The sequence below is a fragment of the Manacus vitellinus genome, unplaced genomic scaffold, assembly GCF_001715985.3.
Source record: "Manacus vitellinus isolate BGI_N305 unplaced genomic scaffold, ASM171598v3 scaffold_5_pilon, whole genome shotgun sequence".
Classification (NCBI taxonomy): Eukaryota; Metazoa; Chordata; class Aves; order Passeriformes; family Pipridae; genus Manacus; species Manacus vitellinus.
Window position 1 is genome coordinate 10,267,022 of NW_021940682.1, and position 56,982 is coordinate 10,324,003.

General features: G+C 44.1%; 2 protein-coding genes across 10 annotated transcripts; both read left to right on the forward strand.

Annotated features, from left to right (window-relative positions):
• The first annotated feature begins 12,622 nt into the window (after positions 1–12,622).
• On the forward strand, positions 12,623–46,546 carry LOC103757248 (cystine/glutamate transporter). Of its 8 annotated transcripts, XM_029963468.1 has the most exons (18): positions 12,625–12,724; positions 21,795–21,955; positions 24,510–25,965; positions 26,555–26,814; positions 28,793–28,919; positions 29,680–29,795; positions 30,477–30,602; positions 33,069–33,168; positions 33,249–33,293; positions 33,472–33,595; positions 33,882–33,985; positions 35,885–35,981; positions 36,783–36,932; positions 39,236–39,410; positions 40,028–43,575; positions 44,438–44,973; positions 45,146–45,188; positions 46,501–46,546. In XM_029963468.1, the coding sequence occupies exons 4-15, from the start codon at positions 26,622–26,624 to the stop codon at positions 40,090–40,092; spliced, it is 1,422 nt and encodes a 473-aa protein (XP_029819328.1). In that variant the 5' UTR covers positions 12,625–12,724; positions 21,795–21,955; positions 24,510–25,965; positions 26,555–26,621; the 3' UTR covers positions 40,093–43,575; positions 44,438–44,973; positions 45,146–45,188; positions 46,501–46,546. The 8 variants fall into 8 exon arrangements, with proteins under 8 accessions (XP_029819333.1, XP_029819328.1, XP_008921614.3 ...); XM_008923366.3 differs by having other exon boundaries at positions 44,438–45,188; XM_029963467.1 differs by having other exon boundaries at positions 44,536–45,188.
• A 1,402-nt stretch (positions 46,547–47,948) lies between these two features.
• Positions 47,949–54,104, forward strand: LOC108641030 (protein mono-ADP-ribosyltransferase PARP12-like). Of its 2 annotated transcripts, XM_018080301.1 has the most exons (7): positions 47,949–48,058; positions 48,162–48,208; positions 49,100–49,190; positions 50,431–50,506; positions 51,209–51,339; positions 53,167–53,318; positions 53,761–54,104. In XM_018080301.1, exons 2-7 carry the CDS (start codon positions 48,190–48,192, stop codon positions 54,039–54,041), a joined length of 750 nt encoding a protein of 249 aa, XP_017935790.1. In that variant the 5' UTR covers positions 47,949–48,058; positions 48,162–48,189; the 3' UTR covers positions 54,042–54,104. The 2 variants fall into 2 exon arrangements, with proteins under 2 accessions (XP_017935790.1, XP_017935789.1); XM_018080300.1 differs by lacking the exon at positions 47,949–48,058 and having other exon boundaries at positions 48,066–48,208.
• Positions 54,105–56,982: the final 2,878 nt, after the last annotated feature.

Sequence of the window (56,982 nt, forward strand, 5' to 3'; positions counted from 1 at the left end):
CACCAAAGTCAGTCAAAGAAAGAAATTGTTGTCAATATTAGTTAAAATTATATATCCATATGAATTTTCTCTGTGTTTAAACTTGAGCAAATGCCTGCCAGGCTTTGGAAACTGTTTTAGCTTCAGCATATTGAACCAAACTGTTTCCTTCCTGCTAGCTGAACAATTTCTAATAATAGAAAATTCCAGTTTAGAGCAGCAATCAGATTCAGAGCGGAATGAAGAATGAGTTCTCTCTCCTTAAAGGCAGATTTTTATCTGAAGTAAAAGTATGCCAGAATAGAATCTGGAGTAAGGAATTTTAAAATATGGAGTATGCTCTCTTGTACATGTGACTGGCTTATACAGAGACTCTTTTTTGACCATCCACATTATTTATCTGTACCTTACTGTTGGAACATAGATATGGCTGGACCCATATATATTATTTCTTCTTGGTTTTATTCTTTCTTTTACTCTGCTTTCTACCTTTTTTTTTTCCAAGTGGCTCTCCACTGTCATGAATTTATGTAATAGTCTCTTCACAGGCTGTCAACAGGCGGAGGTTCATTCGCATTTTCTTCAGATAATCCATGCTTCCAGCAGAATTTAAATCTGATGTTCCACCTTAGAACAAGTAATTTAAGAGAAATTGCCATGATGAGCAGTATTAAAAAAAAGAAAAAAAAAAGAAAAACAAAAAAGAAAAACAACAAAGGGGGAAAAGGAAGTCTCCTGGTAGCTTATGAAGAGGATGTGGTAACCTCACTTGTTTTGTGTACTTGTTTGTAGGGATATTTTTATTGTGTTCTAGATGAAATCACTTCTGCACCAATCTTTCTGTAGATGGACTGAACCTTGTGTTGTTGTAGTGGAGAGAAATACCCCAGTTTTCTTCCTTGCTGTCTCACTTGGAGTAGAAGAGGGAGGGAGTAGGGAACACTGGCTGGATGACAGAGAATCAAGCCAGCTATGGTAGTTCGTTTTCAAGGATAATCTTTTTTGAAAAGTCAGGGAACTTGGATTTGGCATAATTATTTTTTTTTTGTAGACAGAACAATAGGAAATGAAATATTGTAGGGGTTTTCCCAGTCTCTTAAGTTCTCATATTCCTACAATGGAAAAAAAGAGAAACAAACATGAAAATGGAAAGACCACCTAGAAACTATATCAAAGACTCTTCCAGCAACTTTCCCTTTTCTTCTCCTACTATACTTGCTAATAAACCCTGGCTACAGGGTAGCCTTTGTTGACCTCTGAGGTAGATTACCTATGCAACCTGTAATACTCTACATTAATTCATTCTTCAAGAGAATTTTGAAAGGGTTAGATGTTGAGAGTTAAAACTGTTGTTTTCTGATCACATGGGAGGCTTTGGGGGTTTTGATTTTTATTTTTTTTGGTGGTTGAAGTGCTTGTGTTACCTTTGGTAGAGATGTAAGAGAACACAGTGTCATTATAACATTTTCCACGCTTCAGCTTTCCCTAGGCTTTGCTATAAGGCATAAGCTACTTTCATTCACAAGGCCATTAAGTTGTAAATGTTTAAAATTTTTGCAGGATTTCAAAGCCAGAGCTGATGAGAATCTGGCCAACCCCCTTTTTGGTAGTTGTGGAGACTAAGCAGAACTGAAACTAGAATGACCCGGTAACTAGTGCCCTATTTAGGCTCCACATGCCCACCTATCTCTTCATACTCCCACCATGACCCCAAATCTTGTGTCTTTCCAGAGAGTCATTCACGTAATACTTCCAGACCATTAAAAGCTGTTTATAGTTCTGGGGTTGAGTGATCCCAGAGCTACTCTTTCACAGAAGAAATACAAATGGAACCGAGGGCCTTACTATTTGTCGTTAAACAAGATTAAAAGCTGCAACATCCATTTACCCAAAAAATAAACCCAACAAAAAAAACCCTGGTAACCCTCTTTGTGGGAGCCTATGAGTGATAAGTCATGCAGTGGATGGGAAATAAAAGTAGCACTGATAAGGAAATGCATATTCTTCGTAGGCTGCATTTCTGTTTGGAAAAAAAAGACTTTTTCTACTTTTAATATAAATTAAGCCATAAGAGTTTCATGCTGTGGGAAGGGAATGAAAGGAATCACTTTAAGAGATTATATTGATATGTATTGTCACTTCTGCTGGGAAATGTCTATTGCTGCCAATGCTTGGGTGAATTTTTTTTTTTTTTAAAAAACATGGAATTTGAAAAAAAAAAAGGGGCTAGTTCTTGGCTGTATTTACTAGTTTTGTAGTAATGTTTTGCTGGCCCATTTGTCTTTTCCTCTCCTTTTTCTACTCTCATAGTCTAATTTCTATCTTTCCTTCTTAATGTTTCTGAAAATATTAGCTTGTCTGCTCAGTAGGGATCGGTGTATGTGTGTCTTCCTTTTTACAGAAACGCACTACTGTGTTAAGTATTTGGCTGGGAAATGGGATGCTGCAGCTTTAAGAGCATTTTTTTCAATTCATAACAGTATTTCCCATCCTCTTTTGCCTGCAGGCAGGGAAAGTGTATGTACAGTATTTATTTTGTTTTGATTTTACTTTAAATTTGTAAGTTTCTATAAGTAGTTCATATTGATTATTCTAGGGGAAGATAAGTGGCTTTGTTTAAATTTGTATTTGATATTCATAGTTTCCACTTTCTGTACTTTAAAATACTGAAATTAAAAAATTGTATTGCTTATGTTTTGATTTTAGCACTCTAAAGCGTTTAATTTCTTCAGACTTCTGCTTTTTTGCTTCAGTGTAAATAGAGTAAAGTGTACAGAATATCGTGAGGAGAAGAATGCTTTTCTAGGCCCAATCTCTGTGCCCTTTACTTGTCACAATTTAAAGAAGAAATTTTGTGGAGAAATGTGAGGGAATATTCTCATACTGTTTTTTAAAATTTATTCAAAGTGCAAATTTTCATTTCAATCCAAGTATGTTATAGGGCAACTGAATGCATTTTGTGAAGATGTGTATAGTCTTCTTGAATCCTAATATAAAAAGGAGGTGGAAGTTTTTGTGATTCATCATATTATCAGATCCAGATTTATAAGAAGTGTCAAATGGTATTTACATGTTTTTGCTCTTGGTTTTTGTTCAGGTTTGTCTCATGCTACTGATGACTGACTCATCTCTTGATTTCTTTTTTAATTTTTTTGTTCTTTTTCCTTTAAGTGTGTGCAGTTTCTGGAAGAAGAGCTTTCTCTTTCACACTTTCACATGCTTAGACATACTTGCTTTTATCCTGGATGACTTCTCTGCTGATTTCTCCTACCACATGTCATCTTCTGGTTTACAGTTGTCGGTGCTCCCTATTTTGACTCCATATGGCAGTGCAGTGTTTGCATGTGGGTGCTCTACTTGGGGGTAATGGAAGCATTACTGTCTCACACTACAACTTTGTGTAATGCGTTTTCTTCTGCATGTAGTGCTCAGTGCTACTGAACTGCTTCAGTGCTGTGATGATGCTTAGATTCCAATGGTGGTCATTTTATGGGAGCCTGAGATAAATGACATGGCAATGGCATTGGAAGAACCAGGTGCCAAAAGGTGTTTGATGGGAGAACCCTGTTCAGCTGTTCAAGTTTCCTTTTTAGCTTGGCTTCTAGTTTACAGAGAATTTAAGGTTGACTGTAATGACCAGGAGATCTGTTGATTGACCAGGACTTCATTGTGCCAGCTGCTTTACAGACAAAGGACAAGAATGCTGACCTCATCAAACCACGTACTGCTTAATGAAGCAGTTTTAAAAAACTCAACAAACTAGAAAGTTTTGTGGCCTAAAGTTTAAAACATGGTAGTGTTGTAGAGTTTAGAAGCAGAAACTTCTGTGCTTTTTCAAAAGCAAATTTCATAATGGTGTAAGAAATCACGAGGAAAAATCATGAATCAAGTACGGGTGTTGAAGATGAAATATTTGTATGTCCAGAAATCTGTTCCCATTGTATTTTGACATGTCTTTACATCTTTTAAATTAATCAGTTAAAACTGATTTTAAATTTGGTTAGCCCAAGATTTGCCAAAGATCTGAAAGAGCTGTTTGTCTGTCAGAGCAACTATGTATTTTGAAAAGGTTTTAATCACTGTGATTGAAGAGCAATGCTACAACTATGCATATCCATCAGACAGACTCATCTGGATTTGTCACACTGAACTCACTGCTCATACTAATGTTTTGGTCTTAAAGTGATAGACTTTAAAAAGCTCCTCAGTGGGCCACAAATACAAGTTTCATACCCATCTAAAAACCCACATCAGCACCTTTACTATTTGTCCTTTTGTTTTTCGCCAGCTACACTTCAGAGATTTTTTCTGTGACTGCTGTTTAGAGACTAATAGGATAATACACTGGAAAACATGAAATATCTCAAGTGCTGCTTTAAATGCTACTGGATAGTCTTCAGCAGCTGGAGATATATTTCCATTAAGAGTTTCTGGTTGTCTGCTTTTCTGTTTGCGGAGGATGGGAAATACTTACCTGGATTGTTCTTTCCTAAGGGAAAGATGGATTTTAAAGATTTCAAGGCTACCAAATGTGACAAAAGAATTGAATTTCTAAAGTCAGGGAATGGACAAGATACTCCTCTTGGTATCTGAAGACTAAAGTTACTGGTTTTGGTTTTTAATCAACAGTATTCTGTTGCGTTTTAGGTAAAGTACCCCCTTGTAAAGTGCCTACAGACTTGATTTTCTGTCCATTTAGTGAAGTTCAACTCTTTCTCTAGAGAGTTTGTCCTGACCTCCTTAAGTTGTGAAACTTTTGTGCTGGTGGCTCTTTAGTTAACACATTCAACCAAACCTTTTCCAGTTTGTTTTGTTTAGATTGAACTTTGGATTGATGATGGAAACCTGACTAGCAGCATGAATATGTGGAAGTCAATCATGCGGAGTGTTGGTTTCTATAGAAACTTATTCTTTTCTTTGTCTAGAAGTAATTGTCCTGGGAACCCCTGAAATTACGCTTTTAGTGCTGGTAAGTAATGCCAACTGTCTCAAGCCAAAAGTTAATGAGGACTGAAACTGTAAAACCAGAATGTTACTGTTCCTCCTTCTGATATGACCAGGATTGTTAAACACCTTTGTTTCTACAATGATCAATGACTAAAGTTTTTTTACCTGCAGAAAAAACAGCTGGTGATCAAGACAGTGAATGAAATCTGTCATTGCCAGAGCTCATAGTTTTCCACCTAACAGCTGGCTACTGGGACAGTTTGCTTTGTCTAGACTTAAGTCTGATTTCTCTGAAGCCAATTATATTCAGTCTTTAGAATACTGCAAATTTTTGAAGAATTGTGTTTGGCTTAATAGATCTATTTATCTGTACTGCTTCTGCTGTATTTGCTTTGGTCTTGGAAAAAAATACTCTACTTTGGAACATATAAGCCAACTAAAAGAACAGTATACAAAGAGTCTGCTTGTTTGTGATGCTTTACCCTAAAGTTTATTTCTCGTAAGAAGTGTTTTGCTGCAATGACTGTGAGTAAAGTTCCCACCCATACTTGGAGAATGTGATATGTACCTGGAAGAAACATTTGCCCATGAATTGTACACCTTGGTGATAAGTCATAAAGATACAAGTCAGCTTTTTGTTCTGGTTCAGATAAAAGTCAACAAAGCTCTCACATCAACTGCTACTCTGGTCTCCTAAAATAGGATCTGAGCTGTGGAAATGTGGTTTAATTTGGCGGCAACTTCAGGCTAGTATTAATTTGAAGAAGATACTAAATCATGTGCTTCCTTCTGAAGTTGCTGATTTCTTGTTACAAAGGTGGTTTGTTTATTTTACTTTTTTATAAAAGGTCCTCAAATAGCTCCATTACAGGTCTGACCCAGTAAGGATTTTCTTCTACTCAACCAGCACTTGTAGAAATAGTTTTAAATTCCATCATGAAATCGTTACTGAACAGAGCTGTTCCCATGTGTAGAAGTGCCTCTCCTCAAGAGGCAGCTGACCTCTGTGTTCCCACTGAGTGGCACCTATTGAAGGAGAGTGTTCATAGGGTATTTCCTGTGCCAGCTGCCCTAAAAGTGGTGTCAGAACTGGGTGACTCAGATGTGGTTCCTCATCGAGAGGAACCGTTTTGCTTCCAAGTCTGTCCATATTCAGCTCAGGTCCACTGGGAGGGGGGACAAAAATCTGTGAGCTGTGCAGTGCACTACTGCAAAATGAGTTGATCATATTGCAAAGACTGCTGGACAGCTGTGCCTGTCGTAAAATAAGTGCCACAAGTGAGGTTGAATTGCCATAGTCTTAGGAGGGAGGCCAAGCATTAAATGGGACATGGCATGTGAAGGATTGCTTTCTCCCCAGGCTTTTGCAGCCACTCAGAGAAAGGTATTAGTGAGATGCTTTGGGAAAATGTGAAAACACTGTACAGCATACCTCTTCTGGTGCTACAAGTAATTAACTTAGTCACTGTTTCTGCATTTTCTTCAATATTAAGAGGGTTTCACTTAAGGTTTGTACAGAAAGCTGAAAGATATTTTATGCACCCTACAGTCTCCTTATGAGTGAGATTTGTAAGAGGAAGTGATTTGTAGTAGGAAACCTGACATGTTTGAAGAGTGGGAATTAATGTGCACCACTCATGGTTCACATGTAAGACATTTCCTCTCCACACAAACTTTATGTACTCACAATACAGGGCCACTGCTATGCACTGGTGTCTTATAGACTGTTTTCAGTTGTGTTGCCATTGGTTTTCTGTTGCCTCTTATCTCAGATAATTTTGAACAATATAGAATGTCAGCTACCAAACTCCAATAACATTATTATTATTATTATTGCCGTAGTTATGATTTAAAGAATTTCTTCATTAATTCTTTTATGGCACATTTCAGTTGACAATGAAATGATGCTGTCAATACTCTCAAAATACTTTATTTAAATTCTTTTCTACTTGGTTGGGACATTCAGACATTTTTTATTTTTTTTTTTTGCACTGATGCTAACTCTTACTATATTTTAGAATTCATGACTTGAAGAAAAAGCTGAGTCATCATTCTGTGCCAGACTTGTGGTTCATTGAAAAGGACTCTTAAAAGATTAGGAACAACACAAAAAGAAATCACTGATCTGTTAAACATTTTGTGGAGCCTGTACCTCCAGTCATTAGGTAAAGCACTAAAGCACAGGTTATAGTGTAACCTGAGATCTTAAAGATGCCATGTTGACCAATCAGATCAAAATGTACTTAGTGGTGGAAAACAGAAGGGAAGCCTGAAGTAATTTTTTCTCAATTAGCTACAGGAATACTAGATTTTTTACTGTTTCACTTTCATGGTGGAGTTGCGCTGAATGGGCTTAATACCTGAAAGACTAAGGTAATAGAAATCACTGGGCCAAAATAGGGTTGATTTCCAGTTGATTTCCAGCTGGAACCACTGTGGTTTTCCTTTTCTAAGGAATAATCTGCTTAGATTTGCACACCTTGGCTACCTTTAATTTCTGACCGGTTCAGATACTGATGGTGCATATAATGATTTTGGTGAGGGTAGAGTTAATGCCTCAGCTGATGTAGTGACATATCTTTAAATATGTATCTGTGCTTCTAAGGCTTTTCAGGGGATGCTGTGGTTTGCTCTTTTGAGATCCTTGATCAAGACTTAAGATCATTCAGAACTCTCAGAACTTTTTCTAGACTACTTTGGGAAGGAGGTAGGATGACCCTCTGCTGCCTGGGAGTTGCTTTCCCCTGTGCAGGAATTTATTTAGGGGGAAGGCTTTGGATTGTGCTGCTATATCTTAACCTTTATTTTGCTAATATGATAAGGGCCTCTGGGGTGTACTGGTGAGGGAAGGAAGCAGCAAGGGCAGAGTAATTGTCCAGTCAGCAGATTATTCAAACCCTGCCAGCCCATGTGGTGAAAAGGATGGAAGGGATGAGACCCCAAAAGATGTCCCTGCTTTTCCCTGTGTGTGGGGATAAGCAACAGCCAGACTAAGCTCTGACCAGTCTCACGAGGCCATCCTAGAGGATGGCTCCCATCCCTAGGCACTGCCCACTGGGGACTGCATCCAGACAGGGAAGGATTCCTTGGTGTTTTCCTAATTCAGTGGCCTCTTCCAGTCCTTTGCATGGATGTCAGGTTTGGAGAGGTTAAGCGTGTTTCTGTGATAAAAATGACAGAAAATAACATGGAGTTAGTTATCCAAGCTGGTACCTGGACTGCTGTGTGCAACCCCTGGGGGTCAGTTTGAGTTTTTTGTATTTTGAAGTAATATTTAAATCTTACTTTTCCGTATCAGTCTTTCACTTACACTACTGGCATAATATGGAATGAACCTCTCAATTTTGCAATTTTGGAAAGGTTCTTTCTGAACAATTGTCATTTTGGTTGTTTCATTCTTCCTTACCTTGAATGAAATTGCATGGAATCTAGCTTTGTCCAATGTTCCAGCCACCTAATAATGTAGCAGCTTTGGCTGGAAAGCCAAGTTAGCACTGAATCATCAGCATTTCAGTCACTGCAGTAACAGGATGGAAGAACATTGAATAGACACATTTCCTTTTCTATAAAAACATCTAAACCAAACATCTAAACCATGTGACCTCTTGGAGAATTGTTTAAGATCTCTGAATCCCTCTTCTTGAATTTCTTTATCAGCTGCTCGGAAGATTGGGGTATAATGGATGCAAATTCTAGCTGATTTTGCAAAGGATCTGAACTGGAGGATATTTACTGACTCTTCAAATTTTTTTCTTTTTATCTGTTTAACCTCTCTCATGTTTTGGCTTGTATACTGTTGCAGCCAAGTTTGATGCAAGTTAAAAATCACAAGTCTGAAAAGCATTAAATGGATTATTTCTACAGATTTTTAGTTTTTGTAGCTGAAGGCTACACTGGGCATTTTAGGGATCTATATTGATTTTTACTTTTTCTCCACTTAGTTTTTTGTGTATGCTTTACAGTGTTTCTGCATTGAAATACTGAGTCCTTTTCATTCATGTGATTTTGTATGGAAGCTCTCTCTGGCCTTCCGTTCTGCATTTTTCAAATTCTCTGTATCTTTGGGGACATTTCTTAGTGCAACTCTTGTTAGTTGATTTTCCTGTCTCCTCAAATGATGTTGGTATCTTAAGGTGCTAATTAATGATGCAGCATGAGCCCCAAGGTTGCCATTCCTGTGAACAGCTGGTAAAACTCAACAGCCCAAAGGGCTTTCAAATCATCACAATCAAGATCATCATCAATAGCATCAATAGCTGGGAAATTAAAAGGTGTAACAGTAAAATTTACAAAAAGAGACTTTTCTCTCCTGGAGATGTTTTGACAAGGAACTTTTAGATCACTTTCAAACATAGGACCTGCATCGCTATTATTTTGTAAGGTATCTTAGAGGTGTGCAGAAGAAAAGACACATATTTCTGTGTATGTGTAATGCATCTCATTTAATCCATGCTTTTCCCAGAAGTGAGGATTGACTGCTGAGGTAATTACTGTCTGCACAAGAATGCAGTCTGCCACAGAGCCAGGCTGTGCCTCTGATCTCTGGTGTAATCCACTTCTCTCTCTGTGTGACAGTACCTGAGCAAAAACTAGGTTTTGGAAGCCCATGGTTTGCACTTCTAATGTGGAATAAGTAACAGTGATCATGAAGAAGGGAGAAAAAAAGGAAGAGATGCTGAAGATTGCAGGAAAAACAACCCCTCTGATGTTAGATCAGCTATCGAACAATTCTGTGCTAAGTCATCAGAAGAATATCCTGGACAAAACATTTCTAGAAAGAGTCTTTCTAATCTGAGATGTTGAGTTTAATAGCTCTGACATGAGGCGTCTTGGCTTTGCACTGAAGATGGGCAGGATTAATGCTGGTCTGGTAGCACACCCTGGGGAAGATTGTCTGATGCCTCGTCCTAAAAACTTCCCAGTATGTCAAGTCAGTTTTTGACAATAAGGCTCTGAGCAAAGGCAGATCTGATGCCAACATTGTTTCTATTACCTGGCTACTAGAGTGTGTATAATGAATTAATATAATTTCATTTATGCATTTATTTACATATTCATATATTTAAATAACTTGTTGTTAAAAGAAATCAGAAGATGCTCTGCAATGCCATAATATCATATTCTAATGGCTAACCAGAAAGGGAGTGGAGACCATTGCTAGCGACAATCTCTGCAAAAACTATTGTATTGTTTTCTTTCCTCCCTGTTGTTTCCCTTGGGTGTTACTGCTTGTTCTTTGTGATGTCTCTTTTCTGGGATGGCAGCTGTTGGATGCTGGATGCTCGTGCAGTGCCTAACAAACTGACTTGGTTAACATCTTGAGACAGGATTACCTATAATTTAGCTTTCTGTAATATTTTTACCCATGCTATTTGAGTAGAATAGAATTTCCCATTCTATCCATTCCATCCCAATCTCAGAAGGTGACAGGGATAACTCCTTCCTCTTTCCCTCTTCCTGCCCTGCAGACTCAGCATGGAGAATACTTCAACAGGCATAAATATTTAGGAAGGGTGTATTTCATTGGCTGTGGATCATACAAGAGTGGAAACTGCAGCAAACGAAGTTATTTCTTCTGCTAGGAATAAAATGTGAAACTCTTGATTTTTATGGAAAAAAATAAACATGAGGAATAAGGATGTGTTCATTCCCTTTACCCACATCTGCAAGCACTGAGGAATGAAAGCCTTTACATCACTCCCAGAATATATGGTTTATTTTATGTTTTCAGTTTCTTCTCTTTTATACTCAAGAAACACAAAGTGTCAGAAAGCTGTACTTTTATTTTTGAGCTCGAAACACAGGGAAGTTAATACAGTATTCCTGACCACCAGGAGGAGCTCATGACACAGCCTGCAGCGTTAGCCTTCTCCCTGCGAGCTTGTCAGAATTTCTCCAAAGAAGGAACTTAAAATCCAAGCAGTGTGGGGGCAGCCATCCCCTTGCAGCTGTCAGTGCTGGCATTTGACGTGGACAAAATAAAACTACACCTGGAAAAGGCAAAACGACCCAAAACAGGGAACAGGTGGGACAACGTGCCATCGTGGGCAGATGCCATGGGAGGTGAGAGAATGTAATGATTCATCATATTGTGAATAGCCTCTTATACAGGGAATTCCAGCTTCACTTCCAAACTTCACTTCCAAAATCTCTCTTTTTCCTCTTTGTGAAAAAACAAGCCAAGATGGCATAAAGATCAGCTGGCAGCCAGAAGAGGGGAGTGTTCACATGGTACAGCACTTTTTAACATTTTAGTAAACCTCTTTATAGGCAGGTTAGTAATGCCACTCTGCTCACTAGTGTGAATGTTCCCAGCTATTCAAGGGCAGCAGAACAAATTTGTAAGTTAAAGGATGGTAGTTTTTATTATGGAAGTGATGCTTGATTTCACAAAGCACAGAGCTTCACCTTGCAGCTGCTAAAGTTTCCTTTGTTCAGGGCAAAGCAGGAGAGAGCCACGAGCATTGAAATTGCTGGGAAACGTATTGTAAAAAGTTTCTGTAAAACTGCAGGATGGATGAGAAGAACCCACTGTCTGTCACATCTGTTCTGCTTTCTGTCTATTTTTGTACTCGTTTTAAAATCCAGTATTTAACATTGCCTCAGGACTAACCAGTTCCCTTTTCACTGAGGCAAGAGACTAATGTCTGTAACTCAGTGACTGTGGGCACCTTTCTTCTTGCTGAAATAAATTAATACTGAACAGAGTCTTTTTATCATAGCCATGCTCTTATCAGACCATCTCCCTTTATATTGCTTCCTTCCCCAGCCATTGTGGAAACAGACATCCTGCCCAAGGCATCGAAATCCGCAATCTGCTGCTTCTTCTATGGAGCCTCTGGACTTTTGCCAACAGCCCCTTGAGGTGGTCCCAGATGTGATTGCTTTTTCTGTGCTACCCTGAAAATATCCGGTAAAAACAAAGGGCTGCACTCACCCCAGTTACTGCTTTGGAGGCCAGCACTTCCTCTGCTGTCAGGGATGTACAGTGGGAGATGTTAGGCATGATGTACCCCAGAGAAACCATGGCTAAAATGGCAGGGTCACAGTCAAAGGGATATTCCTACAATAGAATAAAGCCAATCTTTTTATTGCATCTCTCAGCTGGTCCTCAAGTTTACCTCCAGTTCCCATGAACCCGGGAGATGTGTCTGGGTTGTCTTTCCCACAGCATTCTTCTGCAGGGAAAATGCTAATTCCTTGCACCTACGTCGTGTGTGAAAGGAGATTAGGTTTTAATACTGCTTTTCTTCAGGAGAAAAAAAAGCAAACAACTCTATTTTTATTTCAAAGTAATTTGGACTTAAATTGCAAAACAGCCAATGCCTTAAAATAAACCCAAAATGTTTTTTTGACTGACTTGATAGCTTTTTCGGGTGAAAGCTGAGGGAGAGAGGAGGGAAGTGGAAATACCAGCTCACGACAGTTTTTGTGGCTTGGATTTGTGGGGGCTTTTTGTTTCTTTGGTAGGCTTGATAATTTTCAGTAGTCCTGTCTGTCAGAAACCCAACACTGTAGTCCTGGATGTTACTGTAGGTGGCTGAAGATACCCATGAGGAGTCATGGGGATGAAGGTAGAGCAAAGGCATCTTGCTGCTGGGTTTCCTTGAGTAATGTCTTGTAACCTACTTTTTTCTTGTTTCTTTGATCTCCCTGCAGCTTCCCTGCTCTGATGTAAGTTGCCTGACTCCCAGAGTTCCCACAGAGTTCCATGGACATTTGTGCATGCAGTAAAACATTCAGAAGGGTTTTAGACCAGTCATCAGTTTTTAGGCATTCACTCATTGAGGGAGGACAGGTGAGAATCCAATGTGAATTCTTGTGTGAGTTTGTCCTTGTTGGTTAAAGGCATTACTTGAGTGTCACAGGAAAGATAAAGTTCAAATGTCTATTGGGATTCATCTTGCAATCTTTCTGCCACTAAAATGAAAAGATTAGAGGAAAGTCAAAGAAGAGAAGAAAAAAAATGGATCCCAATGAAATCTACATATACCATGATTCAACAACTCTAGAAGGCCACATGTGGTTCAGCTGGGCTGAGAAATTGTTATAATTGAAGGCATTTTATTGCTACTTTATATTACAAAAAACCTCTACTCTGCAGCTTATTTTCCTAATTGGAAGTACTTTGAGTTGATGTTGCACTTTTCACTTGAAGTGTCTTTTGGAAGAATCTTTATGTAGACCCTGAAATGACTGTGGCTTTTCAGGGCTGCACTGATTGAGTTATTCTCCCTCACATCTTCTCACCAGTCTGCAGGTAAATCCAGCCAGCTTTCTGAGATTCAGCTAATGGCTGTCCTCAGGGCCATGTGGTAAATTTATGTCAAGTTGGGGTTGTGTGGTCATGTGCAATATGGCCTTCGGGTTTATTTCCAGAAACAGAAGTGTATCTCTGTGGCATGTGTTCTGTTAAATATTGACCTTCTATCAACAGTGTTAGAGGTCAGGAATCTCCCTGGAAAAATCAACCCCTGAGGATTTGCATGGTGTTTCTATGGCAGGAGCACAATTTTTTTAGTTTGTTTAAGGAAATTGGGGCAGAGGGGCATTTTGAGGTGTCTCTTCATACAAGGCAGGAACATCACTTCAACAAAGCACAAGGGCTGATACTCAGTCCTTTGCAAAGCAAGACTGATAAAACAAAGCACCTTAGTGACTGAAGGTCTGAGATCTATTGTAAACAGTGCCTGCCTCTTTGTTGTTACTCTCCAGAAGTGCCCTGATGTTACTAACTTGCAGATGGGCTTTTCTTAACACTATGTGCTGTGCCAGCTCCAGCCAGAAACATAGTACCCTCTGTAAGCAAACATTCCAAAATAAAAGGCCAGAGGTGGCTTGTAAAGGGTCAGTGAGCTTAAGCCCACAGCATGATGCAACCTTCCACAGGAGAGGAAAATACAAAACTAAATACGATGATCCATGAAAAACTGGTGATAACATCTAAATGGATGTGTAGACAAGAAGTATGTAAGTATATCTGTGCATTTGCAAGCACAGTGGCAACACAAGACCAGTCTGCAATGCTTCCACGTGGCACGGTCTTGACTTTCTTGTGTGAGAAGGAACACTGTAAAGTGCTCTTGGGTGAGACTTGTAGCTGTCCCCCTACCTATCACATGAGCTGACTGCTAGTCAAGGAGAGCCCATGTCAGCTGATGGCAAGGGTGGGTCTCAAAGGGCTGACCCATGATCAATTCCTCCGTAGCCAGGCTCCTCTCATTGTCTTGTCCTCCTCAGGGAGGTCTTGTGTCTGAGATTGCTGATGGCTGCACCCTGTCAATGGTAGGAGAGAGGACATCTCTCAGTGAATGTTCAGGATGATTTGTATTATAGAGCTGAGCTGTGTGGGCCATCAGGTGCACTGTGCTCCCAGGGCGATTGATTATGCTGAATTTCTCTTTGTCTTTTTGTTTGGCAGATGTAATTCTAAAGGCAAGTATCAGTCTGATAATTGAGAGCTGTAATCTCTTTATCCCACAGGAAAGAAAACAAATGGACCCTCTCTGCCCATTTATTCCTCAGCACTTCTGCCAAGGCTTCAATGAAGAAACCAAGTGTGTGGGTGGGAGCTTGCCCTGTCTTTCATACATGTGTGTTACCAAGACCACAACAAAGGAGAGATGTGCTATTGCCTAGTGTCATAGAAGTAGTGTTGTGCTAAAGACACTAAAAGAAGCTGACTGCAGGGCAGGGACCTCTGCCTGCACCCCCAACTCCCCAGCTTTGCAACCCGAGAGTTGGCCGTGGTTAGTTCATTTCCAGGAAAGAGGCTGATGCTATTGACCCTGAACTATTATTTGCCTAATGAAATACAGGGAACTGAGGTGTGGGGGCTAGATGTGAGGATCTGAGGCTTGCTGTTTTTCCTCCCTACTTCCCTGGAAGAGTTTTGCAAGAATGCCTCAGCACTGCCAGAACACTGGTGTTGATGGCTGGTAGAGACGTCCCTGCTTCAGGGGTGTCATACCCTGAAATATTCAGTTTCTGTCTGCAGCCCTTACAGATGGAAACCATGTGGCTGGAACTTTCCTGCCTGACAGAGGAGCCACAGTCTTACTACTCCAAGAACTCTTGCAGCAGGATGGTGTTTTGCCAGGTGCCCTCAGCCATCTTTTAATGGTTCTAGGCAGCCCCTCATGTCTGGGGTTCTGCCTATGATGCTGAGCTGTCACCTCATCTTTGCAGACCAAGCAGAGCATCCTGACCATTTTTACAGGATTGTGTGACTTGGAGCATTCTACTTTAGCAGGCGCCAGGAAGGTATGGCCCTGACAATGTCCTGCCCCCTAGGGGTACTGCAAGGATTTGGCCTTGGGAGCAGCCTGACCTCAGCCTGTGCTGCTGGGCCAGGTGGGCTCTGCCTGAGCTGCTTGCTCCATCAGCCATCGTCACGGAAGGCGGAGGGAGGCAGGTCATGTATCAAGCTGATTTCTGGATAGCGCGGGGTCTTTGTCTGTCAGAAAGCCCAAATGGATTTGCAGATCACAAAGAAAATGCCGTCTGCCTTATTACTGAGCTGCAATCTGTTCCTGCTCAACCCCCCCAGTTATATTCCCCACCAGGGATTCATTGTTCCTTTTCAATCTGATGTTTTAATCTCCAATTCCCCCGTCTTTGCCCCTGTTGTTTCCCTTTCCAGAGCTGCTGCTCTTACTTGTGTCTCCCCTGCCCTTGCCAGCTGGAGTGAGACACTTGCAGAGTGTCTCACTCAGAAGTACCTTTAGCTGCCCATCCCTGCTAGCTGCCAAAAGAGAGGAGCTGGCAGGCATGGGCTATGGGGTTTTCAGGAGAACCAAAATCTAGAGGGGGCATTGCATCTGTGTTTATCCTAAGTCCTGTGTAAGACAACTTGCACCAAAGCAAAACAAGGAAGGAGAATATACACGTTTGCGTTGCTGTTGCATGCACAGAGCTTGGCCAAGGTCCATGCTGCCTTTGTGCTCAACAAGTTCTTGCTCTGGAGAATCTACAGGGAAGCAGGAAATAAAATGGCCCTGGCTGCTTGCTCTGCAGAGACAAACGGTGGCAGCTGAAAACAAAGCCTTTAGTGACAGGGCCATCTTTCCCTGCAGGTGGAAGCTGTCTGGGAGAAGGGACAGAGATGTACCGCATTTGAAGAGCTCCCAGAAAAGCCTGACAATTACATATTTCAGAACATGTATGCTCTTAGATGAACAACCAAAATATTTAAGCCTAAGGCAGCTAGTGATGTGGTACAGCAGGGACATACTGTTTATGCCTGAGTGCCAAATCTACACCCCTCCTCTGTGTTCCGATGTCTACGGCGTGTGCTGTACAAGAAGTCCTTTCTCTCCCAGAAAGGGACGTGTTTCCTGTGGTTTGTCCTCTGGTGCTTATTTTTTAGCTTTTCCCGCTGAGAGGACACAAACCTCCAGTGATGCCATCAGCTGAAAGTGAGCGAGCAGCTGCGGCAAGCCTGTGTCCCCCCAAGATTGTCCGTGCTGGCTCCGCAGCCCCGGCGGCGCGTGCCAGGCGTTGTGCAGCTGCAGGGCTCGGTGCCAGTGGTGTGGTCGCTGCCTGTGCCGCAGAAAGCCTGATTCAGCAGCAAAATCCTCAAGCTGTCTCCGAGCCCTCCTGGAAAAACCATCTGCAGGCATCCCACTTGGGTGGAAACATCCAGTGCTGGATGTGCTTGCTGGCTTGCTCCGTGTTCCACGCGTCGTGCGGCTCCCTGGGGATGGAACAGCCCCCAAAGGCTTCACCTCGAGCATCCCAGCTCCTTGCTACTTGAGGGTGTGAACAAAGCACAGGGGTTTGTGCTGTTCTTTCCTTCCTTGCCCAAAGGTCTTAACCTGAAGCCTGTTGAAACCTGTGGACAGACTCTTGTTGGCTTTCCTGTGTCTCAGGGCTGAAATTACTGCTTGCTTCTCTGTCAGCTACACACATGTGTAGCATTCTGCTGGCACCTTTTAAAATTACATTTCTGGGGATAAACCAGAAAGAATATAGGGGAGGAAGAGGGGAAAAGAACACAATAAACTCTTTCCTTCATCTAAAACAGCAGTAGGTGGCTGGGGAGGGTTGAGATAGTTAAAGGAATTGCCAGAACTTAATGGTCTCATATCCTCTGTACCTGCTGCTGAGGAGTCATGTGTTTAGTAGAACCAGTTAAATGCATCTGGGCTAATCTCTTAATGCTGCTCCTACTATCTTCTCGCCGTTGATCTGCAGGATATGTTGCATCTTCTTTCTGGATGTGCTTTATGAAAGTACAGCAAGATGTGTTTTGCATGTCAGTACAGTTGCACAATGTATATATGGCCCATTGATCTGGGGCTTTGATCTGGATGTTTGCTCTGGAATGGTAACTTTTTCTCGGCTTTTTGCATTAAACTTTTGTTAGGATGCCTGTCAGATGGTAGCCAAAGAGACACTGGGAAAGGAGAGGGTGATTGTTTGACAACCTTGGCCATGGTGGATGAATCCAGTGAGCAACAATGACCATCACCTCGCTCTTGGTTTGTCTCTGTGTCTCTCCAAGGCTCAGCACCAGTGGGCCAGGTCAGCTGTAAGCAGGGGCCATTATGGGGTGGAAGGTGGTTGGCAGGGGCTGGCAGCTCCTTGTGGTGGTGAGGTCTGGGGATGCTCAGCATCACTGCTGGTTAAAAGTAAGGACTCTTGGTGGCCCAGAGGTCCAATTCTGAACAGGACTGAGGAGTATTCCTGACATCTAGTTAACTCATTCCAGCTGATCATGCTTCAGTCCCAAGCTTTGACAAGCACAGAAGCCCAAACTGTGGCCAGAGGCCCTGTGTCCCTGAAAACCCATCTTTGTGTGGCAGGGGAGACCCACATGGTTCACCAGCACTGTGACAGGGAACAAGGGCTTGGCCCCAGCTGTGCAGTTGCTCCCCTTGGAAGTGTTTTTTCTGTTTCTGGAAGCAGCCCCTCAGCTGATGCAGATTGTGCTGGTCCCAGTGACACGTGGAGGCTGTTACATGCTTACATCAATCACAGCATGCCAGTTTATTTTCTTTCTCCTTAGCTGTAATTATTTTTCATAATTAAATTTGAGCAGCAACATCAGTCTGGAATTTGTACAGATGTCCTGAAATCTGCCATGTTCTCACTCACATGAGGCACCTCAAAAACCACTGATGCCCCAGAGAGGATCCCGCACGGCAGCCAGCATTGCTGATAGTGCCACAGCCCCTGCCAGAGCAGTGATCTTCCTCAGGTAAACAGTCTCCTTGTTCCCCCTCCTAGCTGGTAAGCAGTAGCTGCCCTGAACAGTCGTCCCGCTCTTGTCTTACATGGCAAGTCAGCTGGGGACAGAAACAGCAGAGGTTTGAACTGCTGGTGCAGGTGCAGCAAGTACTCCCAAGATGGAGCTGTGTGAAGAGGCCAGGGGCTAGGGATATTCTGGCTGGTATTGTTTTATGGCATCCAGGAGAGGAGCTGAATTCAGGTTTTCCGTATTAAGGATGGTGACTCCTTGGTACTGGCCAGAGTGAGCCCAAATCCCAGTGCCTTGTATGGCTGTGGCCCAATCCTGTAACAGTAAATCCTTCCTTCCTCTCTCCACACATATTCTGCATCTGTGCTGAGCCACAGTGACAAGGAAAACACATGGTGTTTCTTCCTTTGTATGGCCTGCAGTAGAGCCTTGGTGAGCTGCCCTGGCCCAGAGCTCAGTGTTGTGCACAAAGGAAACCTCCTCCTGAGATACCCCACAGTGCTCAGATTTGCCTCTGTAGCAGGAGACGCGGTGACCTCTGTTTCAACATGAATAATCGCAATTGTAGTTCCTGCCCTTCCAATGATGCAGGTCTTTATTAGAGCTGACTGGGGTCTGTAACCTCTGCTGGCTGCAGGTTCTCCCAGCTGCCGGCGTGCTGTGTGAAGTGCTGTTTGTTCTTCCTTCTATTCATGCTAACCTTACCTGCCATGAATGATGCAATCATGCGGACAAGATCATAGGGAGGTTCAAAGTCCAGGATGGAAAAAGGAGAGAGAGAATAAAAAAGAGCCAAAAATAGAGCTCCCAAGGCTGGAGGTCATTTGGGTGTGGGGCTCGGGGGATATCACAGGCATGCTAGAGCGCATACTGAGGCCCCCAGATTGGAAGGGAACATCCACTTGGTGCCTTTCACTTGCCTGTATCTCTCTGTGCTTAAGCCATCACAGCTGCAGCTGTACTGAATCCACGGACTTTAGGGAAACCCGAAAAGAAGTGAGTCTCTGGGGGCTGGTGGAGCCCTGTTTGCAGGAGAGGGAGGGGTGGCAAGGACCGTCACTGAACACCAGTGTGAGCTGGTCTGGGCAGGGACACGTGAGGTTGAGCTCCTGAAGGCCTCCAGAGTGGTAGATGATATGGCTGCTGATGACAGCCACAAGAAGTGATTGGGACGTTCAGGGTGGCCATTGGGAGAAGCTTCTCCCTGGGAGGGTGGTGCAGCACTGGAACAGGTTACCCGGAGAGGACAGAGACTCTCTGATCTCAAAGGGTTTTAAGATTTGGCTAGGCAAAGCCATGGATGATCTGAGCTAGTGTTGGCAACAGTCCTGCTTCTTATGGGAGACAGGACCAGAGACACCCAGAAGTCCTTTCCAGCAGATACTTCTATGGCTGTCCTTACATTAAAATTGAATAAACATGCCCTTGTGTTGACTTAACCTTTCCAGTGAGCATGTTGATCTGGTTTTGTTGACACTCTTGTTCCTAGAATCTGATTCTCATTAAATACAAGTGAAAATAGGGGTGGCCTGTATGTTACCTGAAAAAACAAGTGAATTAAGTGTTTGGTTAGTTTCTGGTGCCATCCTTCTGGCTCTGGGAAGCTGGCAGGGGCTGCATACTCATTCCTGAGATGATATGGTGCCAAATGCCACTTTGTAGCAAGCTCTACAAAGATTCCTCCTTGTGATCAGGACTCTAATGGCCCTTCAGTCTGGGTTCCTTCTCTGTCTTTGCACTTCAGATTCTGCTGCAGGTAAAATGGGCTGTAGCTGCAAGGGCATGGGGACTCCAGTGAGGGATGTTCATTCCCTCACCTCTTCTAAACCAGGAGATATAATGATGTGTGGGATTTCTGTGCACAATTGCAGATGTTCCTTTCAGGCAAGGGGTTAGAGCTCTGCCCAAGCTGCTCCCACCATGGAGCATGCACACCCCTCCCCTCTTCCCCCTCCTCTCATTAACTGCCATCCTTAACAAAACCTCCTCCCACTCCTGTCACCCACCAAGACCCTTGTCTGGCAGCTGCCAGCACAGTCCATACCCTCATCTGGGCTAGAGATGCCCTGAATGTACTGGCAGGGCTGAACATAAGACCCATTTTCTTTCTGACCAGAGGGTTTGCTGTCTAAGTCGCTGCTCCCTGCTACCCAGGACAGACCAGGACGTGTGTTCCTGTGTTGTCTCATGGGGGATGAAGTAGTGGTTCTGGTCAGAGAAAACCCTTCTTGTTCCTCTTCCTTTCATCAGAGGCACGGGGAATGGTGAGCAATTAATCTGAAACTTTGCACAGTAAAATGTAAATCCCCATAGCCTGACAAATTCTGGGTAAGAGCCAAAAAGGGTTAACAAGGAAACATGTTCCTTCCAGCGTAATTTTATATTTGGCTTATATTTTAATAAATGAGTAACAGCTGAGCAGAAAGGCCAAAAGGAGAAAGTCCCCCCACCCTGAGGTATGATGAAGGCAGAGTTTGGGCTGTGTGCAAGTCAGGTGCCAGAGTGGGTGATTTAGCATAAAACGTGGAGGATTAACTATGGATTAGGCAGTGAGCAGCAGTCAAAGTGAGTGGCTAATGCAGGTGTAAAGGGTTGTTGGTTTTAAGTGTTTAAATTTTCTTTTGAATTCCCTAAAGGTGGGAAGAGAAGGAGCAAACCAAGGCACTGTGGTTGAGTCTGAAGGGAGCTGGAGACCTGGGGTGATAAATCAACAGCACTGCAGTGAGATTAAGGGGAAAACTAATGTAATATATGAGGCAATACGGAAAGAGGAGTCTTATTACTGCAGTTAGTTCTCAAAGGATTCCATTCCAGATGGTTAAAGCAGGAGTAGATCAGGAGCCCCCATTGATGGGGCCCACCATCTGACAATAGTAGAAGCGGAGGAGAGTTTCCTCTGACTCCAGAAAGAGTTTCACCTGGAGAGAGCTGACTCCATAGCAAGATAAAATAGCTTGCATTACTGGGTAATTACCTCTTTGTGAGGAAAGCTGGTGATGAACATGGCTATTTTGGCATTTTCCCCCATTTGGGAAATGTGTCTTGTTCTTGGAGAATATTTATGGAGAGGCTTTGTGATTACTGTGCCATTCTAAAGCACGGGGTGGTTCTGGATGATGGTGTCACTGGCCTGTCACTGATGGGAATACTGGCCTTGATAAAGACTACCACCATAGCAACTCCACAGTCCCAGGGATGAGTAACAGCTCCCCACACAATAACTTGAAGCTGGTAAACTTGTTTTTGCTAAGTCACCAAGCAGTGGCTACGAAGCAGTGTCTTTTAGAGCCCTCGGCCAAGGCAGGAGGTAGAACAAAGACCTGGTTCATGGAGGAATTTTCCCTGTAGGATTGAGAGCTGTTGAACATTGGCACTGCCCAGCTCCAGATCAAAGGCAGATAAACCCTTAGACTTCAGCACTCATGCAGTGCCACAAACAGTTGAAGTGAGGGGGTATGTTTCTCTGTTATGGGATTTATTTATTTTTTTTTAATTTGAAGTGCTTGAGAAGAATTCTCATTTGGGAAAATTTTGGCTGTACTTTGCTACAGCATTAACTTCTCTGTTGGGTGTCTTCTGCTAGAAATGTTTAGATTTATTTTTGTTTGTGTTCTGTCTTACGCAGCTAAGAAAACAGTTTCAAATAGGACAAATTGTCTTGTTCCAGGGAGGAGGTCTGATCTGGAGAGTGAAAACAGCTTGCTACTTGGAGAGCCGTCCACAAAAGAACAAACCTCTAAGGGCAGTTCCCTGCATTGTGCCCCACAAGACATACTGTAGAGCCAAGATGTTGGCCTCAGGAAGCACCACTACGTGAGACAGCATCTGGTTAAGTGGCTTTATCCCCTTGGATTTTTGTGTTCCAGTGCCTGGTCCCCTGGGTATTGCTCCTTTGGGTCTGATGGGCTGGGAGGCAAGTGCCTTGGGTATTCTCTTCTGTTTGTAAGAAAGGAAAACTTATGAATGTTAGTTCATTTCACAGGGATGCTGGTATACCTTCCTGATAGTCTTTAATAGTTAGTGTTGTAGAAGAATACTTGAGTCTATTTTAATCAGTTGTGCATCTCTCCCATATTTGTGTTTTGTGTGTCACGGGCAACATGTGAAGAAGAAATGCTCATAAAAGGGTCCATATTCCTCTACAAAATTAATGGGAAATTAGTTCTGGATACATAGAAGTACAAGTTCCTTGTTGCAGATGAATGGAGAATTATACTTGAATGCTTAGAAAAGTGAGATGATATTATATTATCTGTACATTCTGTGAGACTGAAACAGAATATTATTTATAATATTTAATAATAATATTATTGATAAATTATTATTAAAACATCTATTTTTGAAGTGTCTGCTTTGGCAGACTGGTCATAATGAAGAACTTTAAACTTGCTGTAGAATATAAATCCTGGTAGGAAGGAACTCTGAAAGCAACAGCAATTTAGCTGCTTGAAAACCAGACTTGGTTTAGTCTAATTTCTAGCCGAAGAGGTAAAGTGTGGATTCAACACTTTTTAGGTTCTCAATTAAAAGGTCATCCTCATATCATCAAGAGGTCCAGACTCACCATATCATCAGCCTCCTCTCCTGAAAAAGTCACCCTTGTCTGAAGGACAACTGGAAATGCCTAAATGAGATGATAAATATGGTGTGACCTGAGCCAAGAGCCATTTTGCAGTCAAGGCAAAAAAAAATATCATTAAGGCAGATATGTTAGGAAATAGTAGTCTTTTGGTAGACAACTCACGAGACTATATTTGTGAAACTCTATAGAAAGAGAAGCCAATGGAAATTATTTTTACATTTACATCTAAGGCAATTGCATGGATTTATTACTACATCTGGGGCTGTGAGCCTGAGTCTGATTTATTAACTACTGTCCCTTTCAGTTTCTTATCCAGGGTGGCAAACCAGCTGTAGAAAGCTGAAAAGAAGTAGAGTTGCATGTCTTGTCCTTTCAGTGTGTTTCTTGTGTTCATATTGGTCTGTAAACAAACATCTCTCAGGTCTCCTAAATAGATTTTCTGATTGAGTTCCCAGAACAGACCACCACCAGCCTCATTAAAGCTTATTTATGCTACTTTCATGCATGAATAAAAAAGCTTCCATTCACTGCTGATTTTATTTAGTTAGATCCTGTGCCTTGTGGTGGACATTGAATTGGAGTGACATTTTTGGCACACAAAAAAAATAAAAACAGTGGGACTGTGAGGAACTGCTTAATGCCTGCATCTTTTGCAGTGTGAAAAGGAAGGGGTTAACCTGTTCTTGGCTGTGTGGTATTGATTGAGGCCCAGACAAAGAAAACAGCTGTAAATAGTTTGGAGTATTCCCTAGTAGCTGGGGTGTTTTTTGGGGGGATAGGTCATTGAAGTGGAATTCTGGAGGTACAGTCTCTTTCCCAGGGATGCCACCCACTTCCTGTGTGATAGGAGGAGGAAGGTCACTGGTTGCTCTAGGTCTCAGCTCCCCAGCTGAGAATGATGCTGTCTCCCTCCTCTGCTTTTTCCAACTTGCTTGTTTATCTCACTAGCTTTTCAGCAGAGTAACATCTACTCTGCCTCTGTGCTGACCACAGTGGGTCCTGCTCTCAGCTGGGGCTTCTAGACAAATAACAGACATGATTTTCTCTTTATGTCTGTCTTCTCCATCTCCATCCATGCTGCGGTGCCTGTGAGGTAAGATTAACAGCTAAAAAAACCAAACCAACAATAAAGTCAGTATAAATGAAGAACAAGGGAGTAAAGATCCAGTATGTGTGGTAAGTTGTGAAATAGGTTTGAGCAAGGTTTTTCTCCAGCCCTGCTGACTGATGATCCGTCTCATGCGAAGGTACCCCATATTGGGACAAGAATGATTTGAACCTGTATTTTAAGTCAAAGGGGTGAACAAAAAGCAGCTTTGCCTGTTTCCTTTGTGCCAAGCACATTGTGAATATTCTTAAGCATTGCCACAAGGATTAACATCTCTGCATTTTAATGTGCCTGGTGTTGGACTGTAGCTGGAAAGCAGAGCAGGCAGGAATGGTCTCTCCAGGCGGTAGGCTCTGCTAGGTGACTCTTTGAAGTGTTATTCAATACCTTTCTATTACTTTTTATATTATTTTTCCTTTTACCTCTTTTTTCCTCCTTCAACAGCTTCTGGAACAAATCCTGATAGATTTCATGTTTCTCAGATTTACTGGATTGGACTGTTTTATCTCCAAATACCTTTGCATGGCAGTGGTATTTAAAAAAAAAAACCAACAAAATAAACCAAAACAAAAACCCCACGAGGACAGAAGTACGGAGTTTGATGTTTACTTTGGATCATTAACCTGGTCAGCAAATTTGATTTGATCTCTCCTTTTTTTTGTTCCTCCCCTTCTGTCTCTGTGTAATTTCAGAGCCTGCAAAGAGACGCTGTCTTTTGCTGCTTCGGGATCCCAGCAAGAAATGGGAGTCTGATGGATTGTAAATGCACCTGCTTGGTTTAAAGCCCAGCCAAACAGATAAGTGCCCTTTTAATTATCTCAGAACAGTGTTTTAGGCACAGCTGTGCACAGCATCTCTCTTCAGTTTCAATTCGGTGAGCCTCTGTGTTTCACCCCTGCAAATGAATGCTGTGTGGTTCTCACTTCAGCTGAGAAATACCAGATGATATTGGTATTTCACGTTAAGATAATTAATTGGTGTCTGAGGGAACTGCAGCTGAGGGGTTGGGAAGCTCCCGGGGGTCTTTCCCTGCTCCTCCAGAGCCACTGTCTCCAGCAGCCCTGTGAGGTTTTGGGACTCTGAGGAGCAGCTCTGTGGGACCAGATGAGGCTGATGTGACCCATCTGAGCCTTAAGGAGTCCTCTGGGACTCATTAGGGGTTTAATAACTAAACTTGGCTGGTTTGATTGGGAAGATGCGTGTGCAGGCTTGGCATGATCTCAGAGAAACCAGCTCATGCTGCTGGCAGGAGAGAGGGCTTTCTGCATGTGCTAGACATATGTGTGCAGAGAAAGCGATAACCCCCACTTCCTCCTGCTGGTCTCCAGGTGGGAAAATACCTGGGGATGGGGGAGAAAAGCCTTTGGTTATCCTGAGTTTATACAGGGCATGCAAATAAGTATCGTGGGTGACTGGTAACAAGAATTGTCCCCCTCAAAGTTAAGGGGACATTTATATCTATAGGTAGAAAATACAGACTATCAAGAAAGCACTTTCTGGCTGCTTAAATCTGCTTCTATAGGTGACCAATATCTCCTCACAGACACACCACTGCAATTATTAAATAATTCAATAAATCCATAAAATAGGGTCTAATGTACGGTGGAACTTCACAATAGTATACAGACATGCAGCTGTGGCAAATATATAGATATAATTTATATATATTTGCAATTTACTGCATTAGAATAATGAAAAAAAAAAAAAGCACTGAAGCTGAGTGTCTGAGTATTGGTGGGGATGTGTGGGGATTATCTACTACTTGCCTTGCCTGCTCTACCGGGGATAATTAGCAGTGTAAAGTATCTACCTTGCTGTTACAAAAACTACAGACAGGTTTGCTGCAGCAAATTGGACTGCAGTAACTGATCTGAATTCGCCTTACCTACCTGAGCAAAAGGTGTGTTCCTTGGTGAAGGTGGCAGCCTAGGACTGAGAGACAGGAGACAGACAAGGCAGGGAAGTGGGAGGTTGCTGCGTTGGGAGCAAACTAGATTTGGATCAACTCATGTGATCCCTGAAGTCTCTGAAGTTCCCTCTTTTCTAGGAAAAACTTCACTACTGCTGTTACCAAGAAAGCTTTTATATTAATGGAAGAAATGACATGTCTGATAGTAATGACTATGCTCTGGTTTGCAATTGTAAACAGTACTTATTTCTGACTCTTCAATACTTTGAGAGCAAAAAGGCTTGACACCATATTAAGAAACACTGATAAAGTGAAACTCTAGTGAGAAAAAACAAGGCTTGTTTATTCAGGAAGGGTGGATAGAAAGCAAAAAAGGTTAAATCATCTGTGCACACCAACTAATGCAGCTTAATGTTTTTTAACCTCAGAGATCCTCAAGGTCTTAATTGTTAGGTTTGCAACTTTAAATCTGTTTTCTGCCAGCAAGCTGAAATCAATGTACCCCCAAATTAGGTTCCATTAAATTAACCCTAACCTGACCAGTTCCAGTCTGGGTATCAAAGTCAAATTTGCAAATCATATCCTGAAATGTGGCATGCAACATGTAATGCTCTGTGCTGCTTGACAGAAGACGAAGAAAACACTTAAAGTGCCTCTTGGGAGCTGTACTGATGTGAGAGATGATACCAGTTGTGTTCTGTGCACTTGTGTTTGTTTGGTGCATCCTGCAGTTGAGGAGAACAGATTCAACAGATCTTGACAGGTTTCTGAAAAAAAAATCTTGTCCAGAAAAGAAGATCCTCGAATCCCTAACTCCTTGTCTTACAGGTGAGCCTTGAGGACACTTGGGAGACTGTAGCTTCTGAATGCATGACCTTCCTCTGTGATTAGAAGAATGGGGAAGGACAAGAAAGAAGAGGCCATCTTTCTGAGGCAAAAGATAACTTTGCTGAGGGCTTTCTCGCTCCTCATCGGCAGCATGGTTGGCAGTGGCATCTTTATCTCCCCAAAAGGAGTACTGAAAAACACTGGCACTGTGGGTTTCTCCCTGGTTGTCTGGTTTGCCTGTGGGCTCCTCTCAATGTTTGGTGAGTGGTGAGCTTTGTCAGCCTTTGCTTAAGCACCTGGGAGGTGAGGAGAGCCTGCACATTTTCATGTATAAAAAGCTGGAAGATGAACAAACTCAAAATACTTGGTTCCTACTGGAAGAGAAACAAAGGTTTAACAAGCCAGGGGGTGGTCATTAGTTCAAATGATTCCCCTGGGGTGACTGACAAAATTCCAGCACCTACCATCTGTGGATATCAATTCATGTTTGAGTCCAGGGCAGAGGAGTGACGGTGACTGCAGATGGAGTCTCAGTCTGGAGGACAATGAGGGGACTCCTTCTATAAGGTGGAAGGGCGATGTAGGCACCTAAAAGAGAATGGAAAGGCTGTGCTGTGCCTCTCATAGGCGCTGTGAAAAGGGCAAGAAGAGACAGTCTCAATATGCCATGTGGGATCCCCTTTCTGTTGGAGAGAATAGCAAAGCTCTGGAGCAGAGTGCCTGGGGAACTGCAGAGTATCCAGCAGCTGGGGGTGGGTGTCTGGGTGTCTGTCAGAAATGGTGTGGGTATGTCTGATGCTGCCATGGAGCAGGAGATGGAGTAGATCAGTTCAGCCCCACTTTCTGTACATTACCCTTGGCTTGTTTTCTGGCATTTAATACTAGTCTTCTCTCACAAAGGGTTGTCTTTTTGATGACAGTTTCATTTTAGTTCTTCTGAAATAATACAATTCATAAAGTTAAAATGGATAAAACACATGGCTTTTAGTTTCTTTCATTAACTGCATAAAATTACCATCTCAGAAACTCTCTAAAGGTGCTATTAGGACAACTGCAAGATCTCAGCCCAAGAGAGAAATCTGATGCTTATTACAGTGGGTGACTTTAACATTCTTCTTCTGCTGTAACTTAGAAAAAGGAAACAAGAAAGGGGAAATATTCCATGTGAAAAAACCACTTTGACACTGTGACGTGTACATGCAAGTTTAGAAATCGAGACATTCAATTGTTAATATGACAACAAGAGTGGTTCTTACTCTTAGTGTATGTGTACCAATATTTCACATTGCAGCTTATGTGTGGTTGTTTGGTGATTGATACACTTTTGCCTGAAGAAAATCTTATGATATAATGTGAGCATGGTGTTTCTTTTAACCAAGCAGAGCAGTAAATGATAATGTGTGTGCTAATCATGTAGCCCAAGTTCTGCACTTGTAAAGGTTTCTCTCTCCCCTGCATCCCTTGATAGACTCTGCTGGAAGGGCCTTGGGAGCCTCTTTATGAAGCTATTGTATTTTGTAGCTGAATTTGTTGGGTTTTTTTTCTTCCCTTTTATCAGCTTGATGACCTCCCCTGGTCATTTCTCTGACACCTTTTTGCAGTATGTTAAAAAGGCTGACTTGCTTTCTTTTATGATTTTTTTTCTTTCATGATTTTTTTTTTCTTTCAAGCGGGGCATTGCAAGTCCCATTGCATGAGTTCAGCAGAGCACTTAAATGCATGCTTAGAGCATGTAAAGGGACCCACTGGAAAAAATGAGATGAGCTGTCTGCCTACATTCTATGCTTTGAACAGGGATTCTGCACAGATTTCCCAACAGAGAGGCAGGAAAAATTGAGGTTGCCACCATTGGCATGACCTGAATATGGCATGATTGCCACAGGACTTAAGGGCATGACCATATCACCACCAGGTTCCTCTGCACTCTCCTTCCACAGCCACCTGAGCTGGCTGAAGAAGTGGACAGCACAGCTAGAGATGCTCTTACTTCACAGGGTCACATCCAATGGTGCTCAGTTCCACTGCAAGTAGAGTCATGCTCAATGAGAGAAGTGTTTTAGGATTTCTTTTGATGAGCAAATCCAACATAGGCGGGGCTTAAGATTTGTAAGATTTGTACTTCTTCCTCTAATTTACTACTAACTTTAAATGTATTCATTCAATCCCTGAAAAGTCACACAGAAAAGGGAAAATCCATGGGATGATTTACTTGGGACGCTTTTACCTGAACTTTTCCAGGTGCCTTGTGTTATGCAGAGCTTGGAACAAGAATCACCAAGTCTGGAGGACATTATATCTACATTTTGGAGACACTAGGGCCTCTGCCAAGCTTCTTATTCCTGTGGGCAGAGTTTTTTGCTATCAGGTAAGAGATTTTGTTTGTTTACCTTTTCCTGGATGCAGTGACAATTTAGAAACCAAAAAGTTATGATGCCAGGTAACAGTCCAGGCAGTTTGTAAAGGAAAGAGTAGAAACAAGTTGAACAATTTTTAAAGATTTTTCAGTGATAAAAAGAAGAAGGCATAATGAGTAAACAGTTACACACATTCAATATGTTTTGTACTTGAAGAATATCTCTCTTCTCCCCTGGCAGCTGGTTTCCCCCAAGAGCCATGGTATTTTTCAGAGACTGACAATAGATGCCAGATTTATTTCAGATCTTCTGTTTTCATTGTGAAACTTTTTTGGTTTCTCCAGATTCAGAAAGTGGAGACAACTTTCTGGCTTAGCCCCAAGTGAAATAATTTAGAATATTGCGAATGGCTTCTTTTTTTAAGAGTAAAAAGGAAGTCCCCACTTCTCAATAACCTGTGTCCTTCATGTAAGCTGAGATGAAGCAGGACATATGAACCACACCACGTTGCTCAGTATGATTAATCTCAGCTTTTGCTTTCAAGTTGGGAATTAATCTTTTTGCAGCATGTGGTTTTTAACCCATTTACTGAGGAAAAAACTATGAAAAAGACTCTGGGAACTCACCATCTGCATGAGTGAGCAAGATTAAGCCAGGTGGGGAAACTTGCACCCCTTCCCAAGTTTTGTGCAGTTTTACCTCATGCCATTTTTCGACTGTCCTCAGACCAGTTTGTGCTCAGTTCCCTCCCCCACTCTGACCCCTCTTCAGGCCTGCCAACAGTGCTGTGGTTGCCTTGGCGTTTGGACGGTACATGCTGGAGCCCTTCTTTGCCCCCTGTGCAGCCCCTGTCCCTGCAGTGAAGCTTGTGTCTCTCATGGGGTACTGTAAGTACTAACATTTATGGGACTGTCAGTTCTGGAGCCTCTCTGCCCCAGGCCAGGGGCACTTAAGGTGCCTCTGAATATCCTCTGAAATAATGGTGGGATCTGGCTCCTGTCTTACCTCCTTGGCTACACAAAACTTTCTGATTCAAGGTGGTTGATGGTTTTGGGTCACTGTATTCTCCAAGAAGAGGAATGGGCCTCCCTGTTGAGCAGCTGGAGCCCTAAGTCAGGGAGATTTTGCCAGGTATGGGAGCAGAAACTCTTCATGTATAGCTGTGCAAATGCCACCTGGATAGAGGGTGTAAGGCTCAAGATTTTGGACTCCTTGCCTGGTGCATCCAACCTGTGACACTGTCCTGCCTGCTGAGGATTGCTGTGTGCTGGCACAGGCAATGCTGTGCAGTGCATCTACTGAGATGTCCTGGCACTCTTGCACCTTTCCCTCAGACGGGTGTGGATGACCTGGCAGGAACCAGGATCCTGGTCTCTTTTAGGAGCATAAACTTCAAATGCTGTACACTGGGCCACACCTGTGATGTTTTCTGACATCTCTCACCCTGAGCATCCTGCATAAAGATGCAGTCTTGTCCCTGGCATCCCTAGAGCAGGGAATGCCTTTGTAATTTTTCCTGTGCGTGTCAAACATGGGCTACAGCTGTAGCAGTGTGGTCTTCTCTCCAGACATGGTCCTCACCCTCAATTCCTGGAGTGTCACCTGGAGTGCCCGGCTGCAGACGGCTCTCTCCGTTGTTAAACTCCTGGCTCTTGCACTCATCATCGTGCCAGGGATGATGCTGCTGGCCCAGGGTAGGTGTTGCTGCTGCATGGCTGAGGGAGGGTGCTTGATGTGCCCGCCTGTCACAGCTTTTGTCAATCCCAAGTGACAAGTGTGGTGTTCATTTAGCTGGCAGGAGCTTTCTCTTTCCATGTGCTGGATATGAATTATTTGGGAGATAATCTGAGACCAGCGTAGTTGTCACTAAGCTACATCATAGCACTGGGCTGATGCACCTGGCTAGGTGGTGCTTTCTCCAAAACTAAGTGGGCCTTAGTGCCTTAGGCTGTGTGATCCTACCTGGGGTCATACAGGCACCTTGCTCTGCAGATGGTCTTTCTTTGGAGTCAGACTTGCCTGTCTGGCAAGCATGGCTCAAAATCTCAAAATCTTTCCAAAGCACAAATTTGAAGGACATTAAGGGTGTGTGACAGCATCCCATGGTGACCTGAGCCAGGCACAACTGTGCAATGAGTTACCAGCCCTCAGCTGAACCCTGGTCATGGCATCTCTAACCTTTCTGTGGCTTATGCTAATGTTTTTTTCCTCCAAATCCAGATGGGCAGTAATTAAGGGAACTTACAAAGGAATCCTGCAGGCTTGCATGCTCACATTCAGAGTGGGGGCTAAAATACCCTACTAGCAATATCTTCTGGGAATGATACAAGAGTATTGGCTTTCATCCAAGCCTCAGTTTATAGAAAAACCCGAGTCATTCCCACTCAAGGGAGGAAACTTGCTCCTTGCTCCCTCCCTTCATGCTATTACCTTCCTCTGCAGAGAAAACACCACAGGCAGTGGGCTCCATGTTCATGTTTCTTTCTGATGTCTGGAATTGGCTCCTTTGAACATGCAAAGATCTACTCCCCCCCCCCTTCCCAGGCTGGCAGCGCTTCTGAACTGAAGGACTGCCCTGCAGCTAGAAATCCCAAGCCATTATTGTTAGGAATGCCTTCAAACAACAATCTGGAGCCCTGGCATCAGTCCTCCAGTGGGGAGGATAAGTGCTGGTGACATCTGGAGGGAGAATTCACTAAGAGACCCCAGTATGACAGGTTGTATTTAATGTGACTCACAAGGGACAATGCATTGCAGACAATAAATCTGTTTTATGCACCATGACTTATCAGCCATCATTTTAGAACATAAAAAGTGTACCCCAACAGGCCCACTCCTACATTTTGGGTTAGGTTTTTCAAATCTATTTTCACTATTTTCACTTCATTTCTTTTGTGCTTAAAAATCAGTTTTGTCCTTTTAAACCAGTTTGCCTGATTCCCCTGCTTTATTCTACTTTTTTTTTTTGTTTTGTTTTGGTTTGGTTTTTTTTTTTTTTGTTTTTTTTTTTTTTTGTTGCACTTTAGTCTTTTCCTCTGCCATTATCTTCTCTTTGGCTCAGGTTTATTTTAGAGACTTGCTGGGCCAGCATTTCAAACCAAAATGTCCAAATTTCATCTCTGAACTTCTTGCAGAAGCACCTCCATAGAAGAGGCCTAACTTTCTCCAGATGCTCCATGCCATTTCATCCCTTTCCTGGTGAAGTCCAACTAGAAAAGCTCCACGCCTCTTACTTTTAAAGAGACTTTAATATGGAAAACTGAATATAGACATAAAACCATACCTTCAACCAGCCAGATTTGAAAATATTGGAAATGCAACTATTTTTAACTATGTTTGAATGAGAGGCCATTAGACATTTCTCTAAGTTTTTTTTTTTGGAGTTAGAGAAAATCCTGACTTTGGGGTTTTTTTTTTGTTATGTTTTGTTTTGTTATTTCAAGCACAGAACTTGTAGGGAAATTGGGGGAGTTAGAAAAACAGGTTTTCTATCTGAGCCACCTCTGCTTTTTAAATCTATTTGTTTTTCTGTCTGTGTCCTTCTCGTGTGGGCAAGCAGGGGTGGTGGGCAGGGAACCTTCCTGGACAGGGGGCCAGACTGGCAGTCCCTGCTCCTGTTCCCTCCTCCACCCGAGTTCCCATGCTCTGGCCAGTGCAGGGCTGGGGTCAGTGCTCCGGCAGCGGGAACAGGAGGGAGCACAGTGAGAACCGAGTTTGCTGCCTCGCTGGCTGCACCACATCAAAGAGGAGTGTGTGTCCAGCTCCTTAGGGGGCTGGAGAGGGAAAATGGGGGTCAACCCAGAAAATTAATTTTGGGCCTGGAGGAAGGACAGGACTACGTGAGTCTTCTCCTCTCCACAATCTCCTGTTCCCATGGCAGGCTCTGTTGGAAACAACCATCTGCCACTGTTGCCCTTCCTGAAATGTCTCCTGTAGCTGGACAAGGGATAGATTTTTTTCTGTCACTGTGGGGAAGTAAATGTGTCAGCAACAGCACTGCAAATTAAAGCAATGAAAGAAATCTGAATATCTGGTTCCAAGGAAGTCACAAACAATACTCCCAGGTCTGGATGAGAGGTACAAGGGATGTTATCCCACAGGGAAAGAAGGCTCTCTGTGACATTTCCCTACTCCATGTCCATTGTTTATCTCCTCTGCAGGCCACACCGAAAACTTCCAGGATGCTTTTGACAGAGAGTCACTGGTTTTGGATACACTCCCCCTGGCTTTTTACGCAGGCATGTTCGCATATTCAGGCTGGTAGGTGGAATGGGGGCGCTTCATGAGCAGCAAACAGGTGCCCTCAGCATGATTCAGACTGACTCCCTGTTTCTTCCCAGGTTTCAGGCCAGCTTTGTGCGCGAAGAGTTGGTCAGACCTGAACGGTGAGGCTGGGAAAAAGTTGTCTTAGGTTACCAGCTTCTGGGATATCACGCTTTGCCAAATGGGAGGAATTAGTTTGTGGGCTCACCTAACAAATGCCAGTGACAGTCTGTAGTAATACCGTGCATAACAAGGGATAGCAGCGTGTTCTTTGTGTGTCTGTCTTCCTCTTTCTTGTAGAAATATCCCCCTGGCTGTCATCATCTCTGTGATCACAGTAATTGTGGGGTACATGCTCACCAACGTCTCCTATTACACAGTCCTGGGAACACAAGATGTTCTGGCTTCTCCTGCTGTGGCTGTGGTGAGTTTTTCCACTATTCTTATCTCTTCAGCGTGGTCAGCTTATGCTGTGATCGTAGCAAGACTTTCAGAGGTAGTTTTCCTATAAAGTATTTTGTTGCTTTGTAATTTCTCCGGATTACTGGGCAACAGTAACTTCTTCTAGTCTTGTCTAAAAGATAAGGAAAAATAGCCTGCAGATGACAGTAGAAAAAGCGAGATTTAGGAGTAGAGTTTTTTCTCTTTTGAACCTGATGTCTCCTAGAGATCACCACATGTTCCTAAAGTCAGGCTTGCTCTTCCTCCAGAGCTTTGTGCAGCGAGCCTTCAAAAGCCTGATCTCTGTGGTCCCTGTCCTTGTCGCACTGTCCTGCTTTGGAACCATGAATGGAGGAATCTTCACATTTTCAAGGTCACATCCCTACAAATTTATTATTCCTTTGGCTTACTGAATCAGAGGGAAGCACCAGCAACCTGTGCAACTCTCCATACACATAATGACATTTTAGACCCTTCTGTGGGAAAAATAAGGCTTTGACTCTCACGTTGTCAACTGCATGATGGTCCCTATTGGCTAAGATTCTGTTCTTTCTGTTTGTGACCAGGCCTGGACAAACAAAGATTTTTATCTTCTCCCCCCACCCTTCAGTTTAAATCCCCACTTTAAAGTGAAATGTCAATGTTTCTGTTGAACTAGAAGCTTTGTTGACGTTGGCAGCTGCTTGGTGAGACCTGGCTCTTCTTTCACTGGGTTCACCCAGCTGCATTTCTGCAGGGCACAGGGTCCCTCTGTTGTGAGGATCTCTGGCCAAAGGCAAACTCTCCCTTGAGGACTTTGAGGTCAGTGAAATGTTATCGGGATGGGCTATTCCTAAAACAATAGTTGATGTTCAAAAAGTCTTGTTGTAGCAATAAGAAACACTTTGTTCCATGGAAAAATTAACTTTCCAGCTTCACTGTCTACCACACTCTGTGTCCTTATTGGAGCCTTGAGGTTGGAGAGGAGGACAGAGCTCACAGAGAAGTAAGTTGTACTGGTCCTGAGGACCTGAGAGAACTCTCTGGAGCAGGTTCTGTTTCATAGCTTTGATTGCAAAAGGAAAAATCAGTTGAAATGAAAGAAATGTTTCATAGCATGAAAGATAATGAGATATTTGATCCACTAGCCTGAAGTCCTGTATTAAATACAGGTGTGGAGAATCCTCCCTGTTAGTCCTCTAGATAGTGTTTTTTGAGGATGAGAAGTCTCCAGACAGCGCAAAGGTTCTTCATGTCCCCTATCGCCTTTCTCTCCCCCATCCTGGCGTCATTAACATAATCACTGCAGAAAGTCCATATAAACATCCCTGAGGCCTCCCTGGCTGCCTGCCAGCCACACCCCTGCAAAGCCACAGAGACAGCAATAAAACCAGTTGTACACTCATGCCCCAGCTGCTTTGGGCCCTGCTCCAGCCCAGCTGATGCTCTGGCATGGTTTTCTTGTGGATATTAAATTTATAAAATTGGATGCAATTGCCTTCTCCCTGCTAATTGCCCTTTCGTGAGTCAAAGGAGGCATGGAGGCAAGGAGCTCTATGCTCTCATTTTGTAGCTGGTCTTGTGTATAGCTGGCCTCTTGGCAGTATGACAAAATATATATTTTCCAACAGCTGACCTGAGGATTGAAAATCCTCTATTATTTGAGGAAATTGCACTTCATTTTTTTAATATACATTTTATATATATAAATATAGGCATCAAGACCGACAATCCCCTTTCATAAACTCAACAGCTTCTCTTATAAAGGAATGAAAGTTGTGATCCCTCCACTTCTTTACACTGAAAAGACTAACCCCTTTTCTGATGGTGAGACTTTCTTGCTCCTGTTTCCAGCCTGAACTCATTCATGGTCAATTTGGACTTGTGCAAAGGTCTCTGCTAATGAGCCACCCAAGGGGATGCTGCCAGCGGTCCTGATGGTGGGCTGTACTCTGTGTTGAACTAACTGGTTGTGGGAGAGCTATGGAAACTTAACACTGGGTTTTTCTTCCAAATGCCCCCGAAGTGGAGCTCTGAGCAACCTGGTCTAGTGGCAGGTGTCCCTGCCCATGACAAGGGTGTTGAAACTAGATGATTTTTAAGGTCTCTTCCAACTCAGACCATTCTATGATTCTCTGAAAGTGCAGCTAAAGGCAGAACTGTGGCCTTGACTAGGAGACCTGGGCTGGGTTAGCGAGTGGGTGCCTTGTGGCCTCAGGTTGGTTCAGTGACTGATTTCATTTCTAGTCTAGATGTAGGATGCTAATGCATAGGGCTCCCTGTCTTTTCCTAGGACTCTGTTTGTGGCTTCCAGGGAAGGACAGTGGCCTCCTCTCTTCTCCATGATCCACATTCGAAGGCATACACCCCTTCCTGCTGTCATGTTAATGGTAAGGAGATCTGGCTGTGTGAACATTCTCTGTTCTTGCATTCTTGGCTTTCCTGCAAAGACTGGACAAGCTGAGGAGTTTTAAAGATTGTTGAGACATTAATTCAGCCTCTGAAAAATAAAAAAGGCATGATACAGGAAATGGCTGCAAAGTATTACATCCTCTTGAGCCAACAGTGCCATCAGTATACAAATACACTACTTGAAGTCCCTGCCTTATAACCTTGGACACCTTTTTTAAAAGTGATCTCCCTACCCCCTACCACTTGTTATTGTCCTGTGAAAGCACCAATAAGCTTTGGTTTTTTGGAAAATGAAAATTCCTGGGTGCGGTGGAAATGCTGGGAATGAACACTTGCGGAGATTGTTTCCTTTTCGGTTTGTTTGTTTGTTTGTTTGTTTTATGGCAATGGTCCAGCTACATCCTAACTGCTGCAGTGCCTCTTAGTCAGCTTGCCTGACCTGCTGAAAACTTAGCAAGTGTCTTTGTAGGTAGCCTGTATACTGGCAGGCCTTTGGATCTTGCTTGTTTTAATTGCCCTGCCTTGGACATAAAGCATCGAAGATCTTGCTGATCTTGAAAGGATTGCTCCTTTCTGTAGCACAACAGAAGACTGTGTTTAGGCCTTTTGCCTTCAGTCTGTGACACGTTTGTAAAGCTCTCTGACCTCTGAAATGTTGGGCCTGTGAAGTAGCTCTCTGGGGCTGCAGGGGGGCTTCAGGAGGTGACCCATATTACCCTTTCCAGTCTGAGGACCATGACAAGGTTTTAATGACTGTGTTTCATCTTCACACTGCTCAGTTCCCTTTGGTCACTGCCATGGTGTGTGTTGGAGATATCTACCATCTGATGAACTTCTTCAGCTTTTCCCGATGGCTCTTCATAGGATTAGCCACCCTGGGGCTCATTGTCCATCGCCACCGTCACCCGGAGCTGCACAGCCCATTCAAGGTAATGCTCATGGCAGGCTGGAATGTGCAGACTTGTCAAGTCTCTCTTTTGTTTGCTGGTAATTAGAGCATTACATGGTCATAGTTGCATTTAGGCTCTAAGGGATCTCAATCCCTGATGCTCACTAAAGGCATGTGGAGAGCTCCTGAAATTGGTTGGTGTACCCAAACAGCCTGATGTGATAAATCCTATAAAGCCGGTTCTATGTGGTGTCACTAGCTGCATCTGTTAGAAGAACACTTGCTCCTGGGGACAAAGTTTCAGGCTAGGAACTGGGAGATGTACAGAAAGCAGTTCCCACACATCTCTTGTGGGCTACAAGGAGGGACCCTTGCCTGGGTTTTATTTCAGTGTTAGGTAATTCTCAGCTCTAGCTGAGAAACAGAAGAGTATCGGGCTTGGGGTAAAAAGAGTGGCCAGAGGGGTCCTGGGAGCAAACCTGACTCGAGAGGAAGCATCTGCTGGCATAGAAATACTGTCTAGTATAAAGCAGTGGTCCCTCTGGTGGCCCTTCTTAAGCTGCTGGGTGCTGGGATCTTCCTCATGTCAGCTGGAGCAGCTTTCTTGCACTTGGGGCACCTTTCCCACTGCTGGATAATGTGTAGAAGGCACTTGGCCAGGGTGGTGCTTGAGGCAGGCACAGTTTGTTCCTGTCTCTGGTGACGCCTGCATGGTGCCTCCAGCCAGGCCTGGGGAGGAGAAGAGACTTCAAAGGCCACTGGCAGTGGGCAGCTGGTCAGCAAGAACCTTGGGGGACAGAAACACTTCCTGTGGCTCCCAGGGCTCCTCCTTGAGCTTTGTGCATCCTGATGGAAAGTTTGGGGTAATTTTTCTTCTTGCTCTTTGCTGTCAGACAGTGTGTTTGAAGCTTCCTAGTTTGTTGTCTGGCTGCACTCATGCATGCCTCCAGAACCAGACTTTAAATAAGTTTTTGCTTTTTCTTTCAAACCAAGCTTCTCAGGGGAGGTTTATTAGTGGGTGGCACTGCTGATCATTTCAGTTGCTGAGATTTTGCCCTGTTTTGCTTTAGACAGAGATTCAGAATTTTAACAGCTCCTAAACGCTGGTTAAGCAAGGGAGGGAAATACTGGCCTTTTGGTCAGTCGGGTTGTTTTCCGCCCGTTCTCTCCCCAGTTTTACAAGCACTTGAAGCCCCCAGCGCAGCCCTCTGCAAGAGGAGGAGCTGCGCGCAGGTGGCTGGGCACATGCTGCGCTCTAGTGGCCGCACTCAGGCCGGCTCCTGCCGCGGGCCTGAGGAGAACGAAACAGGACACACGTGCGACTGTGCTGGTATTTATTCTCCCTATAGCATCTTGAGTTGAAAATGGTGAGAAAACACCGGCAAGAGGAGGGGGAAGTTCTCTCACTCGCCTCTCAAGCAGATGAGCAGCATGAGTGTGTACCCGTAGGAGAGGCTGGCAGGGGATGCTCTGGCTGGAAAGACAGCAGGAACACATAAGTTTGATGGCTGGATGTCTGCAATATCTAGACCAACTGATCTCTTCCAGCTTGGCATGGTAAGCATCCCAAATAGGATCTTTATTACTGGAAGAGAGATTGTCACCCTTGATGAGAACAGCAGCTCCTTCATTCCATCACCCATGGCAAGGAGTTACTTGCCTCAGTCTGGATCCAGAGATGGAGAGGGTGTTTGACAGTTTTCTTATTTATTGCAGTCTTCTGATTTACTCTCTAAATAACCCAGATGAATTGGCTCATCCAGCAGGGTATGGCTAAAGTGCTGACTGCTGCTTTCATCTTCCATCAGGGTGTTGCTGAAGCTCATGTTCTTGGTAGAGGTACCATAGAGAGAGGGAGTCTGGCTAGTCTGTTTTAGTCACTATAAGTCTTAGGCAAGCTGAAGGCATGTCAAAACAAGTAGTGAGTTTTATAACTAAAGAACAGTTTGATTCAAAGTGTCACTTCTATCCTTGGCTTCAGATTTACCACCAGCAGTTGCCCTAGGTGACAAGCAGGTATATGTGCATGCACAGGAGCAGGGCATTTAGAGAGCAATGGTGCATAGGTGACTTCTCTGCTTGCTTGGTTTCCAATTGTAAGTGAGGTTTATATTTTGATGCACATGAATATAGGAGGCATGAACCTCACAGGGCACACTGGTCTCTGAATCTGATACAATTGTTTGCAATCTGATTGTACAGAAGTACAGTACAGGACAGGTACATGCTTCTTCTCCCCTTCTTTAGATGGAGAAGTAAATACAGTGTGTGCTGGCATGTATGGAGTCTGATTTGCTACAGCCATCAGTTTTGCCTGACAGTCTTCTGTACTCTTTTCCCCAGGTTCCCCTCTTTGTTCCTGTCTCTTTTACCATCATCTGCCTCTTCACAGTGGCTATGTCTTTCTACTCAGACCCTGTGAGCATCAGCATCGGATGCACCGCGGTTTTAAGTGGTTTTCCAGTCTACTATGTCCTAATTCATAGGCAGATGTCAGACCGTTGCTGTAACCTGTTTTGTAAGTATGCGTTTGAGTATTGTGGACCTAAACACACTCAGGATGCTGGTTTGTTCCCAGGGCTCATCTCTAAAGCAAATTGTTCCATAACCAACAGACCTCATGAAACCTAAATCATGACCCCTGGCACCCCTTAAGCAGCTTTCCCAAGGCAGAGCCTCCACAGCCAAATTTGTTTTAACAAAGACAGGGCTGAGGTCTGCCAACACGGGGAACTGAGAAGGTTGCTTTCACCCCCCAGCCCTGGTTCCTACTAAACTTTATTGTACCTTTGAGATCACCAGCTCTGGGTCAAATTTGTCTGAGACTGAGCACCAAGACCAAAAGTTAGGATGGAGACACTGACAGGCGGACACTGTAACCCCTTGTTATTAACAAATATAATTGCTGAAAGGCTGGGGGGAGGACTGCTAGGAGAAGACAGTGCTGCCTGAGGTCTGTCTGCTTGGGGAAGAGGCCAGGATGGTTAAGGCACAGATGTGGGCGTGTAAATGAAATACATGTCCGCTCCATGCAGTGTTTAGCACAGATTTCCTTTGCATGTAGCTCTTATTTTCAGCCATATATCAGGATTTCCTCTGGACTAAGCTTCCTTCCTTTTTTTCCCACCCTTTCAGATTATCTTACACACAAACTACAGTTACTGCTGGAAGTTGTCCAACAAGAAATCAAGACTTATTGAGAAAACTGTCAAAACTCACAGGAGAAAATAAAATCTACTTACTCCATTTCTGACACCTTTGATCCTTCCAAAATCAGGCCATGCTTTTATTCTTTTAGTGACTGCAAATGAGGATGAACCTGGGCCAAAACCTTGCTGCAAGTGTTCCCAAGCTTGCCAATTGGGATTGGGATGCACGTATCACATCTGCTTCTGCCCTTTTCTTTTTTCAGAAGAAGAAACTAGCTCTCTGAAATGAGCTTCCTTTGCCTACAGTGTCTTTGAAATCAAGATCCTAATTTTGCAGCCTAGCCTGGTCCTGAGTAAAACTGTGTGTGTATACACACACAATATTTTATTTTCTTAACTTGGCAAATAGAGGAAGGGAGCATGTTGCAGTACATAGAATCCAATACATGGAAGCCAAATGCAGGTTTCAAACTGAAGTGCTATAGTATCTGTGCTGTGGGCAAGCATTATGAAGGGAGAGGGGTGAGGAGAGCAGATTAGAGAAAAGGCAGATGAATTGGAAAGGAGGAGGCAGGGGAATAAAACTTCATTCACCAGAAAGTAGAGATTCAGGTTAATAAGGTATTTTAAAACCATTTCAAATTCAAGTATTAACAAAGTAAGATCAGAATGTTTTATTTTGATTATTCTATAAGCAGAATAAGTTTTTTTAGCTTTGAAATCATCTTTCAACTTTGAATTTTATTTTTCTAAAATGACATTTTAAAATGTACAAACACATTGAACAAAACCAGCTGAATATCAACTGGAATACGAAACAATAGATCCTGATCCCTTCCCAGCCCCACTGCTCTCCAGTGAATGACTTGCTGATTCAGTACGTGAATGCTCATTTGAACTAATGGCATAGGAGAGGTTTCCGTTATCGGATTACTTTGGTTTACATTATTAATGTGGCAACATTATGTCCAGATAAAACAGCAATTAGCTATTTCCAATCACATAATTGTTAATCGTTTCCTAGAAGGTGGGAAGTAGCATGCTGGGACTCCTCTGATGATTGCTGGAGAGAGCAACAGCAGAACATGGAGCATTTTTAATCTTTTGTATCCAGCATTTATGTACTTACAATAAAAACAAAGTACCATTTACAAATCCAATGTCATCTACTGAAACTTGTAAAATTTTGGAACTAAGTAAGGTGGGTGTTTTTTTTTCAAAGCAATTGAGAGTTATTCTTGTTATGACTGCTTCCTGTTCCTGTGCTGAATTAAGCTGGGACAGCAGCAGTGTGGTTGGTAGGGCTCATTTCCCCACTTCCCCCCCTCCAATTTAATTTACAAGCTGCTGGACATCGTCCAACAGGAAATCCAGTCTTATTGAGAAAACCATTGAGAAAACCTACAGGAGAAGATACTGGCTTTAAATGCTAGTGTGGTTTCAAATGAGATCTAGAAATGTTTCCAGGAACCCAGACAAGAGTTGGTCCCTCCTCATGCCAAGCTTTGCTGAAGCTGAACCCCTTGGCACACCTTTCCACAGCAGCCCATGGACAGGACCCTGTGTGAGTGGCCAGGGAACCAACCTGCAGAAGACCTTGCAGAACCAGGTGAGCCTGGTCACCCCAACATTTCCCGAGTCCAGCTGCTTAGGTGCTGATTTGGGGGATTTTCCACAGCTTGAGGTAGAAGCATGAGGTGCTGTCAGCCTGGTCCCATGCTGCAAGACCCCTGTGAGCACAGCGTGCCCATGCCATAGCACCAGTACTCCCACATCAAACCTTGGAGCAGTTTGAAACTGCAACAGAGCTGCTGTGTGTCTGCAGACAGGCACAGAGAAAGGGTGAAGTGTCCCTTCTTTGTCTGTTTCCTCTGAAGAGAAAAAGTGAACAAGAATTGAAATTCCTGGGAGAAAACTAAGAAACCCTATCTGGAGGACCATGGTTTTTTTTTAATACAGGATAAATCGTTTGACATATGCAGGGAAACCACACTTGGGTGCCTCTGCTGACTGTGCAGGAATATGATCTTGCAGGGCTATATATATGATGTCTGCTCCAAGACCTGTCAGATACTGGAAATACAGACAGATATAGGACTGTGGCTGCACTGACAGTGAGAAATCTGAGGTTCAACAGCTCCATGGATGACATTGCAATTAAAAGGGATAAAAACAATAAAAAAAAAAGATGCTCACAAGGTATCAATTTACAGTGAGCTCAAGTCTCCAGTTTGTGGAGAGTTGTTTGCTTTTAGAGAGGATGGTATGCTGCTCCCAGCAAAGCTATGTAAACATTTTCTACCAAGCCAGAATGTTTTTCCTAGAGCTACCTCATGCATACTGAAATTCTTAGCTTCAGTTCAGAAGTGTATTTTACTAGAGAATTCACATAAGCAAAAATGAAGCTCTAGGACCTGATCCTATAAATCTCATCAGTCAAAGGGAAGCATAAAAGCATAAAAGTTATGCTACTGTGGAGATGAAAGCCAGATACTACATAGCAGGTCAAAAGCCAGACAAGACAGGCCAGATGCGGAAGAAAGTAAGTTCAGCTTCATAATCACATTTGTGGCATTATGTTTTGAATTTTTTTTTTTAATACTATGTCTATGAAATGCACTCAGAGTGCACCCTTTCCAGAAACTCAAACAGAGATTTATGTGTTTCGGCCGCTACTGATCTAGTGTGACTGGATCATCGTGAAATAAAAATGTTCAGGGTAATCCAACTGAACGCAATTTGTGTAACAAAAAAAATTAAAGTAATGTTTACATCTGAAAAAGTTTGCATAGTCAAGACTACTTGACCTGTTGTTAAGCTTTATGCTTCAGTGCTATGTTGGGAAACACTGTCAGCTTTTTAGACTGAAAGGCTCGAGGTCAGACTGGAAAGCTCCTAACCCTTCTCTGATTTCCATGGGGAAGAGCAGAGCTGAGGATCAGACTTCAAAGTACAGGAATGCAAACACTTGGGACTGTGCACAGCTCAGAGGGCTGACTGAGCCTGCCTCACAGGGCTCTGTGCTTGGCACACACTGGTTTGTGTGGCTCCATGCAGCACTGAATACTGCAACCCCGCCAGCAGTGTGATAACCAGCCTGGGGAGAGCATGTTGAGCGATGTACCCACTTTCTGCACTGAGGTTTGGGGTTCACTTTGCAAGGCATCACCAGTTTTTGGCTTTCAAAGAACGATGTTCAGCAGAAGCTACTCCTTGATGAAAGGAGAAGGTCCTGAATATCCCCGGCCACTAGAAAGTTGGGAGGAATCGGCTTCAGGTAAGTGCTGGTGTGCAATGAAGGGGAACCAAGCAGTAGGAATAAAGCATGCTGCTTTGTAATGATGCTGATTTTGCAGATATATGTGCCAGAAACGTCTGCTGCGCCTGGCTGGGTGTGCTCACGCCTGTGCAGACGCGCATGCGTATGTCGCAATAACCAGAAGGAAATGTTACTCAGCTCCGTTTTCCTGAGGGTCTGTGGCACAGAGGTATCCATGCTGTCCCACGGAGAGAGGCTTCGACAGAGACAGCAAGGTACAGGTGTGCTGTTGGGAGTTCACAAGGAGTTCTCACAGGCCAGTTGTACTTTATTTTCAAAGGTCTTACTGCACCTGGGGCACCTTTCCCATGCGGAGCAGGGGTTCAACAGGCTCATCCAACCTGTCGGGCACAAGGTTGATGCCCCCAGCTCCCAAGGGTGGTAGCTGGGCAGCCTGCCAGGGGGGTGGCACATGCCGGGCTGTGACAGCTTTCCCGGGGTTCCTGCTGAGCAGGGAGGGTCAGAGACACAGGAAGTTGGGGATTTCATGGCTTGGCTTTAAGGTCTGTTGGAGTTAGTCGTACTGTAAGCCATGTTTATATTTCATTAATTCATCTTTTCTCCTTGTGTGAGAGAAAAGGTAGCATGAGGTTGCTTTTTATGTTTAAAATTCCCTCTGTATCAAGTTATTCCTGTAGAGATATAAAAAAATTTACAGATGCACAAGATCCGATAGAGAAATCTTCAGCAAAAGGTGAAGGACACTACCTGTCCTGCCAGCAAAGTATTTCTGTCTGCTTTTTAAGTGTTTCATCTCTGTTTATTTCTAGTTGGGGTTAGTTGGTGAGTGGAAAATCCCTGCAAGGAGCAGAAAGTGGAAAGTGAAAGCAAGGCATAACTGGACACTTTTGAAGGTTCATGTGATTAGGGCAGACTGGGAGCCCTGGATCTTGGCAGGGGAGCCAGCAGGGGTTAGCATCTGCCTATGGAGTGGGGATAGACCAAAGAGGGAGGGAGGCAGCAGTGGAGAAAAGCTGCTTGGAAGTATCATCCCACCCCACTTGCCTACTTTCCTCTCCATTTCCCCCATCCCCCTCAAATCCCACATTTCAAATCCACAAACTTCAAATTCTTCAGCCAGTGCTAGCAGCAGCACCATTGTGCTGTGCAGAGGGGAGAAAAGGGATGGCCACATCCAAAGAAACCTCCTGCTGGATCTCTTGAATCTCCTGCAGTGGGACTGATCTCCTGCAATGGTCGAGAAGACGAGTTTGGAGCATTTTCTAGGAACAGACCTGGCTGCTGTTACTGAGCAGAAAGAGTGACCGTGGTCTGAAGGCAGCACTGGAACAAGCGACATTTGCAAAGGAGACTTGAGTCTTTCCTCACTCTTTCTTCTGGCAGTCCAGGGACTGCCAAGCCTTTGTTGTGTGGACCTTTGCACTGTAAATAGCTCTGTGAGGGAGCTCCTCCTATAACCATTTCCTCTCACTAGCCTGCTCCAAATTCCCATGATCCCTGCTGAAGTATGAAGGACGTCAGAGCCGGATACATGATCATTTCCAATTTCTGTTTCCGTATTGTGTTCAAATTCTTCAGGCAGCTCAGAGCAGACCCTTGCCGCAGACCCTTGCAAGCTCCACGGCTGGCAGGGGGGCGTCTCTCAGCTATGGGTATGTGATCCACGATAGTTAATGTTGCAGGGACAGTGAAGTGGTGAAAAAAGCGTTGTCTGGGTCTAAAACTGGGATATTGAATGGAGGCTGAAGCACAGCAGCAAGCAAAGTAAAATCCTCCAAATTGGAATTATTGGTGGCTACCTGTTTCAGCTTCTTCTTTTTGTAGGTGCTGTGTCTCTAGGGTAGACTGCAGAGCAGAGGCTTTGCTGGTAAGTAATGATATCCCCCGCTCCAAGGAATTTGACCTTGTCTGGCTGTCAGACACCCGGCTAGCTCTCACTCCTCATCCTCAAAAGGACAGGAGAGAGAAAATAAGATGGAAAAGTTCATGAGTTGAGATAAAGACAAGAAGATCACTCCCCTGTTCCTGACTTTTCTACCTCCTCCTGCCCCTACACCCTCCCCCCCCCCAATACAGCAGGGAAGGGAAATGGATGTTGTCCTCGGTAACTCAGTGAGAGTCGCCCTCTGCACCTCCATCGTGCTCAAAAATTTCCCATGCTCCAGAACGGTTCATTTCCCATGGACTGCAGTCCTTCAGGATAAGCCTGCTCTAGTAAGGGTTCCTCTCCATGGACTGCAGCTTCCTTGAGGGCCTGCCCACATGCTGCAGCATGGGGTTCTCCACGGGCTGCAGTGTGGATATCTGTTCCACCACGGTCCTCCACAGGTTGTGGGGAGGCAGCCTGCCCCACCATGGCCTTCTCCTAAGGGCTGCAACGGAATCTCTCCTCCAGCACCTGGACCACCTCTTCCCCTCCTTCTTCACTGACCAGGGAGTCTACAGGGTTGTTTCTCTCACATTTTTCCTTACTCCTCACTGCTCAGCAGCTTTCTCAGAGGCACCACCAGCTTGGCTGATGAGCTCAGCTGTGTCCCGCAGTGGGTCTGTTGAGCTGGCTGTGTCTGGTGTGAGGCACCCCAGGGGCTTTGCTCACAGAGGCCATCCCTTCAGCCAACCACTGCCAGGACCTGAGCACCTGCACCTGGTACAGTACCTGTGAGCAGCAGCTTTGTTTTCCTGAACATTGAAGGAGGGATGATGCTATCAGTGCCTTCTGAAAGCACTCTGACTTCTGCAGCTGATCACACACTGCTCAGAAGCCAAATCTTATGCCTGTTAGCCAGGTGGCATCACTGGCCTTCATGCAACAAGCTGAGTTTATTGTGTCAAGTGTATTTCCTTACAATGTGTATTTTAGAAAGATATATTGTAGAGAAAAACAGTGATACAGGTCCAAGACGGAGAGGTCAGGGTTATTTCTGTGGTGCTTACCATGCCACTGTCACGGGTTTACTTTTTCTAAGAAAACCAAACGGGAATTTTCCTTTGCCCTGCTGCACGTGGGGGAAGGATATTGAGTTAGGAGGACAGCTCTCTGCCTTGGGTGATTAACTACACAAAGGAGCTGGCTGGCAGAAACTACATTCCAGGCTAATGGCCCTTCCAAATCTGCAGGGAGGGGAGTAGTTTCTCCTCCTCTCCTTACAAACAGGGAACATTTCACTTTTTGCCTTAAGGGAGGCAAGGTGTGTGTGTATGTTTTGCTCTCGACCTGGTCATCTGGCTGCTCTCCTCAGCTTGCCTGCGCGCTGCCCCTGCCTCCAGCCCGAATCTGCTCAGAATTCATCGGAGAGTTTGTGCTCGTCGGGGAAACGGAGGAGTCCCGACCGCAGCCAGCCGCAGACAAAGTGAGTTTCGTGGGAAAGAAACCACCCTTCTTTCCCCTTCTCCCCTTCCCCTCCTTGGAGCTGGGAGATCTCCATTGCGGCTCCTCCCGTGATCCGGGCCCCCCCCCCCCGGTGGCCAGAGCCCAGCAGCGCTCCCCTCCTGACCACCACAGAGCACTGCAGGCTCTGCTCCTTCGGCGATCCAACAGCGCTCCTGCCAACCCTGGTCAGAACCGCGCTAGGGGACAGAGAAGTATCAGGCTGTTTCCTTTTCGAAGGGGACTTTTGGGTACAGGATTATTGCTTACTTGTTTTTGTGTTGTGTTACTGTTTTTTGCCAATATACATATATCCTTTAATAAAGAGTTGTTATTTCTTCCTTTTTCCGTGCTTCCTCGATCGGAGCCTTTTAATTTCGGATTTACAATTGCCGAGAGAGAGGAGTTTGGTCTACCTCATAACTCGTCCTCCTTAGCAAAACACTCCAGGTCTCTTTAAACTGAGACAGTCACATAAATGTATAAACAGCAGTACCTTGGTTCTGGGGCAAGCCTGCACTTCCCAGCTGAAGGGGGTCTCCTTTTTTTGAGAAGTGATTAGATTTCTGATCAGACCAGGGATATTGCATACTTTGACAGCTTTGGAAGATCCTACTTGAATCTGGATTTCTCTTTCAATGTAGGGCAGAGCAAGCAGCCAAGCACTGATCAGCTCTTCTGCACCTGTGTTATCCCTGGATTCATCTGTCTGCTCCTGAAATGGAGTACTCCTGGTATTGGCTTGATGACTCTGAGCAGTGGATTGAGTATGGGAAAGAGGTGAGATCCGTCTGCTGTTGATGCCAAAAGCTTTTGTTAAACCATCTTTGGACAGTTATTTAGGGCACGTTGTTCTGCAGCTGGTGTGTTCTACACGCACCGCTGGGTGCCCTTGCAGTGCTGCTCCGATGCTCGGGTGGAATTGTCTTATTAATTGTCCCTCAAAGCAGGACTGGAACTCTGCGAAAGCTTTTAAAGGACTGGCTTTGAAAGCATGTGCATTTTCCAGAGTTGACAGACATCTTTTGGCTGAAGCTGACCACACAGGCTGAAGGCTGCTTTGTTGCTGTTGTTACAAGCAGCTGTTCTCTGTGGGGTACCCCTCTGTCACTGCAGAACAAAATGCTTTAAACCTTAGAGACTTACTTCAGAGCAGCATCACATGATAGAGGCCTGGGGAAACACTGGTACTTCCCCACAGTGACTCCTAAACCAAAGGGTGGTTTCTAACAGGTTGTTCTTTCTACAGCATCCAGATCACTGCTCTGCCAGTGTAACATCTGCATTTCTGGAGAATGAATATCTAGCTGACAAGAACGCTGTTATTTTTTTCTCAGCTGGTTCTCAGCACTATAAGATAAACTTTGCAGGTGAAGTATATCCTTGTTTTAAGTCTGTTACACAGTGCAGCTGGCTGGAAGGTATCTTCTTCCATGCAGAGCTTTCACCCTATGTCTGCATCTCTTTGAACAGGTCTTTTTCCTCCTGCAAATTTTCTCCAATGCTACAGAACTTGAGCAGTATGTACATTTCTCTGCAGTTCTGAGATGCCTTGCTCAAGCTTCTACACTTGGGCATCTGTAGTCAAAAAAGCGTCTCTGACAATATTGTATATTCAGAAGACGGGTCGAGAGTAAATGCTTCATGGCACCTGGCTTGTCCATTTGGGTTTATACAACTAAAGAGAAGGAATGAGAAACCAGAAAAAACCCCAAAACAAAAGACTTAAAAGTCAAGTGGTGAAGAAGTGAGACCATAGTGGACATCTTGCAACCTAATAATGGGGAGAGAAAGCACAGAGTGCAGCTAATGAAAATTTAGGGCTGGTTGCACAGAGAGAGAAATGGGAAAATGAGAAATGCTTTTCTGTTTCTAATTTATTTACCCATCTTAAAACTCCTGTTAGCTTTCCAAACTTTAAATCTGTTTCCTGGCATGAATCAAAAGTGGTGTTTAAAGGAGGAAACAATGGATAATTAGCCATGTCACACAGCGTGTGCTCTGTGAGATTGTTACAGGACCAAGAAGAAAGGGCAGACTTTCCTCTTAGCACCACGTAACAACCCAGTGCTGCCAGGAAAGCCAGGTTTATGGCCCCCATTGTATTGAAAACTCTTCCCTGCTGCAGGCCTGCCATCAGACCTAGTTTTCTCTGGCTGGCAGCCTGGGTGCAAATACATATGCAGGTGCAGTTGGTGATTGGTTGCCTTTGAGTTTCACAACCTGTGCTTGCTGATCTCCAAGTAGGAGCAGTGCAAGTGAGAACGGTTATGAAGTCTGGACTGGGGTGGGTGGGATAGGGAGAGTATCACAATGCAATATTCAGGGCTACCTCCTCTTTTATTTTTACTTAACATATAAGATGTGTTCCTGGACAATGAATTTTTGAGTTATTGTGTTTTTCTTTGAAGACATGGTCCAAACAAATTTGCTCTTTAAAACACAAAGAAATGTTATTCGACTGCCAAAACATCTGTTACCTGAAGGTGGACAAGACAGAAGGTAATATACATGCATTATTTAACAATGTCTCTATAGGACAGCACCTTTCTGCTAAGAAGTTCCTCCTACCTGTCTAAAATGTAATTTTAGATTTCTTAAATTCATTTTTAGATGACTCTAATGGTAAATTTTGTGGCTACAGTATTTGCAAATTATGCAACACTTCTGTGAAGCACTCTGGAGAGATGTTTGGTGGCAGTGTCTGGCAGCTGTGAGAGACCACTAGAGTGGATTTGTTCTCTCTGTGAGAGGCAAGGCTACGTAAGGCTGACCCAACAGTGCCAGGAATTTTTATTCCTTGATTTATGCCTCAAAGCTAATAAATAAACTGTGCAGAGATTAGGAGCAAGAGACTGCCAATCCCAAGAGCTGTGGAGCATATGGATACCATTCCCTGGAAAGCTGAGGATATATTAAAACACAAATTCAGGCAAATCCCCCTAAATTAAATGAACTAGAGGCACTTACTTGAGATGCCCTATCTCGTGGCTTTTTTTGAAGGAAGTTCAGCTTAACAGAATTGGAGCACATCTGCTGTAAATGTCAGTTGTGCTACTGATTTATTTTAAAAAGATCTGCCTTTGCTTCAGAAACTCACCGATAGAAAGTGCGTGTGAAACTGAGGGTTCAGTTTAAGGGCTGGTTCAACCAAAGGGGGGTTAATTAAAAAAAAACCCTAACCAAACCAAACTGTAGATCCTGAATGGATGATGATGCTCCTATTGCCTGGGTTAAAACCTGGGTGCCAGGAGGGCATAGTGCTGGAAGTTGTTGAGCACTGACTGGTGCAGTAGTGCCTGCAGGGCACAGCTGTGCATCCACAGGCTCCTGGCTGGCTTGGTCCTGGGGACGAGTACCAGTGGCCACCCATCTGGCCAGTGAATCAGAGAAGAGTGGCCACATGGAAGGAGAGGGCTCATGCTCTGATTTCCTTGAGATGTTCAGATAGCACACGTGGAGGGCTGTCTGGAGCAGTTGGATAAACCAGCGAGCTAGGAAGGTGTTACTTCTCATTTGAAGCTCTTCTACCAGTATCCTGACCTACCAAGGGATGCATCAGTGCCGCTAGGATGTGTGTAGAAATCTAAACTGGGGAAAGGGATAATAGTTATGAGAAAAGTAAAACAAAAATAAAAATCCAGGGATACCTGAATGCTGCTGTAGAGCCCGTGATTGGATTCTTCAGAAGGGGGTTTTGGTTAGAAGTATCCACTAAATTGCTTCTCTTTCTCTTCTGCAGCCAAAACACGACTCTATCTTGTTCTGTCTATCCTCCACAATGGGACCAGTCTGCACTACCTGACATTGGGTTCAAGGTAGGTCTTTCCAGCTCTCCAGTGGGTAGGATGTCCTGTACTGATTTTCCTGAGAACATGAGTCAAGGCAGTTGAGATGTTCCCAGCTTTTAAACGTGTCTTATAAAAATAAGCAACTATGATGTGAAACAAGACTGACAAGTCAGAATAGATGTGTGTTTCCTGGGAAGCTCTCTGAGAAACCCCTACGATACCATGCAGGATAAGAAAGGCTCTTTTGGCCATTACTGGTCTGACCTGTCCTTTGCACTGTCCCAAGGCACCTCCTCGTCTGATAAACTGGAGGAATTGCATCTTAAGGGGGTACTGTAATATTTCCCCTGTTGATTTGAGGCAAAATGTTATTTGCTGTGGTAAAACTACAGCTTAGCCCTGTAGGGAAGGAGCTAGGGTGTCAGATTAAGGCAAAACTTTCCACTCTTCTCCAGCCTGAATACTGCTGTACATTTCAACTTTAGGTTACTCTGAACTCAGAATAATCTGGATGCGGAGGTGTGTCCACTGAAGGAAGCTCATATGGGATTGCATTGATTTCCCTCAGTTAGTATCTGTGCTTCCTCATGGGGAGAGGATGGTTAACAGGAAAAACAGAAGGAGCTTGTGATTTTTATGTAGATGTGAGGAGGTTGACGAGTCCTTTGGGAGGACTGGGAGTTGTTACTGTCAGTAATACCCTATTTTTGGTGTTTTTAAAATTTTCAGTTGGTACAGCTCAGCTTTGATTCCCACGAATATGGAAAAATCAAAAGGCTGTTTGAAAAGACGATGAAAGATTATTGCATCATTCAACTTCAGAGGATCCAGAACCCAACACTTTGGGAACTTTTTCAGTGGTTTGTATCTATTTTTTTTCATTTTCCTTATGGTATCAGAAGACCAACATTTCCTAATCTATTGTCCTCTGTAGCCTACCTTAGGAGTGGCTAAATCCAGTGGCTCAGCAGATGTGAGGCTGCCATGTACCTGTGTGCCCGGGTCTGGTTGGTAGTGAGGTTCAGCAGATGCTCCCAGTAGGTGCATGTGCATACACAGAAAATATATGAATACACACAGAGAAATCAACATGGGCAGCACAGCACTCATGCAATTGTGAACAGCACCAATGGCCTCACTGCTGTCCCTTCCTCTGGCTGAACAGAAATGAGTGGCAAAAGGAATGTCAATATAAAAGCCTGTTAATGGAATACATATACATTGATGGATCCCTCTAGGAGCTGGTCTTAGCCTACTCATCTGCTGGCTCCTGGGTCCTCTTGTCTCCAGTTATGTTTTGCATAGACACATACACATGCAAATGGGTCTTGGTAGATTTCACAGTGTCTTCAGCGATTGGCCTGGACCTCCCAGTCCCACTCATAAGCAAGCTCAGACCTTCTGGTCTCTCCAGCATCTGGCCTAGACTTATGACTGCTCCAAAACCTGACTCCTGGGCCAGCTCCCCTCCTTACTGGCTGTCCAGCCTTACACTGGCTGGTGGTCACACACTGGCACACGTGCCCTCGTTTGCTGCAGTTGCTGGGGCTGTGGATATATGGCTCCTGTGACCCAAGGTCCTACTCCAGTTGCCACACACAGACCCCCAACATGTGCATGCACACAGGCTGGAGACTCCATCGCCAATGTAAGAGTTAGAAATTGGAGTTTGATGAGAAGATAGGGCAGACTGTACTGATCAGGCACTGGATGTGGCCAGACCAGCCTACTAACCAGGCAGTGGGCTGTTTTTACACAACCTACCCTTTTTACCCCCTTATCCATCTATTTTCCTGTTTATCTTTCTCAGGCCATCCTGATCTCACCCTTCTCCCACCTACAGTTCCTCTTGTTAAACATCGCATTGAAAGTCCAGTGCAATCCCTGAATGCACTTCCCCTCTGTCCCATAACAAGTCCCATACTCTCATGGGCAGTACCCTCTTTATGTCTGTGAGCTGCTCTGGGCCTGTTCCATTGTTCATGGTGCCAAGTGTCTCCCTGATCTGTGGGGTTGAGGCTTCCCTGGGGCTGAGGCTCCTGTGGGGCAGCCCTTGAAGGAGACTGGGGCTCCTCTCTGTGACTTGGGTTGCTTCTGTGTTCTTTTGTGTGTATGGAAATGAGCCTTTTATCACATAACCTAATGGGTGTGTGTGTGTGATTCTTGCTAGTGTTATTCAAAAAATAAATTCTTTTCCTTCATCATAACTGAGTTCTGGTATTTCAAGTTTATTCCTTTGGTTTTAGTTTCTTCCACACAGGAGTTTAAGAAAAAAAAAGGGAGGGACTTTTTTTATGATAAAGGTGGAACAGAGATTATACAATCTTCACCATGGGTTCATACAGCTCAGTTTTATAATCATATTTATGCATTCAGGATTTATATAACATGAGAACTGACCAATTTCCAGTCAAGAGATGTTTGTCTCTTTACTCTCTTATGTGGTATGAAGTTGTGGGTGACACAGTCCATAGCGATGCTGAGAACTTTTTGTTTTGCTGGCACGAGCCAGCTGTGCAGCAGGGTACCAACAGAAGTGCAAAGCAGGCAGTAACCCCACTGAGAGTGGTTTGTGTCACTGTTTCTCCATGACCCAAAAGTAGGAGGAGTTGAGTTGGGAAGTTGTCCTCATGTGAACCAGGATAACAAGTAATTCTTTTTTTTCTTTTTTTTTTTTTGGTCTCTAGGCAAAAAGAGAAGATGAAGAAGGTCAATAAATCAAAAAGGGTGGATGAGCGGCTCCTGTTCCATGGGACAAATCCATCCCACGTGTCTGCCATCTGTGAGCAGAACTTTGACTGGAGGCTCTGTGGGACTCATGGGACAATGTATGGAAAAGGTACAAGTGCAGAAGTGTGGCTGTAGGGGCTGTAGCAGCATGGGCTGCAGACCCTGGCCAGGCTCGTATGTGGGTGTGATGTGACTGACTGTCCCTGACCCCTGCACTCCTGCCATTAGAGCACTCTCCCCTGCCTCCATCTGCATTGCTGCAGACAGCATCCACAGCAATCCCTTTCCAGGAGGGACTAAAAACACCCCTCTTTGCTTCAGGTACCTGCAGTTCTGCAAAGCTCTTGGGCAGGTGGGACTGGGAGGTTGATGGCGAAATATGACTGGAGTTTGTCGATGCTTTAAAATAAGCCAACGTGTGTTGCCATCTTGGCAAGAATGTGTGTAGGGCTACCTGGAGTTGTTGAATCACTGGCTACCAAAGTGCTGACCACAGATGCTTGTTCCTCAGCTGCTGTATTGTCTTACCTGTGCCTTTTTCTGGTCCCTAGGAAGCTACTTTGCCCGAGATGCCAGCTATTCTCACGAATACTGTTCCTCTCGCAGTGGTCGCTACACCATGTTTGTAGCTCAAGTTCTTGTTGGAGACTTTGTTCAGGGAAACTCTGAATACTGTCGCCCTCCAGCCCGAGCCGGCAATTCAAACAGACTTTATGACAGCTGTGTGGATGACCCAATAGACCCTTCCATCTTTGTCATCTTTGAGAAGCAACAAATTTACCCTGCCTATATCTTGGAGTACAGCATTGAGACCCAGTGTGTGGTCCTGTAATGAATGGTGGAATCTCCTTTGAATTCACATTGAATAAATTACTCTTTATTAATTCTTTTTTAATCTTTGTTCAACTTTAGTAGTAGCTTTGGAACACTTCATAATGTGGTTAACAAATATCATTCCCCTGATGGTTTGGGGGGATAGTTTTTTTGGTAGGGGCTATTCTTTTTCCAGCAGAAAGCACTAAACTCCAGCATTCACTCTAGCCTGGAACAAGGATGAGCTTGCCTTGCATACCCTGATGCAGTGACACCTACTGCTGCTGAAACCACCACCAGTGAGTGTACAATTAACTGATACGATCACTTAGGGTTGATTCCTGCCTATGATGGTACTGATGTGCCGAAGGGAGACTGGGCAAGGAATGTGGAAGAAGGAAAGTGAAAGAACCTATGTTGTGGTGCACAAGAGAGGAATCATGGCCTGTCTTCTCAGCAAATGGTAGGAAGCTCCTGCATTCCGGAGGCTTTACAATTAATGCTGGCAAAGAACTTTGCTTTGTTTCCTGGTCTCATTGCTGACATCTCTTCTCACCTTGTTCTGCTATGTCAAGTTCGACCGCCTCTGTGACATCCTGTCCTTCTTCTGTCCCCACTGGGTTTAGGTCAAGAAAAGCAGGCATATTGCAGCTGCTGAAGTTAACTCCCCACCATACCATGACACCAACAGTGAGGAAGTCTGTGGTGAGCTGAATAATGGCACACAGCAGTGTCCCACCAGGGCTGCAGAGCCACTGCCTGCAGCAGTGAGCAGTGAGACAAAGGGTCTGTGTGAGGGTGGCCACTGGCATGGCCACCTCCTTTCCACCCTGCAGGCTGAAGTTGGTGATGGCTATTTTGTGTTGCCCTGCTGCTGCCTGGCACTCCTCCCAGTGATTGAGAAGTTTCCCAGTGGTGTGTGCTCCAACTGGGATGATGTGGGGGAAGCTTGGGTTGTGGTCATAGTACTTGAAACTTGGTGGATGGTGGGATAACATTTAGGATGACCAATAGCATGGAAACAAAAATTTGTGGTTTATTTTAAAACAGTCTTGATGTATAAGCTGTCATAATTCATCAAGAGTCACAAGTGGTTCAGCTGTGCATGCCATATGTGGAAGGAACCAAGAGGAGGGATGTGTGTAAGGTCTCATCAGTTTTCCTAAAGCCTGTTATTTTCAGGCACAACCAGTGCCCTTAGAAAATGTCAGAAAGACAACTGAGTGCAATGAGTCCCTGGGCTGCCCTAATTCATGCACTTCCATGTCCCACTGCTTTTGTAGGAGCCTAAAGGTTGTTCTTTTGCAAATTAATGATCTAATCTTGTCAGACATGGGTGAGCAGAGAACTTTCTATGCAGTCAGGAAGTAAAAATGAAAGTCACTTAAATGGACTTTTTCCCTGAATATAAGATATTTTTCATTTAAAAAAAATAAGAAAAGCACATACCAGCTGCCACACACCTTTCTCAATAAGAAAAGTGGTGAACAGTTAATTGCTCTCCTGTACTGTCAATACTACTGCATAGGAAAACTGCCATGATTTTGTAGATCTGTTTGCCATGGATTTGTCAGTTGTCCTAGATCTGCATTCTGTGCCTTGCCTGAACATGAACCTGAGCATTATTTGTACAAACAATAACAGAAAGTCTGTTTTAAGATGATAATTTTATAGCTAGCTGGGATTACATAGAGGTCTTCTTTGTTTTACAGACTTGCTGCCTGGCTGTGGCACTCTGTGCTTGGGCAGCCTTCACCTCTTGCTGCCTCCGAGTTGCAGGCTTGCAAGGATGAGAAGGGACTGAATAATGACCATTTTCAGCTGTCACCTTTCTTTGGTCCTTGCAACATTGCATAGTTTTTCTCCATGGCTTCATCAGCTTATGGGGGGTTGCATGTGCAGCCTTTGGGCAGGACAAGGGCATGGAGATGGAGGGTTTGGGAAGAGTTTTGTTATTAAAGAATTATGAGAGTTATTAGAAAAAATGCTCTGTGAATTGATGCTTTTGTACAAACCATCTTCTCCCATTCTTCTCCTCCGTGACAGAAGAAACCATCCATCATGTGGGAAAAAGTTGTTTCCAGCAAGATGGGCTTCAGAGTATGATTGCCAAACTTGTTGGGGGCAGGAGAAAGTAAGGGAGAGCCTGCTGAGAAGCAGGCCAGCCACTGAAAAAGGGGGGGGGGTGTTTATCTGAGAAAGAAGAAACCAGGCAGAGAACAGAGAACACGTGCAAACGTGCACAGTTTGGAAGACAATGAGATTTTCCAGTAAGTCAAAACTATTTCTGACTGCAGTGAGAGTTTCTTGCAGCCTCCAGCTGCTTCCAGAATTAGGTGCTGGGTGTTATATTGAGAAGGTCAGACAGGGCCTGGTGTGAGCAGCTGTAAGTGTGCTGATGTGGGACTGCTATGGGCTCTGCAGGTGCTGCAGGACTGGATCTGACATGGAAGCTGTCCTTGAGGAGCCCATGTTCTTTCACAGTCACTCTCTGCAACACTCCCTTTATGTGTCCCAAAGCAGCAGTCCTGCCTCCAGTGACAGGAGAGTGGATGGGAAGGAGCAGATGCAGGGCATTCACCTGCTTGAAAACTGACCTAATCAAAACCACCACAAAACACAACTCCCAAATACAGTGTTTGGCATTAGCAGTTTCCAGTTCTGCTTGTTTTGACATCAGTAAGGAAGCGGGGGGGGGGAAGGGGGGGGGGTTGCAGCATGAATTTTGACTGGCATAAGATGAAATTGAACTTCTAGCCCAGCAGATTTGGGAATCTAAAGCTAAAAGACTTGGGAATATTTCAGTTAGTGAGGCACTGAGAGCAGAAACTGCTAGTAAAAGTGAAAAGCAACTTAATCTGTGAATACTTCTTCATGGGAGTTTTGTTCAGTATTGTAAATTTGCTAAAACTTCTTCCCAACCTGAACCTCCTGCTACCTCTGGAGTGCCTGGGTGCCTT

Coding starts and splice junctions, on each gene's coding strand:
- LOC103757248 (XM_008923366.3), top strand. CDS start 26,622: ATGGGGAAGGACAAGAAAGAAGAGGCCATCTTTCTGAGGCAAAAGATA. Junction 26,815..28,792: donor TGGGCTCCTCTCAATGTTTG/GTGAGTGGTGAG, acceptor GAACTTTTCCAG/GTGCCTTGTGTTATGCAGAG. Junction 28,920..29,679: donor GCAGAGTTTTTTGCTATCAG/GTAAGAGATTTT, acceptor ACCCCTCTTCAG/GCCTGCCAACAGTGCTGTGG.
- LOC108641030 (XM_018080301.1), top strand. Junction 51,340..53,166: donor CTTTGGGAACTTTTTCAGTG/GTTTGTATCTAT, acceptor TTTGGTCTCTAG/GCAAAAAGAGAAGATGAAGA. Junction 53,319..53,760: donor TGGGACAATGTATGGAAAAG/GTACAAGTGCAG, acceptor TCTGGTCCCTAG/GAAGCTACTTTGCCCGAGAT.